At 41.8% G+C, this 65,000-nt stretch overlaps 4 protein-coding genes across 5 annotated transcripts in view; all 4 read right to left on the bottom strand.

The window, feature by feature from the left end:
• LOC128692226 (dynein heavy chain-like) overlaps window positions 1-1,021 on the bottom strand; it is a 1,910-nt gene extending 889 nt beyond the window's left edge. Inside the window, exons 1-2 of one of the 2 annotated variants that reach the window (XM_053781300.2) lie at window positions 983-1,021; window positions 154-285 (exon numbers count right to left, since the gene is read on the bottom strand). In XM_053781300.2, coding sequence (XP_053637275.1) covers window positions 154-285 — 132 coding nt within the window. In that variant the 5' untranslated portion in view covers window positions 983-1,021. Of the gene's footprint in view, window positions 1-153; window positions 295-982 lie in introns of those variants that run through there. The other variant, XM_053781299.2, reaches the window with a different exon arrangement.
• Window positions 1,022-5,607: 4,586 nt separating this feature from the next.
• Window positions 5,608-8,175, bottom strand: LOC128692225 (adhesive plaque matrix protein-like). Its single transcript, XM_053781298.2, has 3 exons — window positions 8,130-8,175; window positions 6,969-7,322; window positions 5,608-6,302 (listed from the first exon to the last, which is right to left on the bottom strand). Exons 2-3 carry the CDS (start codon window positions 7,317-7,319, stop codon window positions 5,871-5,873), a joined length of 783 nt encoding a protein of 260 aa, XP_053637273.1. The 5' UTR covers window positions 7,320-7,322; window positions 8,130-8,175; the 3' UTR covers window positions 5,608-5,870.
• Window positions 8,176-25,314: 17,139 nt separating this feature from the next.
• On the bottom strand, window positions 25,315-29,385 carry LOC128692214 (adhesive plaque matrix protein-like). The gene is made up of 3 exons (XM_053781288.2): window positions 29,356-29,385; window positions 26,567-26,701; window positions 25,315-26,251 (listed from the first exon to the last, which is right to left on the bottom strand). Exons 2-3 carry the CDS (start codon window positions 26,696-26,698, stop codon window positions 25,808-25,810), a joined length of 576 nt encoding a protein of 191 aa, XP_053637263.1. The 5' UTR covers window positions 26,699-26,701; window positions 29,356-29,385; the 3' UTR covers window positions 25,315-25,807.
• Window positions 29,386-33,605: 4,220 nt separating this feature from the next.
• LOC128692223 (uncharacterized) lies at window positions 33,606-37,744 on the bottom strand. Its single transcript, XM_053781297.2, has 3 exons — window positions 37,727-37,744; window positions 36,556-36,846; window positions 33,606-35,213 (listed from the first exon to the last, which is right to left on the bottom strand). The coding sequence occupies exons 2-3, from the start codon at window positions 36,844-36,846 to the stop codon at window positions 34,773-34,775; spliced, it is 732 nt and encodes a 243-aa protein (XP_053637272.2). The 5' UTR covers window positions 37,727-37,744; the 3' UTR covers window positions 33,606-34,772.
• Window positions 37,745-65,000: the final 27,256 nt, after the last annotated feature.

Here is a 65,000-nt window from a genome sequence, read left to right as displayed (position 1 = left end):
TTATGTTCTGATGTTTATGCTGTGTTTCTGAACCTCTCTGAGTGTTGACCTGATGATCATGATCTAGAATTAACTCTTAAATGTTCTCTAATGCAGTACCTGCCCTAGTTCTGACCTGCTCCTGTTTTAACCAGAACCTGCACCGACACTGACCTGCTGAACTTCAGTTTGGTACTGGGTGACATAATGAGTCTTGGGGTAGCAAGGTTCAGGATAGACAGGGTCAGCCACCACTGCCGCCACCACAGCCAACACCACCACTACAAACAAATTTGAAGACACCATCTGCAACATAAGACACTACTCGTTATACATCTCTTAAAATCCTCGGGTTAATGTGCCATAAACACTGGTCGATGAAAAGTGAGAAGTCACTGAGTGGAGAGCGAAACGCATGTAAAAGAGGGTCCCTGACTGAAGGGGTCTCAGTCACAGACCCTCGTCACTGGTCAGTGACCCTTTTTTCAAAAGTCAAAGGGTCTTTGATTGAGGCAGAAAGTTACAAATGTCTTTTACATGCTTTTCATTTTTTTCTAATCCAAGTTATTACACAATTTTCACTTCTTAATGTATTTGCAGCATTGACATAGAATTAAACGTTATTTTTTTTTTTAAACTAATCACACATCAATTATTTTAGACAATCGAGAAAGCGTGAAAGCCTATTTCTGAAAGAGCAAGTGTAATAAATAATGAAGATTAATGATGCTTTAAGTATATATGATTCATGGCTTTATCACGTCCCATTTAACACGTTTATCCCTTTTTCACTCGAACCATTAACAGGAGTTTTTCTCCAAAAAGATATCTGTTAACTTCATACATCTAATGACTGTTGTTACTCTTTCCTTTATTTCCAATAAGTATATACAGTTACGTTGTTTTTCGCCCTATTATTGAGGTTTATCCTGATTTTAAAGTTTGTTCATTACGTATTCAGATTAAAAAATATTTTAAGTGAAAGAAGAGCTCGAATGTTCACCTCGAGAGCTGCTGTTTCCTGGAGGGCGGAGAGCAAGAGACTGACGACTTCAGATTCTGCGAGTGAGGTATTTATAGTGCCGGGAGGGCGGGGCTCTTTCGCGCGTCCAAAGGACGAACGCGCATTGGAGGAGAAGGACTAGGGGGAGAAGGGGCGGTCATGCGCTTAATGAAGGTCGCGCGTTACGTGAATTCGCACTGCGTGAGGTCGTGTTCTTCTCGGTACCTACTTCAGTTTCAATCTTGACGCCGATTACGCTCGCAGGATCAGGTGGTAGGGTGTGGTGGGAGGGGTGTGGGGAAGGGGTGTAGTTTGAAGGGTGTGGGGAAGGGGAGGATGATGGTGTACCGTTATATCAAGGGGAAAATACTCGAGAATAACGTTGGAGGAACTTAGTTTATTCCCAAGTACTTTTAGGTAAGTAATTTGCGATAAGGATTTTTATACCACTGTTCTGAACAACAGTAAGTGGAAAGAAGTGGAAGAAGGAGCGGTATAAAGAAGAATTAAGAAAAACAAAAGAAAACCATCGAGGAAAAACAAGATGGAAAAAAGAAAGATGAGTAAGAAGTATAATAAGAGAAATGTAAGAAAAATAAAAAATAAAATCATTGTAAAAACGATAAGACAATGAAGACGACAAAATAGTAACGACAGCAACACAAGTCATCATAATTCTCACCATTGTTGTTGAACTAACAAAGACAATGTAACAATGTTAACACTAACTTAATGGAAACATTCCAAAAACAATTTATAATTGTGTTAGTGGTTTTAGTTGATAGTATGTAATAAACTCTCTCTCTTTCTCACACACTCAAACATATATACGCACATACATTATATATATATATATATATATATATATATATATATATATATATATATATATATATATATATATATATATTTATATATATATATATATATATATATATATATATATATATATATATATATATATATATATATATATATATATATATATATATATATATATATATATATATATATATATATATATATATATATATATATATATATATATATATATATATAAGCGTGTTATTTAGCATAACTACAACTATGCAAAGCTTTGACTCATATTTTTTTATAGATATGAGTGAAGAATTCTGACAGTACCTGTAATAAAGACAGTTTATCATGAAGCACATACTGACTGCCTGTCACAACTGTTATCTCTCATGAAACGTTATAATCCTAAGCTATATTGCCGTTGTTCATTGATCTACAACAAATGTCAAAGTAAATGACTGCAATGAGCTCCTGTTCTTTCTTATATTCCAGTAGTTTAGTTATCCCCAACAGCCTGGTTGGTCCGAGAAATTGCAATGGTTAACAGAGGAAGGAACGTTCATTGTGTCATGGAATACGTCACGTTCACTCCAGTCGTTCGTTCGTTGTGTCATGGTATACTTCACGTTCACTCCAGTCGTTCGGTATTTCACACTCTTGCAGTGACGACAGTTAAACATCACTGTCAGATTACCTCCCTTGTGTATTTCATCAGTCCATTACAGACGAATATAACACTGGAGATAGTAGAAGACGTAGTTTTAAGGGGATCAGACCATCAGGTACACATTCATCTTAAGATACAGAAACACTTATGATATTATCAAGTCCTTTATTGACGTTCTTAAATCCCTTGCTCTGACCTTTATTAATTCACGGGTCAATAAAAGATACCACAGTACTGCATTGCTGTATTAAAGTATTTCATATCATTGCTATCCACTTTCAGATTACATTTTGTACGTCAGTTTCAGGCGTCGTTTTAAGTTGTGAAAACAGAGCTGAAGGCTGTGTTGTGCACGGAAGTTATTTCTTTACTGCTGCTAGTCATTCCACCCTCGCTGGCTATTAGAGATCGTGTCATATATTTCACCATTTCCTTGTTCCTTATATACTTATAGAATACCTTAGGGTTTGAAAGAGAGAGAGAGAGAGAGAGAGAGAGAGAGAGAGAGAGAGAGAGAGAGAGAGAGAGAGAGAGAGAGAGAGAGAGAGAGAGAGAGAGAGAGAGAGAGAGAGAGAGAGAGAGAGAGAGAGAGAGAGAGAGAGAGAGAGAGAGAGAGAGAGAGAGAAGGCCTGTTTCAGGCTAATCTGCAGTAAACAGTATGCAAATCGATTCATTTACGTGATGAATAAGACATTTTGATGATACCCAAGTGTTGTACATGTGTCATTCATCAGTCCTAGTCGTGACTCGTTCTGGCACAGCTGTCAGTTCTTCAGAGCTTTCAGCGCCGGAAAGATGGCCGTGGCTTCAGCGTTATGTTACAAGGCCAATATTATCAAGGTCCTCTTTTCTCCTCCTCCTCCTCCTCCTCCCTCCAGTGTTATCAAGGTCCTTCTCCATCAACATAACTCAGCTATGACCATCATCAATTTCACTTTCTGTAGCTTGCTCAAGGACCTCACCAGAGGTCGTTGATTCCTAGTTTCCGTCTCGCTGTTAGAACACTGAGGATCGAGCCTCCACACTGACATGATGCTTCACATAAACATGACAATATAATTCCGGCTCACTTTTGGATCACAACCTCAGGAAAAAATATCACATTTTTGAGAAATTAAACTAAGAAAATGAATTCAAGAAATATACTAGTGAAAAATATACTAATGAAAAATATACTAGTGAAAAATGCTTGAAAATCCGAGTAAATATTATAAATTTATTTGTAAGAGATATAAATTTGACAGATTTGTAAATGTAGTATAGGAAATGTACTCATGTTAGGACTCTAAAAGTACTTTTCATAGATGATTGTGCATCCTTATCCTCTCGCTCTGCCATCCACAGGATGAATATGGAATGCACAATGGACTAGCCACTAGCACCTATAGGATGGGTATGAGAGATGCTCATTGTACTAGCCAGTACCGTCCATAGGATGGATGAGAGATGTTCATTGCACTAGGAAGTACTGTCGATAGGATGGATAAAAGAGATAATCATTGCATTATCCATTGCACACTGCACTATGGACTAGTCACTACTATCCATAGGATGGATGAGAGATGTTCATTGCACTAGTAACTACCGTCCACAGGATGGATGTACTGAGTACCGTGAAATCGACTGGTATTAAAAAAAATAGGCAATAATTTTAGGACATATTCAATGGGGACAATTTCTGTCCTGAGACCTTCGTTACTCCAAATAAATATAAGGGTAAAAGAATTCAACTTAAATGGGCGTTTAGGACTCTGAGAAGATGCGAGGTCTGGCAGGGTCTGGCAGGGTCTCGCAGGGTCTGGCAGGGTCTGGCAGGGTCTGGCAGGGTCTGGCAGGGTCTGGCAGGGTCTGGCAGGGTCTGGCAGGGTCTGGCAGGGTCTTGCAGGATGCCGCCTGACTCTTGTGTCTGGTGGAGTCAAGGTGATGCTCTTTTGATAATCTTGTGTACCAGCGTCTCAGCAATACTATATTTCCTGTTTTTGTGTGCGTTTGATTGTTACAGCAATAAGAGAGGTGTCCAAACAACGAAGTCTGTAGAGACAGTTTTTTGTGAAGATCATTTACGCTTTTGGTACAGTCCTTCAGATGTGCCTGCGGATTACTCATTTGTTTCTGCATTCCAAACCAACTCCGTCTGTAGGGATTAGACTCTGTTAAAATTATTCGTCCCTCTGCGTCCTTATGGGCCACTCGTTCTTTACTGAGATCGTCCCTGTAGCATAGATAGTTCTATTCATTAAGTCTAGCGGACAAATTCCTTCCTGTCTCTCCTACGTAATTATTTTCACGGTGGCTACACGGGATTGTGAAGACACCGACAATAGATGTAGGTTGTTGTGTGGTGAATCGCAAAGTACTAAGTCATCTGATGAATATAGACAACACTACCGTCCACAGGATAGTTGGAAGATGCTCACACAGAACTGACTGTTACAGTCAACAGGATATATATGATGATCACAATAAACTAGCTACACTCGTCCACAGAATGGATGTGAGGAACACATTAGAAGTGTTACGCCATTTGCATAACTGAAACACTAAATGATTCTCAGATATTTCCACTTCCGCCACGTGCCATTTACCACGTGCCACTCACCACGTGTCACTCACCACGTGCCACTCACCACGTACTGTTCGGACTATTACCTAACATTAAATTATTTTTATAGGGAATTTGGGAAACATGACTTCAAAAATATATTAAGTGAATGGTCATCCACGAACCCATTAAAAACTATCAGTATGTGTGGGAAACTTAGAGAGAGAGAGAGAGAGAGAGAGAGAGAGAGAGAGAGAGAGAGAGAGAGAGAGAGAGAGAGAGAGAGAGAGAGAGAGAGAGAGAGAGAGAGAGAGAGAGAGAGAGAGAGTGAAAGAACTGTTACAGTAGTGATATTAGTAACATTATCATTATCATCACCATCATAATAATAATAATTATAATAATAATAATAATAATAATAATAATAATAATAATAATAATAATAATAATAATAATAATAATAATAATAATAATAATAATAATCAGTCTGAATTATTATCCCATTTACTTTTGTAAACATTTATCTTCACATCGCCTTTACATGATTAATTACAGTATCAACAATCCTTATTAAGAGAATTTCCAAATCAAACACAGGGATACAATGCGATTCTTTATTCTATATTACACTTTGAATCCTTTGGCCGTAGCACCAAAACATAACATGGAAGCTGGAATCCTGAACACAGGATCGAATCCCACATGACTTCTCGATTTCCTATTTTTAAATATCAGTTTTAAATCCATTTGGTGGCTAAAAACTGAGAGATAAATTCTAGAGATATCGAGTTATTTTTTTTCTTATATACAATCGTAAACTGTGAGAGTTTAAATAGGGTCGATTGTTGGGTCCGCTTTTGTTTTTAGTAGTAGGGTGTAGGGCAGGCCGTGACGTAGCCGACCTTCTCCACGGGTACTGTCACGTACTCTGGTACAACTTTGGTCTGGTACGCCGTCTGGTATTTGACTAGGGTCTGGGTCACGTACTGGGGCGTGTAATGGGTGGTATACACGGTCTGGTACTTAACCTGGGTCTGATAGTGGGTCTTGTAGAGCGTGAGAGGCACGTACGTAGGCACATACTCGGCTCTAGTTACGTACTGTGTGTGGTACTGGGTCTGGTACTTGGTCTCGTAGTGAGGCACGTACTGCACTTGGGTCTTGTAGGCCGTTTCGGTGACGTACTTGGGCACGAACTGGGTCTGGTACTTAGTCTGGTAGTGGGTTTGGTAGTGGGTCTTGTAGAGGGTGGTAGGTACAACTTGCTTCTGCACTACTGTCTTGTATACTGGTACCTGTGGTGATTATAATGTTAATAATAATAATAATAATAATAATAATAATAATAATAATAATAATAATAATAATAATAATAATTATTATTATTATTATTATTATTATTATTATTATTATTATTATTATTATTATTATTATTATTATTATTACTATTATTATTATTGTTATTATTATTATTAATTGCACCTATAGTGAAAGGATTTATCAATATTGCAAGCAATTTCACGTACCAATAACTTCAATGACGCTGCTTAAGTAAGCTAACAATTTCTAAGTATATATTAAGTGTTACAGAATTCCCACAATGAATAAATAAAAAAAAATCGGAAATCTGAAGGATTTTTGAAAAAAAAAATCTTTCCAAATTTGAAGGGTTATTAGTAAAAAAAACGAGAATTTCTGAAAAGCATTGAAAAATGGTTTGAAAATTTATGGTATTTTTTGCCTCTGACATCTGATCTATATAGAATTAATTGGTATTTTATGTATTGATAAACTGATAAATTGAGTGAATGATAATGAAAGTGATTCTTCTTTTTCGGGTCACCCTGCCTGAAGTTACCAAAGTTCTGATAAGTTCAATCTGCTTCAGTAATGACCAGCTGAACTTCCCTGAACTTTGAACTTCTTCAGTTCTAGAGTATTGAACCCGTGTCTGTACGTACCTCTTGTAGAGCTTCCTTAACAGCAGTGACGTAGGCTGTTTTAGGGTAGCAAGGAGCTGGGGCATGGTACACGGGGTACTCCGGGGCAGCCACGGGGTATACAGGGTCAACGATGGGGTATACGGGAGGAGCCTCGGGGTATATGGGGTCAGCCTTTGCCTCAGCCACGGGGTCAGCCTCGGGGTCAGCTACAGGGTTAGCCACGGGGTCAGCCACGGGATCAGCTTCAGGATCAGCCACTGGGTCAGCCACGGGGTCAGCCACGGGGTCAGCCACGGGGTCAGCCACTGCATTCGCAACGCCAGCCAACGCCACCATAATCACCACCAGCATTGTTGTGTACGCAGACATGGCCTATGATTGGATATGGTTGTAAATGTACCACATTACACTCAATTTACGTCTGGCCTGGTTCCTAGTTCCTATTTTCTCGTTTCTAGTTCCTATATTCTAGTTCCTCGTTCCTATTTTCTAGTTCCTAGTTCCTATTTTCTAGTTCCTAGCTCCTATTTTCTAGTTCCTAGTTCCTAGGCCTTTTGTGTACCCCTATATTCTGCCTCTACCATCCACAGGATGGATATGAAGTGCACAATAAACTAACCACTACCATCCATAGGATAAATAGGAAGTACACAGTAAACTAGCCACTACCATCCACAGGATAGATATGAAGTACACAATAAACTAGCCACTACCATCCACAGGATGGATATGAGGCGTACAATACACTATCTATGCGAAATTAATTTTGTTGACAGTTGCATTTGACAGATATTGTCAGGAATAATCTCAAACGAGACATGGCGTAAGGTGAGACTGATTTATACTCTAAATAATAAAATCGCACTGTATCGCGAAGATAATTGTGAATTCACTGTAAAGGGTGGTGAAAAATATTGTTTTTTTCTTTTTAACGTTTTAAAGATTTAGATAACTTGAATTATCATTTATTAGAAGATAATAAATAAATAAGAGGGGCATTGAAATGACCGCCTTTACCCATGCTAGGCAGATGCTTATCGCAACCAATCTCATTCATGAGAATTTAAGAACAGAAGAGTACTGCAATAGGCCTGTTAGCCCATGTTAGGTAGGCACTCACACCCAACCAGTCCCACTCGTGTCGAAGGATGTAAATGTAAGAATATTCGCAATGTTTACCTTGATCTGTGTTGGTGTTCTGGCGAGGGTGAGCAAGAGACTGACGCCTTGGAGAAGGAGTCGGGGCATTATATACTTAGCGTCTCCTTGCAACTGCTGCTGCTGTTGTTGCTGCTGTTACTGCTGTCGCTGGTAGGGAGGAGGGGGACAAGGCAGCGCTACCCAGGAAGGTCACAGGGCGTGTCTCCATCAGAACTTCCCTCTGTAATTTCCAGCACCATCATCAGGTCCCTTTACCGGTGGGTGTGTCGAAGACACAGAACCTCGCTTGACGCCGCACCGCTAGCTCAAGGACGCCCGAGTGTTATTATGCGCGATCTTAAGGCGCACGATACTTCGACAAGTGTGTTCGCGGGGAGACGGCATTCAGCATCCTTGTATCATGGTGATTATCACGGCATTCCTGCGGGTGTAGAATGACGGGAGATTGAAGGATCGCTCACGCTATTACTGCTACACTGCTGGGTGGGGCTAATCTCCTGTCTTAACTGCTCCTTATTCTCTCTCCTCTTCCCTATTCTCCTTTCGTCTCCTCTCCTCGCCCCTCTCTCTCGCCCTTCTCTCTCACCTCTCTCTCTCACCCCTCTCTCTCACCCTTCTCTCTCACCCCTCTCTCTCATCCCTTTCTCTCACCTATTTTCGTCGGGACTTGACGATGGTCCCAAAAGTTTTCGAACGAATCGAAACGTCCTTATAATGGTCCGGGAGTGAGCGAAACGTCTTCTAAATATTACTCTCTAGTTTGTGATTTAATTATTTATTATTCTAGTCGTGGCGTTGTAAGTTTCTAAGACGTTTCGCCCACCATTGGGGAGGATGGCAGTGTCCTTATCATGGTAGTATTGGGAAGGATGGCAGTGCCTTTATCATGGTAGTATTGGGGAGGATGGTAGTGTCTTTATCATGGTAGTATTGGGGAGGATGGTAGTGTCTTTATCATGGTAGTATTGGGAAGGATGGTAGTGTTTTTATCATGGTATTATTGGGAGGATTGTAGTGTACTTATCATGGTAGTGGATGGTAGTGTCCTTATCATGGTAGTATTGAGGAGGATGGTAGTGTCCTTATCATAGTAATATTGGGGAGGATGGTAGTGTCCTTATCATGGTAGTATTGTGAAGGATGGTAGTGTCCTTATCATGGTAGTATTGGGGAGGATGGTAGTGTCCTCATCATGGTAGTATTGGGGAGGATGGTAGTGCCTTTATAATGGTAGTATTGGGGAGGATGGTAGTGCCTTTATCATGGTAGTATTGGGGAGGATGGTAGTGCCTTTATCATGGTAGTATTGGAGAGGATGGTAGTGCATTTATCATGGTAATATTGGGGAGGATGGTAGTGTCTTTATCATGGTAGTATTGGGGAGGATGGTAGTGCCTTTATCATGGTAGTATTGGGAGGATGGTAGTGCCTTTATCATGGTAGTATTGGGGAGGATGGTAGTGCCTTTATCATGGTAGTATTGGGGAGGATGGTAGTGCCTTTATCATGGTAGTATTGGGGAGGATGTTAGTGTATTTATCATGGTAATATTAGGGAGGATGGTAGTGTCTTTATCATGGTAGTATTGGGGAGGATGGTAGTGTCCTTATCATGGTAGTATTGGGGAGGATAGTAGTGTACTTATCATGGTAATATTGGGGAGGATGGTAGTGTCTTCATCATGGTAATATTGGGGAGGATGGTAGTGTCCTTATCATGGTAGTATTGGGGAGGATAGTAGTGTACTTATCATGGTAATATTGGGGAGGATGGTAGTGTCTTTATCATGGTAGTATTGGGAAGGATGGTAGTGTCTTCATCATGGTAGTATTGGGGAGGATGGTATTGTACTTATCATGGTAATATTGAGGAGGATGGTAGTGTCTTTATCATGGTAGTATTGGGAAGGATGGTAGTGCATTTATCATGGTAATATTAGGGAGGATGGTAGTGCATTTATCATGGTAGTATTGGGAAGGACGGTAGTGTCTTTATCATGGTAGTATTGGGGAGGATGGTAGTGCATTTATCATGGTAATATTGAGGAGGATGGTAGTGTCATTATCATGGTAGTATTGGGGAGGATGGTAGTGTCTTTATCATGATAGTATTGGGGAGGATGGTTGTGTCTTTATCATGGTATTATTGGGGAGGATGGTAGTGTACTTATCATGGTAGTGGATGGTATTGTCCTTATCATGGTAGTATTGAGGAGGATGGTAGTGTCCTTATCATGGTAATATTGGGGAGGATGGTAGTGTCCTTATCATGGTAGTATTGTGAAGGATGGTAGTGTCCTTATCATGGTAGTATTGGGGAGGATGGTAGTGTCCTCATCATGGTAGTATTGGGGAGGATGGTAGTGCCTTTATAATGGTAGTATTGGGGAGGATGGTAGTGCCTTTATCATGGTAGTATTGGGGAGGATGGTAGTGCCTTTATCATGGTAGTATTGGAGAGGATGGTAGTGCATTTATCATGGTAATATTGGGGAGGATGGTAGTGTCTTTATCATGGTAGTATTGGGGAGGATGGTAGTGCCTTTATCATGGTAGTATTGGGAGGATGGTAGTGCCTTTATCATGGTAGTATTGGGGAGGATGGTAGTGCCTTTATCATGGTAGTATTGGGGAGGATGGTAGTGCCTTTATCATGGTAGTATTGGGGAGGATGGTAGTGCATTTATCATGGTAATATTAGGGAGGATGGTAGTGTCTTCATCATGGTAATATTGGGGAGGATGGTAGTGTCCTTATCATGGTAGTATTGGGGAGGATAGTAGTGTACTTATCATGGTAATATTGGGGAGGATGGTAGTGTCTTCATCATGGTAATATTGGGGAGGATGGTAGTGTCCTTATCATGGTAGTATTGGGGAGGATAGTAGTGTACTTATCATGGTAATATTGGGGAGGATGGTAGTGTCTTTATCATGGTAGTATTGGGAAGGATGGTAGTGTCTTCATCATGGTAGTATTGGGGAGGATGGTAGTGTACTTATCATGGTAATATTGAGGAGGATGGTAGTGTCTTTATCATGGTAGTATTGGGAAGGATGGTAGTGTCTTTATCATGGTAGTATTGGGGAGGATGGTAGTGCATTTATCATGGTAGTATTGGGAAGGACGGTAGTGTCTTTATCATGGTAGTATTGGGGAGGATGGTAGTGCATTTATCATGGTAATATTGGGGAGGATGGCAGTGTCTTTATCATGGTAGTATTGGGGAGGATGGTAGTGTCTTTATCATGGTAGTATTGGGGAGGATGGTAGTGTATTTATCATGGTAGTATTGGGAAGGATGGTAGTGTCTTTATCATGGTAGTATTGGGGAGGATGGTAGTGTACTTATCATGGTAATATTAGGGAGGATGGTAGTGCATTTATCATGGTAATATTGGGAAAAATGGCAGTGTCCTTATCATGGTAATATTAGGGAGGATGGTAGTGTCCTTATCATGGTAGTATTGGGGAGGATGGTAGTGTCTTTATCATGGTAATATTGGGGAGGATGGTAGTGTCTTTATCATGGTAGTATTGAGGAGGATGGTAGTGCCTTTACCATGGTAGTATTAGGAAGGATGGTAGTGCCTTTATCATGGTAGTATTGGGAAGGATGGTAGTGTCTTTATCATGGTAGTATTGGGGAGGATGGTAGTGTATTTATCATGGTAATATTGGGGAGGATGGTAGTGTCTTTATCATGGTAGTATTGAGGAGGATGGTAGTGCCTTTATCATGGTAGTATTGGGAAGGATGGTAGTGCCTTTATCATGGTAGTATTGGGGAGGATGGTAGTGTCTTTATCATGGTAGTATTGGGGAGGATGGTAGTTCCTTTATCATGGTAGTATTGGGGAGAATGGTAGTGCCTTTATCATGGTAGTATTGGGGAGGATGGTAGTGCCTTTATCATGGTAGTATTGGGGAGGATGGTAGTGCCTTTATCATGGTAGTATTGGGGAGGATGGTAGTGCCTTTATCATGGTAGTATTGGGGAGGATGGTAGTTCCTTTATCATGGTAGTATTGGGGAGAATGGTAGTGCCTTTATCATGGTAGTATTGGGGAGGATGGTAGTGTCTTTATCATGGTAGTATTGGGGAGGATGGTAGTGCCTTTATCATGGTAGTATTGGGGAGGATGGTAGTGCCTTTATCATGGTAGTATTGGGGAGGATGGTAGTGCCTTTATCATGGTAGTATTGGGGAGGATGGTAGTGCCTTTATCATGGTAGTATTGGGGAGGATGGTAGTGCCTTTATCATGGTAGTATTGGGGAGGATGGTAGTTCCTTTATCATGGTAGTATTGGGGAGAATGGTAGTGCCTTTATCATGGTAGTATTGGTGAGGATGGTAGTGTCTTTATCATGGTAGTATTGGGGAGGATGGTAGTGCCTTTATCATGGTAGTATTGGGGAGGATGGTAGTGCCTTTATCATGGTAGTATTGGGGAGGATGGTAGTGTCTTTATCATGGTAATATTGGGGAGGATGGTAGTTCCTTTATCATGGTAGTATTGGGGAGGATGGTAGTTCCTTTATCATGGTAGTATTGGGGAGGATGGTAGTGCCTTTATCATGGTAGTATTGGGGAGGATGGTAGTTCCTTTATCATGGTAATATTGGGGAGGATGGTAGTTCCTTTATCATGGTAGTATTGGGGAGGATGGTAGTGCCTTTATCATGGTAGTATTGGGGAGGATGGTAGTGCCTTTATCATGGTAGTATTGGGGAGGATGGTAGTGCCTTTATCATGGTAGTATTGGGGAGGATGGTAGTGCCTTTATCATGGTAGTATTGGGGAGGATGGTAGTGCCTTTATCATGGTAGTATTGGGAGGATGGTAGTGCCTTTATCATGGTAGTATTGGGGAGGATGGTAGTGCCTTTATCATGGTAGTATTGGGGAGGATGGTAGTGCCTTTATCATGGTAGTATTGGGGAGGATGGTAGTGCCTTTATCATGGTAGTATTGAGGAGGATGGTAGTGCCTTTATCATGGTAGTATTGGGAAGGATGGTAGTGCCTTTATCATGGTAGTATTGGGGAGGATGGTAGTGCCTTTATCATGGTAGTATTGGGGAGGATGGTAGTGCCTTTATCATGGTAGTATTGGGGAGGATGGTAGTGCCTTTATCATGGTAGTATTGGGGAGGATGGTAGTACACAGTGCTCTAGCATTTTTAATTCACAATATCAGTCATCCTTCCTGGTCAGAAGTCTGTCTTTCTCTATCTATCCTCTCTATCTATCCTCTCTATCTGTCCTCTCTATCTATTCTCTCTATCCCCCCCCACACGTGACTAGTCAAGACTACTTCCGGAGCTCAGGTGTATATTCAGTGCTGAGAGGTTAAAGGGACTCGACCTGATGACACTGGAAGACAGGACTAATGGAGATATGTTAACAACGTACAAAATACTAAGAGGTCTTGGAAGGGTAGACAGCGACAGATTGTTCGAGAAACAGATGAGTCACGGAGATGTTAGGGAGTATTTCTTCAACCTGTGAGTAATCGGGAAGTGGAACATCCTGGACATTAACGCAGGTTTCATACATAGGTTCAAGAAGAGGTATGATAAAGTCTCTCAAAGCCAGGAGAGGGTGAACCCAGTAGTAGCCAGCGTAGAGGTGGGGCCAGGAGCTGAGACACGAACCTGCACCATATATAGATGAGTACACACACACACACAGGTGATTATACAAGTGTGTGTGTGTCTGTATTGTGTGTGTGTGTGTGTGTGTGTGTGTGTGTGTGTGTGTGTGTGTGTGTGTGTGTGTGTGTGTGTGTGTGTGTGTACTCACCTAGTTGACTCACCTAGTTGAGGTTGCGGGGGTCGAGTCCGAGCTCCTGGCCCCGCCTCTTCACTGATCGCTACTAGGTCACTCTCCCTGAGCCGTGAGCTTTATCATACCTCTGCTTAAAGCTATGTATGGATCCTGCCTCCACTACATCGCTTCCCAAACTATTCCACTTACTGACTACTCTGTGGCTGAAGAAATACTTCCTAACATCCCTGTGATTCATCTGTGTCTTCAGCTTCCAACTGTGTCCCCTTGTTACTGTGTCCAATCTCTGGAACATCCTGTCTTTGTCCACCTTGTCAATTCCTCTCAGTATTTTGTATGTCGTTATCATGTCCCCCCTATCTCTCCTGTCCTCCAGTGTCGTCAGGTTGATTTCCCTTAACCTCTCCTCGTAGGACATACCTCTTAGCTCTGGGACTAGTCTTGTTGCAAACCTTTGCACTTTCTCTAGTTTCTTTACGTGCTTGGCTAGGTGTGGGTTCCAAACTGGTGCCGCATACTCCAATATGGGCCTAACGTATACGGTGTACAGGGTCCTGAACGATTCCTTATTAAGATGTCGGAATGCTGTTCTGAGGTTTGCTAGGCGCCCATATGCTGCAGCAGTTATTTGGTTGATGTGCGCTTCAGGAGATGTGCCTGGTGTTATACTCACCCCAAGATCTTTTTCCTTGAGTGAGGTTTGTAGTCTCTGACCCCCTAGACTGTACTCCGTCTGCGGCCTTCTTTGCCCTTCCCCAATCTTCATGACTTTGCACTTGGTGGGATTGAACTCCAGGAGCCAATTGCTGGACCAGGTCTGCAGGCTGTCCAGATCCCTTTGTAGTTCTGCCTGGTCTTCGATCGAGTGTATTCTTCTCATCAACTTCACGTCATCTGCAAACAGGGACACCTCAGAGTCTATTCCTTCCGTCATGTCGTTCACAAATACCAGAAACAGCACTGGTCCTAGGACTGACCCCTGCGGGACCCCGCTGGTCACAGGTGCCCACTCTGACACCTCGCCACGTACCATGACTCGCTGCTGTCTTCCTGACAAGTATTCCCTGATCCATTGTAGTGCCTTCCCTGTTATCCCTGCTTGGTCCTCCAGTTTTTGCACCAATCTCTTGTGGGGAACTGTGTCAAACGCCTTCTTGCAGTCCAAGAAAATGCAATCCACCCACCCCTCTCTCTCTTGTCTTACTGCTGTCACCATGTCATAGAACTCCAGTAGGTTTGTGACACAGGATTTCCCGTCCCTGAAACCATGCTGGCTGCTGTTGATGAGATCATTCCTTTCTAGGTGTTCCACCACTCTTCTGTATGTGTGTGTGTGTGTGTGTGTGTGTGTGTGTGTACTCACCTAATTGTGGTTGCAGGGGTCGAGACTCAGCTCCTGGCCCCGCCTCTTCACTGATCGCTACTGGGTCCTCTCTCTCTCTGCTTCCTGAGCTTTGTCATACCTCTTCTTAAAACTATGTATGGTTCCTGCCTCCACTACTTCACTTGCTAGGCTATTCCACTTGCTGACAACTCTATGACTGAAGAAATACTTCCTAACGTCCCTGTGACTCGTCTGAGTCTTCAGCTTCCATTTGTGACCCCTTGTCCCTGTGTCCCCTCTCTGGAACATCCTATCTCTGTCCACCTTGTCTATTCCCCTCAGTATCTTGTATGTCGTTATCATGTCTCCCCTGACCCTTCTGTCCTCCAGTGTCGTCAGTCCGATTTCCCTTAACCTTTCCTCGTACGACATTCCCTTGAGCTCTGGGACTAGCCTTGTTGCAAACCTTTGTACTTTCTCTAACTTCTTGACGTGCTTGACCAGGTGTGGGTTCCAGACTGGTGCTGCATACTCCAGTATGGGCCTAACATACACAGTGTACAGTGTCTTGAACGATTCCTTATTAAGGTATCGGAACGCTATTCTCAGGTTTGCCAGGCGCCCGTATGCTGCAGCAGTTATTTGGTTGATGTGTGCCTCCGGTGATGTGCTCGGTGTTATGGTCACCCCAAGGTCTTTCTCCCTGAGTGAGGTCTGTAGTCTTTGTCCACCTAGCCTATACTCTGTCTGCGGTCTTCTTTGCCTCTCCCCAATCTTCATGACTTTGCATTTGGCTGGATTGAATTCGAGAAGCCAGTTACTGGACCACATGTCCAGCCTGTCCAGGTCTCTTTGCAGTCCTGCCTCATCCTCGTCCGATTTAATTCTTCTCATCAACTTCACGTCATCTGCGAACAGGGACATTTCAGAGTCTATTCCTTCCATCATGTCGTTCACATATATCAAAAATAGCACTGGTCCTAGAACTGACCCCTGTGGGACCCCGCTCGTAACAGGCGCCCACTGTGATACCTCTTCACGTACCATGACTCGTTGCTGCCTCCCTGTCAGGTATTCCCTTATCCATTGCTGTGCCCTCCCTTTTACATGCGCCTGATCCTCCAGCTTCTGCACTAATCTCTTGTGGGGAACTGTGTCAAAGGCCTTCCTGCAGTCTAGGAAAACGCAATCTACCCACCCCTCTCTCTCGTGTCTTACTTCTGTTACCTTGTCATAAAACTCCAGGAGGTTTGTGATACAAGATTTGCCTTCCATGAACCCATGCTGGTTTTCATTTATAATCTTGTTCCTTTCCAGGTGTTCGACCACTCTCCTCCTGATAATCTTCTCCATGACTTTGCACACAATACATATCAGAGACACAGGTCTTTAGTTTAGTGCCTCGTTTCTGTTTCCTTTCTTAAATATGGGGACTACATTAGCTGTCTTCCATTTCTCAGGTAGGTGCCCAGTTTCAAGGGATGTGTTGAAGATTGTGGTTAGAGGCACGCACAGCATCTCTGCTCCTTCTCTAAGGACCCATGGGGAGATGTTGTCCGGTCCCATCGCCTTTGAGGTGTCAAGGTCACTTAAGAGCTTCTTCACCTCCTCCTCAGTTGTTCGTATGTCATCCAACACTTGTTGGTATATTCCCTCTTGATGTTCCCTTCTGTGCTGTCTTCCCACAGCCCTTCCTGTCTCTACTGTAAAAACTTCCTTAAATCTCCTGTTCAGCTCCTCACATACCTCCTGATCATTTCTTGTGAGTTCTCCACCTTCTGTCCTTAATCTGATCACCTGGTCTTTGACTACTGTCTTCCTCCTGATGTGGCTATACAACAGTTTCGGGTCAGTCTTGATTTTCGATGCTATGTCATTTTCATACTGTCGCTGGGCCTCCCTCCTTACCTGTGCATACTCATTCCTGGCTCTGCGACTGATCTCCCTATTTTCGTGTGTTCTCTGCCTTCTGTACTTTTTCCATTCTCTATTGCACTTTGTTTTTGCCTCCTTACACCGTCGGGTAAACCAGGGGCTCGTTCTGGTCTCCCCGTTGTTACTGTTGCCCTTGGGAATAAACCTTTCCACTGCCTCCTTGCATTTTGTTGTTACATATTCCATCATTTCATTTACTGGCTTTCCTGCCAGTTCTCTGTCCCACTGGACCTCCCGCAGGAAGTTCTTCAACCCTATGTAGTCCCCTCTTTTATAGTCAGGCTTTTCCCATTCAACTCCTGTTATTCTCTCCACTTGCAGCTCTACTATGTATTCAAAGCACAGAACCACGTGGTCGCTAGCTCCTAGGGGACTCTCATACTTGATGTCCTCAATGTCTGAGCTGCCCAGGGTGAACATAAGGTCCAATCTTGCTGGTTCATCCTCCCCTCTCACTCTGGTAGTGTCCTTAACATGTTGGTGCATGAGGTTTTCCAGCACCACGTCCAACATCCTGGCTCTCCATGTTTCGGGACCCCCATGTGGCTCCAGGTTTTCCCAGTCAATCTCCCTGTGGTTGAAATCCCCCATAACCAGCAACTTTGCTCTGCTGGAGTGAGCTCTTCTTGCCACCTCAGCAAGTGTGTCCACCATTGCTCTGTTGCTCTCTTCATATTCCTCTCTTGGGTTCCTGCAGTTCTGTGGTGGAATATACATCACTGCAATGACCACTTTGTGTTCCCCAGCCTGAAGTGTACCTGCTATGTAGTCTCTTTCTCCCGTCTCATCTATGCCTTCCATTTTCTCGAATTTCCATCTGTTTTTTACGAGCAAAGCAACCCCACCTCCCCCCCTGCCCCTTCTATCTTTCCTCATGATCTGGTATCCTGGTGGGAAGATTGCATCTGTTATTGTCTCCGTGAGTTTTGTTTCTGTAACTGCTATGATGTCTGGGGACTTCTCATTGATTCTTTCTTTCCATTCCTCATGTTTATTCGTTAATCCATCTGCATTTGTGTACCAAACCTTCAACTTCTGTTCTAATACTGTAACTGTGGTGCGGGGGGGGTGGAAACAGAAGGATCGGTGTGTGATGGTTGGTTTGGATTGTTCAGTTGCCTTGTGGGGTGTCGTGGCTGGAGTCCTTCTGCAGGTGTTTCTGGGGGGTGTGCTTGTCCTTGCATTTGATCCTGGGTTGTTCTGCTCTCCTTTTTCATTTCCTCCCATTTCTCCTTTCGTTTTTGAACTCTCTCTTTCATCGTCTTCCTTTCGTCCTGTGTTCTGTCTCGATCGAGGTAGACACTCCGGAACTCCTGCTTGCCTCTCAGCCGTGCTTTCTCCTGCAGGATCATGGTTCGGGTTGATTCTGCCTTGAAAATTACTTTGAGAGGGCGATTTCTTTTCTTTGTGAACCACCCAATTCTCCGAAAATTTGCCACCTGGGTCATGTCCCCCTCGCCTATCACCTTCATGATATCTTCAATCGCTTTTTTTCTCCTCCTGCTTTCTTTCATCATAAGTTTCCCCTTTAGCTTCGTCTAGCCCATAGACAAACACAGATCTCTCCCTTTCCACCTCCCACTGTGACTCCCATTGCATCCTCTGATGTGTTTTAGTTCCTTCCCGAGGAGTGTTCCTTCCTTCGGAGTGTTCCTTCCTTCAGTCCCTTCCCTAGTTATGGCCCCTATGCTTCTTGGTTTGTCCTTCCTGCTCACCTGTTCCTGGCCCCGACAGGTATCTGGTAAGGTCCTTGCACATGTCCTAGTTCCTTCAATATCTTCCAACCTCTCATTCTGTCCTAGTGTGCTCCCTGTCTTTGTTTTGGCCCCATGTGGGTTTGACAGGACCTCTGCATACAGTTTAGTTTCCATGCTTCCTTCAGACCTGTTGTCTGTGTTTGATGTAGCCATTACCGATGCTACTTCTGTAATATCTTTGTCTCTGTGCTGTTTCAGATGTCTCAGCTCCTCTTCTAATCTCTCTATCTTGATTTCTGCTGCTGTGTCCTGTTGCTTCCACCTTCTGCATTCTGCTGCTAACCTCTCTTCCATCTTCCTTTCCAGCTCATCTAGTTTCCTTCCCCAGTCTTCCTCCCTTTTTTTGAGCTCTACCTCCCATTCCTCCCTCCCAGATTCGTCCTTGGAGCCCCTTGTCCTCATCCTGGTTCTAGGTTCCCCCGTTGCTCCACAGAAGGGGGGACGGGTGGTTAGGGGGAGGGGAATAGATGGTTAGGAGGAGAGGGGATGGATGGTTGTGGGGAAGGGGGAGGATGGTTATTGGAGGGGTAGAGATAGTTGGGGAGGGGGTTAGATGGTTTGAGGGAGAGAGGGGATGGATGGTTATGGGGGAGGGGGAGGATGGTTATTGGAGGGAGGGAGGTAGTTGGGGGGTTAGACGGTTTGGGGAGGGGTTAGGTGGTTTGGGGGAGGGGTAGGTGGCTAAGGTGAGGTGGTTAGGGAAGGGGGAGAGGTGGTTAGGGGAGGGGGGGTACGTGTTTGTGTCAAGTGTTTGTGTCAAGTGGTGGAGGGTGTGTGTGTGTGTGTGTGTGTGTGTGTATGTGCGTGTGTGTGTGTGTGTGTGTGTGTGTGTGTGTGTGTGTGTGTGTGTGGTGTGTGTGGTGTGTGTGTGTGTGGTGTGTGTGTGGTGTGTGTGTGTGGTGTGTGTGTGTGTGTGGTGTGTGTGTGTGTGGTGTGTGTGTATGGTGTGTGTGTGTGTGTGGTGTGTGTGTGTGGTGTGTGTGTGGTGTGTGTGTGGTGTGTGTGTGTGTGGTGTGTGCATGTGTGGTGTGTGTATGTGTGGTGTGTGTGTGTGTGTGTGTGGTGTGTGTGTGTGTGGTGTGTGTGCGTGTGGTGTGTGTGTGTGGTGTGTGTGTGTGGTGTGTGTGTGTGGTGTGTGTGTGGTGTGTGTGTGTGTATATATGTGTGTGTGTGTGTGTGTGTTTGTGTGTGTGTGTGTGTTTATGTATGTGTGTGTGTGTATGTGTATGTATGTGTGTGTGTATGTGTGTGTGTGTGTGTGTGTGTGTGTGTGTGTGTGTGTGTGTGTGTGTGTGTGTGTGTGTGAGTGCGTGAGTGTCTACCCTTGTGTGTGTGTGCTTGTGTGTGAGTGAGGGAGGGTTAGGGGGGGGTAGGTGGTGTGGTTGAAAGATCCGCCGTGTAGGCGGCCCTTTCTGGATTTACATATTAATTGTTGCTGGTTATTATCATTTTCCATGTTTACATTGAGAGAGGACTTCCTAGCTTCCTAAGTATTCTTACTGCTAATAACTACCGGTAGTAACACTGCCTGTGTGCGTGTGTGCATGTGTGTGTGTGTGAGTGTGTGTGTGTGTGAGAGTGTCTTGTGCGGTGTAATGACTGGCCGCAACTTCTTGTGACCTGACACAACCCTCCTGGGACTTGACCCTAGCTTAAAAGCTTGTCCCACCTACCTTCTCACACTCTTCAACACTATATTCACTATGTCTATGCTATTTCTATTCTAATTCTGGTAATAGCTTGCAGGAGTGAGTGACCAGTATCAAACAGTATGCAAGGCCAGCCAGGGCCGTCAACATGCAAACCACAAATAGGCGAATAAACTTGCGCTCAATGGTGCGGTGACAGGTTGCCAGCTGCTGATGACGAAGTCGTCGTACGTAGGCCTTAAATCCCTATTTTGGAGATCCTTCACCCGTGATGTTTATAACCATATATTCTCATACATCCCGCTTCCTCACGCGATTTCACTCTTCACTGATGTGTGTGTGTGTGTACTCACCTAATTGTGATTTCAGGGGTCGAGGCATAGCTCCTGGCCCAGTGTGTGTATGAGTAGGTGTGTGTGTATGTGTGTGTATATGTGTGTACTCACCTATTTGAGGTTGCAGGGGTCGAGTCCGAGCTCCTGGCCCTGTGTATGTATATGTGTGTGTGTATGTTACAGCATCAGTCTTCAATACCCTCTTTATCACATACATTTTCCAAGATCATCCCTGGTAGCAGCACTTACCACTACCTCCTCCCTACAGTCTTCTCGTTATCCACTTCCTAACAGAAGAAACGCTAAGAAATGTCAGAATTGTGGCAACTTGCCTTATAAGAAAAAAAACAGTGCTTTAATGTTATTTTATTGCATATTTCCACGATTCAGATTAGTTTGAAAAAATTTTCTGACATGCTTCAAGTGATGGCACTTTTCAGAACATGAGAAACAGTGCCAATGATGGCACTCAAAAGTTTTTAACGCTATTTCTTCCGCTCTGGTTTTTCCTCAATTCGCAATTGTGTCCTCTAATTATCCCTGCTGCAGTGTGTGCGTTGTTGTGTGCGTGCTGGTGTGCGTGAAGAGTGCGTGCTTCCTTGCGTGTGCGAGCGTATGTGTGCGTGCATGTATGTTCGTGTTTGCGAACGTGCGTATGTGTTTTGCATTTGTGCATGCATGCGCGCGTGCGTGCGTGCGTGCGTGCGTTGCTTGTATACTTACATGTTTGGGATTGCTATGTGTAAGCTCCAACTCTTGGTCAAGTTTCGTATCTTTCAACCATCTTACAAGAAACAGCCCTGACGTACAGGTTACTGCACCAACATTTACAGTCAGCGCACTCCTGACAAGACTTCAAGAATGGCGTTCATCAAGGCTTGGTTCTGGCTCCACTTCTTTTCACGATGTAGACAAATATTCTTGAGATAGGGATAACACGTATAATAGCAAAATCTGTAGAGGAAACTGGTAAAAAAAGATCCACATTCACAGCAGAGTATTTAGAGAGTGCAGATACTCTCTAAATAATCAGAGTGCAGGCACTGTACTTCCTACCACCAGAACCGCAATATCTCCACTCCTTCTTCTGAGTGTAGACACTACTTTCCACCATCATGCAGGAGCTGCCTTCACAGGAGCAAATTGTGCATATACAATAAAAATAAAACATTCAAAACGCGTTTTTGTTAACGTTTCTGACTGTCACTCTTATGTCAGCGCGCGTGAGCATGACCTCGTGAGTGCTCACGCTAGTTTTAGTCATTCCACAAATCCAATACATCGTGTTTCCAATCCACAACTTTCAGAAAAAAATTCTCTTCTGTGAGGACACATAATTTAGTACCTAATATGAGTTTCCAAAGACACCAGCTGGCTATGTATTTTATCTATAAGATAATTTATTGAAATCAATATACCTTGTCATAAAGCCACCATACCTTATCACCAAGCCACTATGCACTGCCAACAAGCCACTAAGCCTTGTCACCAACCCACTACTGCCATTTTACAGTACATATACTTTCCATTTTGCATACATGACTCACGAAATCGTAATGACACGATTGCAAACAAACCATACCACGGGCGGGATTGAACCCGCGGTCAGAGAGTCTCAAAACTCCAGACCGTCGCGTTAGCCACTGGACCAGCTAGCCACAATAAGATTCGTCCAACTATGTATATTTCTACACCATAGGAAGGTTAGCATAGGCACCACTGGAGATTCGTCTGTAAAAACTTGCATTTGTGGTCACAGTGGTGCCTATGCTAACCTTCCTATGGTGTAGAAATATACCTAGTTGGACGAATCTTATTGTGGCTAGCTAGTCCAGTGGCTAACGCGACGGTCTGGAGTTTTGAGACTCTCTGACAGCGGGTTCAAATCCCACCCGTGGTATGGTTCATTTTGCATACATTTCGTGTCAGGCAATTCACAAAGCCATTACTTCAGATAACTCAGCTACTACTGCCATTTACAAGTGTTAGGGAGAGTGTGTAAGTAAGTTGAAAGTCAGTACAGACAGGAGCAAGATGGTGAGAGTAAGGAAAAAATCTGGGAAATGAAATATTGGATGTGGGAATAGAAACAAGGAGAATGGAGGAAGCCAATGGATTTACCTGTGCTGTCTTGAATGGATGTATTGACAAGCTGGTGTATGGGACACCAGGAAGGAAATGAGGTTGGTGGAGTGTTGAGCCTTCAATGTGTGTGTGATGAATGGTTTGAAAAACCGACAAGTTGAAGATTGAGACACTTATGCAGCATATGGGAATCTCCTCCTCTCCTTACGCCTTCCTCTTTGTATTGGACTGACGAAGCCACTGTGTGGCGAAACGTTTCCTGAATAAAGATTCCCATATGCTGCATAAGTGTCTCAATCTTCAGCCTTCAATGTAAAGAAAAAATATTACCATTGAAGGCAAAAAGGAAATATACCATGGTACTGATGGAGTCACTGGAGATGTTAGCTCTGAGAGCAACGTGAAGTGGGAATATTATACAGAGAAAAACGAGTGAAGAAATTAGAAGAGTGTGTGATGGACTGAAATACATAATTCAGAGAGCAGAGAACGGGTTGTTGGAAATGTTTTGTTGTATAGAGGAAGGAAGGAACAGAATATTTTGATCCAGAGGTTGGTTAAACCCTGGACGGATAGATGGAAGTTTAGGAAACGTCAGTGGAAGGGTAGGAGGGAGGGTGTAAAGGAAGGCTTGTTTGAATTTATTAGATGGGAGTAAGTGGAGACCTCTGGTTTCGGGGAATTAACGTGTTGTTGGAGTGTAAGAAGTATAGCATTTATGAAGGATTCCTGGGTAACCAGTTAGTAGATGATGTGGAAGCACGAAGTTCCTGTACTCTGAAGGAGGACTGAGAATATTGTAACTCTGAGGGTTACTGTAAACAGGTGAAGAAATACAGACAAGTAAGACACAGTGTGCAGGTTGTGGCACTCAAGTATCACACTTCTCCTCCACAAGGAACGAACGAATTCTCACAGAAACAAGAAACATGATAGAATAAATATATTGGTTGAGAAAAAACTGTACTGTGAGGTGTTGAGCGGGTCTGTGATGTCACCTGTTGCTCTGTAATACCAGTGTTAGGTTTAATGTGAATGAGTTCGGTATTTCTGAAGTCGAAATCGAACTTGAGTTTTGATTATGTTGGTCCTTGCTGATTCTAATCGAAGTCTGCTTCACCTTTTAGTTTTCTTATCAACTACTTTGGTTTCGAGTAAATTCAGCAAGTGTTTCTCGGTGCTGTTGTATAATTTTTCGGCTTTGTCTGTGTCATTCTTCAGACAAATACACCATGTGTTCTCTAATCCTCTTGAATAAGACACATGTGCAATACCTGAGCACTTTCATTGATGGAGATATTTCCCAATAAGTGACTATTTCAATCTAATCCAAAAAATAAATACTCGAGACGATGGAAGAAGTGAAAAGGTAATTATGAGTTGATCAATTCTTTAGCTTTGATAGGAGGTGTTGTTCACTCCCTCAATTTTGATCAATCAGATAATTGCTCATGGGTATGTACATGAAAGGTTCACCTACGTAATATTTTTCACACCCTCCACAAGGTGTAGTGTAAACACCGGCTGAGGTATGTCTCTGGTTTCCATCTAAATCTGAACTAAGTCTTTGATGGTACTGAGGAAAAAGTTAGCCACTCTGGCGGTGTCTTGAGTATTGCCTTGGCTACTCCGTGTGTTGTTTACATGTAGATTTAACAGCTAGAGACGGGGTCGTGTCTGATGTTTATATGTGTGTATATATATATATATATATATATATATATATATATATATATATATATATATATATATATATATATATATATATATATATATATATATATATATATATATGTATATATACTATATATATATATATATATATATATATATATATATATATATATATATATATATATATATATATAAAAACACTGATCTCTGGCTGAAGGAGACTCGAACCTACGAACCTTAGGACAAGGTACGCAGTGCTTTACCAATCTACCCACACTGGACCAAAACGTGTAGCGCATGCTACACGCCAAGGTATTGGTCCAGTGTGGGTAGATTGGTAAAGCACTGCGTACCTTGTCCTAAGGTTCGTAGGTTCGAGTCTCCTTCAGCCAGAGATCAGTGTTTGTGTATATTTCGCATGCTCTCGCGAATTCCTTGCATATATATATATATATATATATATATATATATATATATATATATATATATATATATATATATATATACATATATTTAAATTAATATATGCTACTTCGACAGGCTGTTACTACTTCTGTCACCTCGCACTCACACGGGTTTAGCGCCTTCTGACATACCAATCACCGGAGGGTAACAAAAAAACAGCTCTGAAGAATATAACTTAAATATGTGTATATATATATATATAAAATAATTACATCTTAGAACCCGTGAAGCAGAAATAATATATTAATAAAGCAGAATAAATCCTACAATAAAGCTGGATAGCAATAAATATTTATACAGAGTCTGAGATGATGTTTTTATTATTTACATAATTATTATTAATTTTTATTTATTTTTATTCTTTTGCTAATGACTGTCATCTCATTCTTGCCCAATTTTATTCTGACTTATTATTAATATTTTCAATAAAGTGTATCTTAATGCTTGAGAAATTTTTATACAAAAATATATATATATTTTTTTCTCGAAAATCAGCCATCTTGTTTTGGGTGAAGACACAGAAGAAGCTTTCATCGGGTCGACGTTTCGCCCTGTGCAGTGCTGCGTCAGTTGTCGACGAAGCTCTAAGCCGAGCGAAACGTTGCTACAATCGAAGCCTGTCCTGCTACGCGCGTATCTACACACGTCGTCTCCGAGTGAGCGTAGGGGAGTCGAGCCACAAATTTAGAAGCCGTAGCCGTAGACAGGTTTGGGACACACTGTCTTGTAGGTCTGATGGGTCTTGGTCACCGTGTAGTACTGGGGGACCAGTTGGGTCTCGTACTGCGTGTGGTACTTCACGTACGTCTTGGTGAAGTACTTGGGTTTGTAGATGGTCTCGTAGACGGGCTGGTACTTTACGTCGGTCCTGTACTGGGTCTGGTACTGGGTCTTGGTAATGTACTTGGGAATGTACTTGATCTTAGTGGCGTAGTCAGTGTGGTAGGCAGTGTGGTAGTGGGTGCTGTACTTGGTGACGTACTGGACGTTGGTCTTGTAGACCACGTCCGTGATGTACTTGGGGACGTACTGGGTGTGGTGGAGGGTCTTGTGTTGGGTGTTGAAGTGGGTGTGGTAGTATGTAGTGGGTATGTACTCCTGTTTATAGACCGTCTCATATACTGGAACCTGCAAGCAATAATAATAATAATAATAATAATAATAATAATAATAATAATAATAATAATAATAATAATAATAATAATAATAATAATAATAATAATAATAATAATAATAATAATAATAATAAAAACTAAAATAGAAATACTAATAGACTGGACCTGTTCTAGTACTGACCTGCTGGACCTGTCCCAGTACTGACCTACTGGACCTGTCCCAGTACTGACCTACTGGATCTGTCCCATTACTGACCTACCGGACCTGTCCCAGTACTGACCTACTGGACCTGTTCTAGTACTGACCTGGACCTGTACCAGTACTGACCTGCTGGACCTGCGTCTGGTACTGGGTGACATAGATGGTCTCGGGGTAGCATGGTGCTGGGTATTCTGCCTCAGCCAGTACCGCTGCTGCTACTGCCGCTACCACCAGCAGGGTTCGAGTCACGGACATCATTGTCTGTCGAAAAGCAGGGAACCATTAAGCCACTCCACACACACACACACACACACACACACACACACACACACACACACACAATTACAGATGACTTTGCTGTTACACAAATGTAGTTGAACAAGTGTCAAGGATGTTGCCATGCTGTGTGAACACGAGTCTGTCACGAGTTGTGAACACATCAAGCAGAAATGATTTACGTGAGAGAGAGAGAGAGAGAGAGAGAGAGAGAGAGAGAGAGAGAGAGAGAGAGAGAGAGAGAGAGAGAGAGAGAGAGAGAGAGAGAGAGAGAGAGAGAGAGAGAGAGAGAGAGATTTGACATCAGCTGATGATTTCAAACGAGATCTTAGACTGTAAATAAAGCTAGGAACTTTTAACCTAACCTTGTAAAACCCTGTATGTGTAGAGAGAGAGAGAGAGAGAGAGAGAGAGAGAGAGAGAGAGAGAGAGAGAGAGAGAGAGAGAGAGAGAGAGAGAGAGAGAGAGAGAGAGAGAGAGAGAGAGAGAGAGAGAGAAAAGAGAGAGAGAGAGAGAGAGAGAGAGAGAGAGAGAGAGAGAGAGAGAGAGAGAGAGAGAGAAAGAGAGAGAGAGAAAGAAAGAAAGAGAAAGAGAGTATGAGGGCGATAGTGAGTAATAAATTTGGATATAAGAGAATTTAAAGAAATACTTCAATGTTAATCTTGGTTGATTTAATCCCCTCTCCCTTCTCCCCTCCCTCCTACCCTCTCTTCTCCCCTCCCTCCTACCCTCCCTTCTCCCCTCCCTCCTACCCTCCCTTTCTCCCCTCCCTCCTACCCTCCCTTCTCCCCTCCCTCCACCCCTCCCTCTCATATACATTCAGAAAATGGTTATTTCTTATTGTTCATGGGTCGAGGGTAGCGTGACGAATTCACACGCAAGCAGGAGACCACAGTTCGACCCCCACCCGCCACCCCAGCTCCTTCAGATTGCTATATTCAGCGGCTCGTGAAGAATTTTTTTTTCTCTCTGTGTCACTGGATGTGAACTGAGTTATACCAGGACACTTGTGTGTCGGAGTCTATGTGTCAGACGTGGTATGTGTCAACTGATGTGTCAGCCACAACCAGGGGTTCTCATGTGCCGACTCATGCGACATATGAAGGAGACCAGTAGCAGAACGATGTTTCTCACTGTGTGGAGCTTTTGTGGAGTCGCGTTTCGCTCTGTGTTGACTTTTATCATGTCATGACCTTCTGAAGCTCTACACAGAGCGAAATGTTGTCCCAATAAAAGCTGGTTCGGCAACTTGTGTTTCTGTCTGCAGTAAGACGTTTCGCGCATATGAGAAAGATGAAGTATATGTATCGACGAAAGATACGGGAGCGTCGATATTGTGTATCATTATTATAATGATCATTATTTATACGTTTATAATGATGTTGGTCCACCAGTGTGGTCTTGAAGACCAGGTCTGTGTATTTCAGTGATGCTGGTCCACCAGTATGGTCTTGAAGACCACGTTTGTGTACCTCAGTGATGCTGGTCCACGAGTGTGTGGTCTTGAAGACCAGGTCTGCGTACCTCGGTGGTGCTGGTCCATCACTGTGGTTTTGAAGACGAGGTCTGCGTACCTCAGTGATGCTGGTCCACCAGTATGGTCTTGAAGACCACGTTTGTGTACCTCAGTGATGCTGGTCCACGAGTGTGTGGTCTTGAAGACCAGGTCTGTGTACCTCAGTGGTGCTGGTCCATCACTGTGGTTTTGAAGACGAGGTCTGCGTACCTCAGTGATGCTGGTCCACCAGTATGGTCTTGAAGACCACGTTTGTGTACCTCAGTGATGCTGGTCCACGAGTGTGTGGTCTTGAAGACCAAGTCTGTGTACCTCAGTGGTGCTGGTCCACCAGTAGGGTATTGAAGGCTAAGTCTGTGTACCTCAGTGACGCTGGTCCATCACTGTGGTCTTGAAGACCAGGTCTGTGTACCTCAGTGATGTTGGTCCACCAGTGTGGTCTTAAAAACCAGTCTGTGTACCTCAGTAATGGTGGTCCACCAGTATGGTCTTAAAGACCAGGTTTGCCTATCTCAGTGAAAAATCGACTTGCCATATATCCTCCTCTATGTGTGTGTGTTACGTAACCGTGTAAAACCATGAAGATTCGATCCCCCTTCTGGAGGATCGAATCAGGATCCTCCACAATCAGGATCCTTTCTGACTGTGGCCACGTGAATGTGCTAGTGATTCCAGATCTCTGACTGTTGTTCTTTGTGTTCATCTTACACTGTGAGCTTTTATCATTCCTAAAATATTAATTCTCACAGAATCAAATACTCTTTCATTACATTAATGTTGAATAATATGTTGCAAGTTGACGAATAAGACACATATGCAACACCTGGATGTGACTTTATAGATGAATAAAACACATATGCAACACCTAAATGACTTTAAAGATATGTATGTGTCTCATTCATGAAGGATTCTATGGATTTCAAAATTCTTAGTACTTTAATGCAAAAATTAAGATGTCTTAATGGCCTTAAGAAAGCATCTTTACCCTCTGGTGGTACACAGGTGACCGGCAGCCTTAATGACCCCTCATCTAGTAGACAGACCTTAAACATGATGACCCCTCGTCTGGTAGATACGCTTTAAACTTAACAAATCAACCGAGAAGAAACGTCAGATCCTTTACCTGAGCTGTGGGTGACTTTCTGAGTGTAAGAGAGAGAATGGTGACACTCTGAACCCGGGGTTCCGTATTTATAGCCCCAAACACGACCCTTTCTGTGGGGTTGAAAGGGGGAGAGAGGGGAGGTGTGTGTGTGTCTGTGTAAGGGAAGGGGGTAGGGGGGTGTAGGGGGAGTGGGAGTGCCACACCACTGCGTGTCACTCGTCGTTGAGTGCCTGCCCTCCCATGTGCCACATGACACGCATTGCTGGGTGTCATGCATACCTGTCTGCCACGCGCCGCTGCCTCTCGCTTATGTTGACCTTATCTGCTTTTCGTAAGGTCTTTCTGCTCTCTGGTATATTAGCTTAAGATTGTAGTCCGGAGTATCGAGCCTGCTCACTAACTCCCCCCTTCGTTGATGAACCGAATGGGTTTAGCGCATCAGAAGAGAGTACAATGGTACGTGTTGGCTCTTCAAGATGTGCTTAACAGAAGGAATTTCCAGGTTTACAAACACACACACACACACACACACACACACACACACACACACACACACACACACACACACACACACACACACACACACACACACACACACACACACACACACACACACACACACACACACACACACACACACAGCCAGGAGCTGTGACTCGACCCCTGCAACCGCAACCACAACTAGGTGAGTACACACACACACAGTTAATGCCACATATCTTCAAACACATGTATGTGTACATGTTCCAGGCTCACATATGTTGATTTTTCTTAGTTTTTCCTTCATATTTGTAGTGATTTATTTCCGAAACAAAGACGTGTCGGGTGCAATATCTTGGGTTATTAACCCTCAAGGGTTAATAATCCCTGGTTATCCTGAATTATTAACTCACCTGAATAAATAATTCAAGGAAAGTGTTGAGTTATACTGGGATATTAACTCTCTCCCGTTAATCCTAGAAGGTTATTTAACCCAATAGGCTCTAGAGTTAATAATCTAGAGGAAAGTCTTTCTATATCCAAACTTAGAAAGTCATTTACATACATCAGGAACAGGAGGGACCCAAACACTGATCCTTGGGGAGCCCCACTCTTCATCTGTGCCAGCTACCACACCTCCTCTCTTACCCCTGTGCCTTCTATTACCAACCTATTCCTGAATCCAACTTTATCACCTTAACACCAACTCCACCTTTCAGTTTATGTGTTAGTATCCTGTATGGTACTATGTCGCCTGATTTCTTACAGTCTAGGAAAAAAGCAGTCTACCCTTCCCTTCAAGGTATTTCCTAGAACGAGACTTGCCATCTCCGTATTCCTGCAAAATTCTTCCGACGTATTTATTGCTTTCAAGGAACTTTAAGGGGGTACTGAAACGATTACAAACAACCTGGCTGGTCAGAAACTGGCGGAGGATCGAGACTAACATGCAAATAAGTTCAGTACTTAATAACAATAATAATAATAATAATGACTTAATAATTATATTTATCAAATTATTTTATCATTTTTTTATTAGCATTCCTATCTCAGATATGTAATGTGATATATATATATATATATATATATATATATATATATATATATATATATATATATATATATATATATATATATATATATATATATATATATATATATATATATATATATAAGTAAAAAGTATAAACTGTGTAAGTTAGCAGCATAACTGCCAAAAATCTTTTACTACAAAGGTGCAACATAATTTTTGCAAGCCGTGTAAAACATAGAAACATATAGCAACATATTGGTGACTGCAAAGGTGAACTGCGTGGGAAAGTCACGATGTTGGTGACGTTGGTAATGTGTATCCCTGGAAGGTTATTGTTGCTCCTGTTGCTTGAAGGCTTCGGTACTTTAGTAATGCCTCTTGATACAGCCGCTCTTGATTCACCCCCTCTTGATTCACCCTCTCTCGATTCACCCCCTCTTGATTCACCCCCTCTCGATTCACCCCCTCTTGATTCACCCCCTCTTGATTCACCCCCTCTCGATTCACCCCCTCTTGATTCACCCCCTCTTGATTTACCCCCTCTTGATTCACTCTCTCTCGATTCACCCGCTATTGATTCACCCCCTCTTGATTCACCCCCTCTTGATTCACCCCCTCTTGATTCACCCCCTCTCGATTCACCCCCTCTTGATTCACCCCCTCTCGATTCACCCCCTCTTGATTCACCCCCTCTTGATTCACTCCCTCTTGATTCACCCCTCTTCATTCAGCCCCTCTTGATTCACCCCCTCTTGATTCACCCCTCTTCATTCAGCCCCTCTTGATTCACCCCTCTTGATTCACTCCCTCTTGATTCACCCCTCTTCATTCAGCCCCTCTTGATTCACCCCCTCTTGATTCACCCCTCTTCATTCAGCCCTTCTTGATTCACCCCCTCTTGATTCACCCCTCTCGATTCACCCCCTCTTGATTCACCCCCTCTTGATTCACACCCTCTTGATTCACCCCCTCTTGATTCAGCCCCTCTTCATTCAGCCTCCCCCCACACACACAATTACGTAACAGTTAAAATAGGGGGGGGGGGAGAAATACCAGTCCCTATTCATGATAAATCAGCCTTCATGCCTGGAAATAAGAAAATTGGAGTCGAATATTTTTTTGCGCAAAACTAAGAAAAAAATCATTTGTCACGTGTGAAGCTTGAATTAAGTGCACGCAGGTCAATGCTTATTACAAATACATCAATCTCGGAGTGATTTGTGGATCCTGAAATTATTAACTATAGGTGGTTAAGGGGTGAAATTGTGGAAAAATTTTCAATATAAATAATCATGCGATTTTTACGTATATTTTTAATAGATTTTATTGCTAAGGTTGACTTATAAACTTGAGATTCAGTAGACTGACACACAAGGCTGTATATGCTTCTCAGTGTATACATTTCTCACTGTATATACACTGGGAGTATACTTTAATAACTATTATAAGTATTAAAGTGGTCTTGGCTGAAGGTATACACGTAATAAGCAGCCTTAATGACCCTCGTGTAGTAGATAGACTTTAAACCCCATTAACCAACCAGGTAGCCTTAAAGACCCTAGTGTAGTAGATAGACTTTAAACCCCATTAACCAACCAGGTAGCCTTAAAGACCCTAGTGTAGTAGATAGACTTTAAACCCCATTAACCAACCAGGTAGCCTTAAAGACCCTAGTGTAGTAGATAGACTTTAAACCCCATTAACCAACCAGGTAGCCTTAATGACCCTTGTGTAGTAGGTAAGTTTTAAACCTAATAAGCTAACTAATGAAGTCAGAAACTCTTCAAACTACTACTATGTCTCTCTTAAACTGTACTAAAGACAACAATACAGAGGTACACGTGTATATTTCAGCGCGCATCCGCCATGTTAGAGTGTGTGTACACTGACTGTATCTCCGTCATTATGACTCCAGGTTTTCACATGCACTGTCATGACTGCATGTGCAAAATATGTTACTGAAATAAGCTCTCAGTGTATGCATACTGACAGATATACAACTCTCAGTGTTTGTGTACTAATAGATACTTATCTCTGGGCTTTTATACACAAAGGTGTATATGCACTTTTCGGTGCATATAGGGACATATACTTGGTTATTTCCCAGTGTATATGCGCTTTTCGGTGCATATACACTGGGAAATAACCATCAGTATCTATCTATCTATCTAACTATCTATCTATCTATCTATCTATCTATCTATCTATCTATCTATATATATATATATATATATATATATATATATATATATATATATATATATATATATATATATATATATAAATATATATATATTATGTATGTATATATGTATATATATATATATATATATATATATATATATATATATATATATATATATATATATATATATATATATATATATATATATATATACTTATATAGATAGATAGATAGAAAGACAGATATACTGAGAGATACATACTTCTCGGTGTATATACAATTAAAGATCCAAAATACTGATCTGTATATATACCTGAGATACTTGATAAATATATTTCTGTGTATATATCGTACACTGAATGATAAACATTGTATGTATATATATATATATATATATATATATATATATATATATATATATATATATATATATATATATATATATATATATATATATATATATATATATATATATATATATATATATATATATATATATATATCGTTAATTTTTTCTGTCTCCAATCAGTAATTGAAATGGTTATCAATAAATATATTTATTCAATTCAGATATATTTTTATTCGTCTGGTTTTACATTCGTATACCTAGGCTGTACAGAGTTAGTTTTTTTTTTATTTTTGTTTCCATAGTAACATGCTCAAGGGTTACACATACATGTATAAAAATAAATAATATAGGAGTGTCTGTGTATGTAAATACAGTAGTTAAATACAGTAGTAATAAAGTAGCAAATGTATAATGCATTATTTGGGTATAAAAAATATCTCTTTAAAAAAGTGTTCAGCATTTTTAGCATTCATTACAGAATTAAGCATTTTTTTGCGTTCACCAAAAAATAATCAGTTTCAGCATTCCGAAGAGAATTAAGCATAATTGTTTTAAGCGTTCACTAAATCATTCGTAGCGTCAAGAAAGACCTAAAATAAATATTTTTTATATGATAGAAATATTAAAAAATATAATACTATACAATATATTTATATGATTAGTCTGTACAAAAAAAAATAGAAAGATGATTTGATTGTATGCATCGCCAGAGGCCAAAGGAATCTGTACTCAAAATATAAACATCGAGAGATGTTTATCTCTCATTGTATATACACTGAGAGACTTTGGTCCCTATTTTAGGGATTAAAATATCCTTGACTGGTGGTGAAGAGGTTATTTATAGCCTTAATGACTTGTTCAATGAGCTTTAAATCGATGAGCTTTAAGCCCGATTAACCAAACAATCAATTTAGCCTCAGGAATGCACAGGAACTCCAAGGAACTATACAATGTAAGACAAATTTCCGTAACCCAGGGCGGCGAGGCAGGAGATAAGACAGACGTACGTAACCCAGGGCGGCGAGGCAGGAGATAAGACAGACGTACGTAACCCAGGGCGGCGAGGCAGGAGATTAGACAGACGTACGGGCAACGAGACTTCTTGGTTCGCTCTCTACCTCATCTTTCAACATCCGAGAACCATGGTTCTCAAAGACTCGCACCCAAGCCAGTAGAACCTTTCGAACCTATTGGTGCATTTTGACTTCCATCTTTGTACCGTAGTGGGCCAGTATAATAGGTCCGGTTGGAGGACTGTAGGCTTAATGAAGGAAAATTGTCTTCTGTGTGGTAACGTTAATGATCGAGCAATACGTGTTAGTCTGTAGTTAGTGGGAAGAGAGAAGTCTGTAGATCTTGAGAGCTTAAAACACGGTCCTTATGAGGTTTTAGTGGTACCCGTAGACTGGTTTGGGACAAACTGTCTTGTAGCCGACTAGTTCCTGGACGACAGTCACGTATTGGGGAACTGCTTGAGTGTGGTACTGGGTCTGGTACTGTACTTTGGTTTTGGTTACGTACTGGGGTGTGTACTCGGTCTTGTAAAAGGTCTGGTACTGTACCTGGGTGTGGTACTTAGTCTGGTAGTGGGTGTCAGTGACGTACGTGGGGACATACTGAGGAACAGTGACGTACTGTGTATGGTACTGAGTTTGGTAGTTGGTCTGGTACTTAGTGACGTAATTAACTTGGGTCTTATAGACTACTTCGGTGACATACTTGGGCACGTACTGCGTCTGGTACTTGGTCTGGTACAAAGTCTGGTAGTTTGTCTTGTAGAGGGTAGTGGGAACGATCTGCTTATTGTACACCGTCTCGTACACTGGATACTGCAAAGAATAACAAAAAAATATTATTTACACAAGTATAACCTAGAAAAAATCGGTACATATAAACAATACATTAAATAAAGATTAAAAAAAAACATTAGAGAATATGAAAGTCATTGAAAAAAACCATGAAAGATTATAGTAGTTAATTAGCCTTTGCTTCCCGTCCTGGTGATTAGAAATATAAGACAAATATACTGTTGGGGAAAACTGACTTCAAATCTACAAGGAAACCACAGAGTGGAATGAGAAATTGGACGATATTTTGCTACCAATTTGTGCGTAAGTTCGAACTGTGTTTGCTATTGAACCAGACAATAGCAACGAGAGATGGGCAAAACAAGCAATTCCCTAGTAGTGGCTTGTTAGGCATTCTGCTGTAGTGTTGTAATTAGCCTCAACTGCCCTTTCAAGGAAGGATTTTTGGGATTCTACTGTAGTGTTGTAACTAGTCTCAATTGCCCTTTCAAAGAAGGATTTTTTTTTCTTGTTTGGGATTCTACTGTGGTGTTGTAACTTGTTTCCTTCAAACATTATCCATTGTTACTGACACTCAATAGGGTTACAGATGAGGGAAACACTTTGCCTTGTTGGTCATTAAATCTAAAACTTTAGGAAGCTTTAAAAAATATGCAAGACAAATATATGAACTGATTAAAAAATGGTTCAATTAATGAGGGACCTGCCTAGCACGGGCCAGTAGACATCTTGTAGTGATCCTTCGTATGCTTACATAATTATTCGTATTATGCTGGGTCTTACCTCTGTTTCTATGCCTCTGAGTTAGGATATATTGGAGTTAGTTATTTCTTAGTTATTAGTTGAGGCAACAGAGTTATGCTTCACTGACGTGAGAATCCAACAAAAAATGTTTTAACTGGACGTGATATTACTCTGCAAAAAGTGTGTATATATACACGGAAAGTTATGTTCATGCTTTTGTATGTGTTGGAATCCCTGTGTAATACCTATACATAAATTGTAAATGAAGTTAGTAGAATTACCCACAGCATATTGGGTAAAAGGCTGGACAAAATTCGTGGAGAGCGAAACGTTGCCACAATAAAATGTCGCATTAGTGCAGTTGTGTTCTTCTACCTAATAACCTAAACGCAGTGTATATATCTAACCTGAAGGAAAGTAAATTATCCCAGGGGTCTCTGCTGCTTTGTACCTAGAAGAGATAGTCTCCTGTTTCTTAGATCAATCCTGTTTACATCCTACTCCCCAGGCGTTGTGTGAAATGGTTTAAAGGCTCCCCGTTCTTCCCCTTCCTCCCATGACTACATGAGCAACAATTCTCTCCCTGGACAACAATCCTCTCGCTGGAAGAGTCACTTACATGAGCCACTTGAGTCTTGTAAGCCTGGATATACTTGGTCTCAGGGTAGCAGGGAGCTGGGTAGCCAGGGTCCGCCTCAGCCTTAGCTTCCGCTACGGCCTCTGGCGAGGCTTCGGGTAAAGCTTCAGCCTTGGGATCGGCCTTGGGATCAGCCTTGGGATCAGCCTTTGCCTCGGCCTTGGGATCAGCCTTTGCCTCAGCCTTGGGATCAGCCTTCGCTTCAGGTTCGGCTGTGGCCATAGCTACCAGAACCACCACCACTAGCACCAAGCGACCATAAGCCCACATCATCTGCGAAAAAAGGGCATAAAAAATTACAATTCCCTGACAGGAACAATTCACTACGAACCTACAATACATTGATGAATTAAACACATGACCAATACCTGAATTAGACACGACCAATGAATTGATGAATTAGACACATGACCAATGATTTGATGAATTAGACACATGACCAATGAATTGATGAATTAGACACATGACCAATATCTTGTTTGATGAGACAGTTCTCCAGCCAGTAGCCTTTTGAAATCTAATATAGAGAATCTCATCAATAAAACCACAGATTGGCAATAAAAATAGGACGATGTATCGGTCCGTCCTGGAGTGATTAATCCTATAGGAGGACCGAAACGTCTTGTCCAGTTTTCAGTTCCAGTTTGTGGGTTAATAGTGAAAATTTGGTTATTTATCAGTTTCTGAGAAGTTATTCTTTTTCCCTTTTTTTTACTAAAACATGAATGCTCAAAAATTTAATAATAGACATTTAGAATTTGCATGATTAAAAATTTTCAATTTTAAAATAATAATAATAATAATAATAATAATAATAATAATAATAATAATAATAATAATAATAATAATAATAATAATAATAAATTAGAACTTGACAAAGTATTATGACTGCTGACGTCAGTACAATAAATAATATTTTTTAAACCCTTTTTTTTTTAATTTTGACTCGAGTTCATGAACTCAATTTATACAAAATTAGTATTCGAGAAAAAGGCTTAGGCCTATGCTAATTTAAAGCAGTCAATGGAATTTTTCTTGAAAATTTATCGTTTTTCCTTCACCTATTTTTATTATATATATATTTATATATATATATATATATATATATATATATATATATATATATATATATATATATATATATAATATTTACCTTAAAAGGGGAGTTCTTTCAACGGTAGCAAGCAAGAAACTGAGGATAAACTGCAATCTGGCTGGTATATATAGGTGGGTGTGACGAGGCTTGTATTGGGAAGGTCGAATCACTGTGTGTGTGTGGCACCGTGGAAGTGTGTGTGTGTGTGCGTATCCGTGTGTGTGTGTGTGTGTGTGTGTGTGTGTCTGCGCATTCTTGCGTGTATGTGAACATCTATGTGTGCACTGAAGGAGGGGGGGATGAAAGATGTGAAGAGAGAGGGGAAGGTGAGTTAGGGAAAGAGGGGGGAAAGAAGGCAAGAAGGAACTGATACCTGTGGGTTCACCTGTGTTGGTCGAGCTCCAGCTCTTGGACCCCACTTCTCAGCCACTGGTTGAACCCTTCCATGTTTGTTGAGTCGCATAGGCAGTGAAATTTTGGTCTCGGAATTCCGATAAGGAGGTCATCTTCCGTGATTTAAATAGTGTTAACCACTAGTTCTCCTGCCTCGCGACAAACACTCTTGATTCTAGTTTATTTAAGTTTATAGCTTGTATCAGTAATCAGTCACCCTGGTTAAACACACACACACACGCACACACACACACACACACACACACACACACACACACACACACACACACACACACACACACACACACACACACACACACACACACACACACACACACACACACTGTCGTCAGTAAAGAGTCATGATGTTCTCATGTGTGTTCATTGCCCTTGGAGTTGGTAGTACCTCATGTGAGTTATGTTGCGGACCAGCATGTTGGCTATGTTGCAGAGCAGCATGTTGACAGTGTTGCTCAGGTCATGGCAATTACCTTGAGCATTCAGTCTATATCTCGTGGTATGACTTGTGATATGACTTGTGTATTAGCGATTGTGCAGTATGTCACCAGTTAGATGGAGGGACCAATGGAAGTGTGTGTGTATATATACATATATATATATATATATATATATATATATATATATATATATATATATATATATATATATATATATATATATATATATATATATATACATACACACACACGACAGTTTAGAAGCCCCTCCAATACAATGGTTCTTGAGGCTAGTCAGCGCAAGGAGTTTTGAAGGCTCGACCGTCTTTTAGTGTGGGAAATTCACCGAAAAGATTAATGACATATGTACTCAGCGCCCTGAAGGCAGGTATTATACCCCAAGACGGGCAGTCACCAGTTATCTCACACTTAAAGACATCACACTATGAATGAACATTCAGACAGTACTTTCACAATATAAAGACAGCAGGTTCTAGCTTCACCCAATATCCTGTGTAGATGCAACTTAACACAGAAGAAATTCGGAATTATAATAGTGATATTGCCATGACAACGATTTCGAAGTGAGCTGAGTACGATAACAACTGAGCTGAGTACGATAACAACTGAGCTGGTATTTGTAACAGCTTCTAGTTTCAAAAATACTGAGAAAGAGAAATGTTTGAGAGAGAGTGTGTGTGTGTATTTGTGTGTGTGTGTATGTGTGTGTGTGTGTGTGTGTGTGTGTGTGTGTGTGTGTGTGTGTGTGTGTGTGTGTGTGTGTGTGTGTGTGTGTGTGTGTGTGTGTGTGTGTGTACTCACCTAACTGTGATTGCAGGGGTCGAGTCATAGCTGTGTGAGTGTCTAATCACTACATGACAGGTATTTTAAGCTCTCTTAATAAGTATGTCTGAATGATTTTGCAATTAATTAAATAATGAACTAAGAACTTCGCAACACCAGAGTGGCCATCAAAAAAATGATGTACGTATACGGATATCTGAAATATGCCGATAAAATCAAAATATTATAAAAAAATGATGAACTGGGTGATACATTAAAGAATATATATATATATATATATATATATATATATATATATATATATATATATATATATATATATATATATATATATATATATATATATATATATATATATATATATATATATAAACTGTGAGAGGATTTATGTGTCACCTGGATACAGGAACCAGGAAGCCAGGAGTAACCAGGGTGAAGGATACAGGTGAGAACCCCTCATCCTGTATAGATCCTACGGCCCATATAGGATGAGAGAAAGAGAGAGAGAGAGAGAGAGAGAGAGAGAGAGAGAGAGAGAGAGAGAGAGAGAGAAATGACACATCATAAAATGCATTCCATTACCCACCATCATTACCGTGTGAAAACTGAGCTCCAGTCGGCCGCATTCAGACGCAGGTACGCTCGTCACCAGACGCCGCCGACGACGCAATGTTCCGACGCCCATCATCTGACGCTAGCGCAAGATTCCAGAGTTCTACATCTGAATGTATCCGTCCATTGACATGATCTACTTCTCTCTTACTGCTTCATTATTTCCGCTTTAATTAAAGGTGTATTAATTAACATGAATATTTATCTTGTTAAACAAAAGTAATAATAAGTTTCTCCTTTGTATGGACTGATGAAGACACTGTGTGGCGAAACGTTTCCTCAATAAAGATACCCAAGAGTTGCACATGTGTCTAATTTATCAACATGTCGGTTCTCTGAACCATTCATCTAGAAAACCGTAATAATAATAATAATAACAATTATTATTATTATTATAATTATACTAATACTACTACTACTGATTATAATAATGATAATAATAATAATAATAATAATAATAATAATAATAATAATAATAATAATAATAATAATAATAATAATAATAATAATAATAATAATAATAATAATTTTTATTTTTATTATAATATTAACCAACTCAACCTTCTTTATTCTGCCTAAAATTGTCAACCTCTAGAGGAAAAAAAAATCAAAATTTGTATCTAATAAAAATTGCCAGTTACCGTAACACATTTGCTTAAATAAAATTCTTCCCTATAAGTATTTCTTTAAATCTCTCTAAATATTTTGTTGAGCACCTTAGATGGTATTTATGTCAGGGATACTTGTCTCTACTTGGCCACTTAATATCTTTTATATATCTCCTTTGAATATTGGCAGCATATTGGCTGTCTCTGGGGTGTCATTAGCATTCTTCGTGTCCAGTGACTTGCTCTTTGTTCTTACAGACGTGGCTTTCTTAAGTTTTTTTTTGCCTTTTCTCTTTCATTTCTCAAGGTTATGGGTTGGGTGCCTGGTTGCCTTGTCTCTGATATATGTGTGTGTGTCTCTGCTGGATGTGTTTACATGTTTCGTAAGTGGGTGTCTTCCTTATTTTCAAAGGGACTGTTTCTCTCACTGTGGTTCCTGCTCAGTTGTGATGCTATTTTGAAATCTTATGCTGAGGTCTTTACAAGTCCTCTGTTCTGTGTGTGTGTGTGTGTGTGTGTGTGTGTGTGTGTGTGTGTGTGTGTGTGTGTGTGTGTGTGTGTGCGTTTAAATAACGTACCAGAGACCTTTCTAATATTCGCAGTTGATAAAATAAAGATGACTACAATAGAGCTTCATCAGTCATCACTTAAAAAAGACCTTAGAGAGATAAAGCCACGACATCATACCCGAGGGTATAGACAATTGACTCTACAGGGTATAATGATACCAATAGGAAGACACGTATGTACAAGCAGTTATATTAATTAAAGGAAAAGTATCATCACGAATTTCTTCTTAGGACAAGCCTGTAAAGACAGACCATGAGAGGGATGAGAACGAAGGGAGGCAGCTGGAAGGGCTCGATGCGGCGTAAGCTGTTACGTGCCCCTGTATACCACAACAACAAGAGCGAGACGACGCAGCTGGAAGGGTTCGATACGGTGTAAGCTGTCACGTGCCCCTGTATACCACAACAACCTGAAACTAAAAGTTAAATAATTGCAACTAGCCATGGTAGCGTCATAAAAAGTCTTTCAGTGTAAGGAGAACGAACAAGTGGAACAAGATAGCGAGCCAAGTATTGCAAGAAGAGGGTAATAAAAGCTCCACTTTAGCACAGCGAGACTTTATTAGATAACGTTTCGCTCAAGCTAGAGCGAAACGTTGCCTAATATCGGTATTTTTTCATTCAAACCAAACAATTATTATACTAGCAGCACCGCGAGAAGCCAGGGACCAAGACCACCACCACTCCAGGAGCTGGAATTCAACCCCTCCCGCACACCTAAAAAGGTGACACACACACACACACACACACACACACACACACACACACACACACACACACACACACACACACACACACACACACACACGAGCACAATAACTCAAACAAGGGTGAAATATATAACACAATACATCTCAACGTCAATAAATCTCAGTGCAATTGTTTTCTTTACGATTTCACCACCAACTATAATAATATTCTGGTGTTAGTGGAGACATGGTGTGGTTTCAATGGTCTTAAGTTTGTGTGTAAATAATTATGTATTATCTAGTGATCCGTGGCTCAGTGTATCACTCTCTGGATGTATGTCTGTATGTCTGTATGTCTTGTTTGTATACTTGTCTGAGTGTATAACTGTATGTATGTCTCAGTGTATGTTTTTTGTATTTTGGTTTATTTTAAAGGTTAATCTACTGGAGAGAGAGAGAGAGAGAGAGAGAGAGAGAGAGAGAGAGAGAGAGAGAGAGAGAGAGAGAGAGAGAGAGAGAGAGAGAGAGAGAGAGAGAGAGAGAGACGAATAGACAGATAGACTGCTAACTACAACTATTGAGAGTAACAAACATACAAACAGACTGAAACAGACAGGAGAGACAGGAACATCCTCACACAGACAGAGACAAAAGGACAGACAGTGATCAATGAGCCTCACCTGACATAAGACAATTAAACCTCTCTCCCCACACTACCAGTGAAAGGCGTCTACATTCGCACGTTACATGTAATCCCTGAGTCACCGCCTTGCCAGACGTGTCGTAGCCGTTTACATAAATTTGTTGATTTGTGACTAAATATACATTTTTTATGTGTGCGTATTAAGCCTATTCTGACCCAACACAATTCATCCTCACTTAATTCAACTCAGCCCATCCTAACCTAATCTAAATTAATCTAAAATATCGTACACTGACTGTAATCGTATCTAATCTAATCTATTTCTAACCTCAACCAACGCTACCCTAAGATAATCTAACCTAACCCAATCTAGTTTAATGTAGAAGAATGTGATTGGTTTGTGTGAGAGCATTTCACGCGTTACTAGTACAGCTGACACTGCCTTCACTACATCACAGTGATTGTTAAGAGAGTATGTGTTAGGCCAATCATCTGAGTGTGTAGCACCAGCCTGGAGCATATACCTGAGTGTGTAGCACCAGCCTGGAGCATATACCTGAGTGTGTAGCACCAGCCTGGAGCATATACCTGAGTGTGTAGCACCAGCCTGGAGCATATACCTGAGTGTGTAGCACCAGCCTGGAGCATATACCTGAGTGTGTAGCACCAGCCTGGAGCATATACCTGAGTGTGTAGCACCAGCCTGGAGCATATACCTGAGTGTGTAGCAACAGCCTGGAGCATATACATGAGTGTGTAGCACCAGCCTGGAGCATATACCTGAGTGTGTAGCACCAGCCTGGAGCATATACCTGAGTGTGTAGCACCAGCCTGGAGCATATACCTGAGTGTGTAGCACCAGCCTGGAGCATATACCTGAGTGTGTAGCACCAGCCTGGAGCATATACCTGAGTGTGTAGCACCAGCCTGGAGCATATACCTGAGTGTGTAGCACCAGCCTGGAGCATATACCTGAGTGTGTAGCACCAGCCTGGAGCATATACCTGAGTGTGTAGCAACAGCCTGGAGCATATACATGAGTGTGTAGCACCAGCCTGGAGCATATACCTGAGTGTGTAGCACCAGCCTGGAGCACATACCTGAGTGTGTAGCACCAGCCTGGAGCATATACCTGAGTGTGTAGCACCAGCCTGGAGCATATACCTGAGTGTGTAGCACCAGCCTGGAGCATATACCTGAGTGTGTAGCACCAGCCTGGAGCATATACCTGAGTGTGTAGCACCAGCCTGGAGCATATACATGAGTGTGTACCACCAGCCTGGAGCATATACCTGAGTGTGTAGCACCAGCCTGGAGCATATACCTGAGTGTGTACCACCAGCCTGGAGCATATACATGAGTGTGTAGCACCAGCCTGGAGCATATACCTGAGTGTGTAGCACCAGCCTGGAGCATATACATGAGTGTGTAGCACCAGCCTGGAGCATATACCTGAGTGTGTAGCACCAGCCTGGAGCATATACCTGAGTGTGTAGCACCAGCCTGGAGCATATACCTGAGTGTGTAGCACCAGCCTGAAGCATATACCTGAGTGTGTAGCACCAGCCTGGAGCATATACCCGAGTGTGTAGCACCAGCCTGAAGCATATACCTGAGTGTGTAGCACCAGCCTGGAGCATATACCTGAGTGTGTAACACCAGCCTGAAGCATATACCTGAGTGTGTAGCACCAGCCTGGAGCATATACCTGAGTGTGTAGCACCAGCCTGGAGCATATACCTGAGTGTGTAGCACCAGCCTGGAGCATATACCTGAGTGTGTAGCACCAGCCTGGAGCATATACCTGAGTGTGTAGCACCAGCCTGAAGCATATACCTGAGTGTGTAGCACCAGCCTGGAGCATATACCTGAGTGTGTAGCACCAGCCTGGAGCATATACCTGAGTGTGTAGCACCAGCCTGGAGCATATACCTGAGTGTGTAGCACCAGCCTGGAGCATATACCTGAGTGTGTAGCGCCACCCTGGAGCATATACCTGAGTGTGTAGCACCGGCCTGGAGCATATATCTGAGTGTGTAGCACCAGCCTAGAGCATATACCTGAGTGTTTAGCACCAGCCTGGAGCATATACCTGAGTGTGTAGCACCAGCCTGAAGCATATACCTGAGTGTGTAGCACCAGCCTGGAGCATATACCTGAGTGTGTAGCACCAGCCTGGAGCATATACCTGAGTGTGTAGCACCAGCCTGGAACATATACCTGAGTGTGTAACACCAGACTGGAGCATATGCCTGAGTGTGTAGCACCAGCCTAAAGCATATACCTGAGTGTGTAGCACCAGCCTGGAGCATATACCTGAGTGTGTAGCACCAGCCTGGAGCATATACCTGAGTGTGTAGCACCAGCCTGGAGCATATACCTGAGTGTGTAGCACCAGCCTGAAGCATATACCTGAGTGTGTAGCACCAGCCTGGAGCATATACCTGAGTGTGTAGCACCAGCCTGGAGCATATACCTGAGTGTGTAGCACCAGCCTGAAGCGTATACCTGAGTGTGTAGCACCAGCCTGGAGCATATACCTGAGTGTGTAGCACCAGCCTGAAGCGTATACCTGAGTGTGTAGCACCAGCCTGGAGCATATACCTGAGTGTGTAGCACCAGCCTGGAGCATATACCTGAGTGTGTAGCACCAGCCTGGAGCACATGCCTGATCAACCACGAGCAAAAGCCTGAGAAAGTACAAAGATTTGCAAGGACACATCCGTAGCTGAGAGTAATACACTGTGAGGTTCAACCGTAGCAACTTAACCAAAAATTATTTGACATGGTGAAGAACTATAGGTGAACCACGATCACGACATACGAGATACTCAACAACATTAAAAGGTCGATGAATAAAACACATGTACAACACGTGGAGATCTTTAATTCTCCTACCTGAGGAAGTCTGCTACGCAGATGTTCCACAAGTCTCTTAATCACCAACTTTCGACAGATTGTTTATCATGGTAAGTACAAAAACGAAAGAGATATAAGTGAAAGTAAAACAAAATCAGTTTTTTTTTCAAATCCAGTTTTGGAAGACCGTGGATAGACTCACATTTGAATAAAATATGACAGTTATGTGAGTAAATCTGACAGTTTTGTGAGTAAATCTGACAGTTTTGTGAGTAAATCTGACAGTTTTGTGAGTAAATCTGACAGTTTTGTGAGTAAATCTGACAGTTTTGTGAGTAAATCTGACAGTTTTATGAATAAATCTAACAGTTCTATGAGTAAATCTGACAGTTTTGTGAGTAAATCTGACAATTTTGTGAGTAAATCTGACAGTTTTGTGAGTAAATCTGACGGTTTTGTGAGTAAATCTGGCAGTTTTGTGAGTAAATCTGACAATTTTGTGAGTAAATCTGACAGTTTTGTGAGTAAATCTGACAGTTTTGTGAGTAAATCTGACAGTTTTATGAATAAATCTAACAGTTCCATGAGTAAATCTGACAGTTTTGTGAGTAAATCTGACAGTTTTGTGAGTAAATCTGACAGTTTTGTGAGTAAATCTGACAATTTTGTGAGTAAATCTGACAGTTTTATGAATAAATCTAACAGTTCTATGAGTAAATCTGATAGTTTTGTGAGTAAATCTGACAATTTTGTGAGTAAATCTGACAGTTTTGTGAGTAAATCTGACGGTTTTGTGAGTAAATCTGGCAGTTTTGTGAGTAAATCTGACGGTTTTGTGAGTAAATCTGACAGTTTTGTGAGTAAATCTGACAGTTTTGTGAGTAAATCTGACAGTTTTGTGAGTAAATCTGACAGTTTTATGAGTAAATCTGACAGTTTCATAATTCAGTATAACAGAGAAAAATCGTCAAGAATCAACACTACCGGTCCGGTGTAAGAGGCTGGACCAGTGGCTGCGCCTCGACCCCCCAGCAGGCACCAGACGGCCGGCACAACACACTTCACATTCCCTCAGTTAAACGCCGATAAGTGGTCACTTCCGGTTCACGACTTCCGGCTATAATTTCCCACCATCTTCACGATGTTACATCAATTCTCAAGAAGTTATTACCCGCAGTTATTACCCTCTTAAGCAGATATTATCAGCAGTTATTACCTCAGATTATTGTTGGCTTGTAATTGGTAAAGCTAATCTGGAAATTAGTTTAATATCGTTGGGGCGAAAATCCTAGACAATAATAATGTAAACTTAATTTTACTCACCTCAACTCATTGTTACTCACTGTTACTTACTCCATTTTGGAGAGGAGTTATTAGACGACGTAAGGAATACAGAGAACGGAAGGAAAGAGTGATAGAGTGAAGAAAGAGATAGAGATCAACACGTAAAGACAGAGAGAATGAGTAAATCAGTAACAGTGAGTAGAGAAGAATGAGTTAGTTTTCCCTGAGTCTACATTCTACTTCTCTTATTTACAACTCATTCTAACAATGCTACACGCTAAACAGATTTTGTTTCCACAAAATCTGTGGGTTTAAAGGCTGTCTACTACACGAGGGTCATTACGGCTGCTTTTCACATCTATACCACCGTTAACAATACTTTAAGTCATATCAACAGGAATTAAAGGAAATTCTGAGTGTATATACACTGACAGATACACACAGAACAACCATTGTGAAAAAACAGTGAAATTCCAAGCGCTTTCGTGACTTCTCACATTATCAAGGAACTTTAAAAATAAAAGGTTAACAGGAAGGTATATAAGGACGAGACTACACCTCACTGCCACCCCACAACAACACCTGACTTTTTATGATGATGTTGGGGGATGGCAGCGTGGTGTAGTCTCGTATATACACTGAGAAACATACACCTCTCAGTGTATATGCACTCAGAAAGATGCACCTCTCAGAGTATATATGTTCTTGATAATCTTGGGTTGAAACAACTTCAGTTGAACGACCCGAGGAGCTGCAATCAACGAACCTAATATAAGCTTGACGACCTGACTCATGGACTCACAGCAAGACGACCATATGGTTTCAGCTCAGGTGAACGACCTCACGACCCAAGTACCAGTAAGCTACACCATAGGTATTGTGCTGTGTTGATGTTGGTGTGTTGTGATGATGCTGTGTTGCCGAGAGAGAGAGAGAGAGAGAGAGAGAGAGAGAGAGAGAGAGAGAGAGAGAGAGAGAGAGAGAGAGAGAGAGAGAGAGAGAGAGAGAGAGAGAGAGAGAGAGAGAGAGAGAGAGAGTGAGAGAGAGAGAGAGAGGGAGAAAAGAAAGAGAAACATATGACTCGCATTATTTGTGTTGAACAAACTGAAGACAGCATTAGACAACATCTCTGTCGGTTCTGGAACAACATAAAACAGGGAGCAATAAACCCGGGTGAGTCACACAAGGCAAGGAGTTATGCAGGCTCGATCCTCCGACCACTAACTGCCCCTTTCTGAGTAATCAGGCTGTTAGCATTCCAAACGTGTCTGTATTTGGTTCTCAGCTACCTGTAAATTTGAGGTCATTTGTAAATAAGATTCTTTATATTTTTTACCATTTACAGAGGATATTATAATTTACACGTGTGTGTGTGTGTGTGTGTGTGTGTGTGTGTGTGTGTGTGAAGGTAGTCAACCAGCCCAAGTATGTGTGTGTAAATTCTTGGTTAAACAATCCCTCAACCACGATGGTCGTCCCAAACGACCACAGTGCCTGACATGGTGTCGTACAGTTCCTGACCTGACCTCGTACGGCGTTTGAAATGGCCTCGTACGGCGCCTGATCTCATATGTCCCTGATCTGGCCTCATGCAGTGCCTGACCTGGCTTCATACAGTGCCTAACATGGCCTCGTACGGTACCTGATCTGACCTCATTCAGTGCCAGCCCTGGTTTCATGTATGAAGCCAGGTCTGGCATTTTACGACTACTCCTGATCACTCTCGACCACTCCCAACCACTCCAGACTATTCCCGACCAACCATTCCCGACCACTCCCGACTATTCCCAACCAACATTCCCGACCGCTCCCACCCTCCACCGACCATCAAGGTCTACCTTCTGGTATAATAAACTCAGTATCCTTGAGATTTCTCTCTCCCGTAAATCAATTCATTATTATTAATGAAAAATGTATATATATACACCCATGCATACACACAATATACACGCACGTACACACACGCATACACAGACACGCTCGTGTACACATGAGAGAGAGAGAGAGAGAGAGAGAGAGAGAGAGAGAGAGAGAGAGAGAGAGAGAGAGAGAGAGAGAGAGAGAGAGAGTGATCTTTATCCTCAGCTAAGCGTGTCGTAGTTAAACAGTTTCCATCAGTCGTATTACTAAGTCGCCGTGACTGACAGTCTTAGTTCAGTCTGAACTTTCCCAAATCTCGCCTGTCTATGAATATATTAGATGCCCTTGAACTAGAGATACTAGATGCTAGCTTGGGTATGATAGGTAAACATGGGTCTGGGAGATACTGGATGCTAGCGTGGGTATGATAGGTAAACATGGGTCTGGGAGGTACTGGATGCTAGAGTGGGTATGATAGGTAAACATGGGTCTGAGAGATACTGGATGCTAGCGTGGGTATGATAGGTAAACATGGGTCTGGGAGATACTGGATGCTAGCGTGGGTATGATAGGTAAACATGGGTCTGGGAGATACTGGATGATAGCGTGGGTATGATAGGTAAACATGAGTCTGCGAGATACTGGATGCTAGAGTGGGTATGATAGGTAAACATGGGTCTGGGAGATACTGGATGCTAGCGTGTGTATGATAGGTAAACATGGGTCTGGGAGATACTGGATGCTAGCGTGGGTATGATAGGTAAACATGGGTCTGCGAGATACTGGATGCTAGAGTGGGTATGATAGGTAAATATGGGGCTGGGAGATACTGGATGCTAGCGTGGGTATGATAGGTAAACATGGGTCTGGGAGATACTAGATGCTAGCGTGGGTATGATAGGTAAACATGGGTCTGGGAGATACTGGATGCTAGAGTGGGTATGATAGGTAAACATGGGTCTGGGAGATACTGGATGCTAGAGTGGGTATGATAGGTAAACATGGGTCTGGGAGATACTGGATGCTAGCGTGGGTATGATAGGTAAACATGGGTCTGCGAGATACTGGATGCTAGCGTGGGTATGATAGGTAAACATGGGTCTGAGAGATACTGGATGATAGCGTGGGTATGATAGGTAAACATGGGTCTGGGAGATACTGGATGCTAGCGTGGGTATGATAGGTAAACATGGGTCTGGGAGATACTGGATGCTAGCGTGTGTATGATAGGAAAACATGGGTCTGGGAGATACTGGATGCTAGAGTGGGTATGACAGGTAAACATGGGTCTGGGAGATACTGGATGCTAGCGTGTGTATGATAGGTAAACATGGGTCTGGGAGATACTGGATGCTAGCGTGGGTATGATAGGTAAACATGGGTCTGCGAGATACTGGATGCTATAGTGGGTATGATAGGTAAATATGGGTCTGGGAGATACTGGATGCTAGCGTGGGTATGATAGGTAAACATGGGTCTGCGAGATACTGGATGCTAGCGTGGGTATGATAGGTAAACATGGGTCTGCGAGATACTGGATGCTAGAGTGGGAATGATAGGTAAATATGGGGCTGGGAGATACTGGATGCTAGAGTGGGTATGATAGGTAAATATGGGTCTGGGAGATACTAGATGCTAGCGTGGGTATGATAGGTAAACATGGGTCTGGGAGATACTAGATGCTAGCGTGGGTATGATAGGTAAACATGGGTCTGCGAGATACTGGATGCTAGCGTGGGTATGATAGGTAAACATGGGTCTGCGAGATACTGGATGCTAGCGTGGGTATGATAGGTAAATATGGGTCTGGGAGATACTGGATGCTAGCGTGGGTATGATAGGTAAACAAGTGTCTGGGAGATATTGGATGCTAGCGTGGGTATGATAGGTAAACAAGGGTCTGGGAGATACTGGATGCTAGCGTGGGTATGATAGGTAAACATGGGTCTGGGAGATACTGGATGCTAGCGTGGGTATGATAGGTAAACAAGTGTCTGGGAGATACTGGATGCTAGCGTGGGTATGATAGGTAAATATGGGTCTGGGAGATACTGGATGCTAGCGTGGGTATGATAGGTAAACATGGGTCTGGGAGATACTAGATGCTAGCGTGGGTATGATAGGTAAACATGGGTCTGGGAGATACTGGATGCTAGCGTGGGTATGATAGGTAAACATGGGTCTGGGAGATACTAGATGGTAGCGTGGGTATGATAGGTAAACATGGGTCTGGGAGATACTAGATGCTAGCGTGGGTATGATAGGTAAACATGGGTCTGGGAGATACTGGATGCTAGCGTGTGTATGATAGGTAAACAAGTGTCTGGGAGATACTGGATGCTAGCGTGGGTATGATAGGTAAATATGGGTCTGGGAGATACTGGATGCTAGCGTGGGTATGATAGGTAAACATGGGTCTGGGAGATGCTAGATGCTAGCGTGGGTATGATAGGTAAACATGGGTCTGGGAGATACTAGATGCTAGCGTGGGTATGATAGGTAAACATGGGTCTGGGAGATACTGGACGCTAGCGTGGGTATGATAGGTAAACATGGGTCTGGGAGATACTAGATGCTAGCGTGGGTATGATAGGTAAACATGGGTCTGGGAGATACTAGATGCTAGCGTGGGTATGATAGGTAAACATGGGTCTGGGAGATACTGGATGCTAGCGTGGGTATGATAGGTAAACATGGGTCTGGGAGATACTAGATGCTAGCGTGGGTATGATAGGTAAACATGGGTCTGGGAGATACTAGATGCTAGCGTGGGTATGATAGGTAAACATGGGTCTGGGAGATACTGGATGCTAGCATGGGTATGATAGGTAAACATGGGTCTGGGAGATACTAGATGCACCATCTTGGTGCTTCTGCTTTAAATAAGATATATGTACCACAAAAAGGTGTATTTCTCTCTGTGTATTCACAACGAGTTTATATTAATAATATAAAAAGGCACTGGAACGATACACAAATAACCGCACATAGGAGAAAGGAGCTTATGACGACGTTTCGGTCCGACTTGGACCATTTACAAAGTCACAGTTTTAGGGATTACTGTATTCTTGACTGGTGGTGCAAAGGTCGCGTGCATCCTTAGTGACCCTTATTTTACACTGACCTGCCAAAGCTGAGGGACTGATCACCTCAAACTGACTTCCTCTTTACCTCTTTCACTTTCTCCAGTTTAAGAAAATCTCATTTCTACAATAAAGATACAGACGTTTTACTCACGTGTCTTATTCGTCTACCCTTGGCACCTATTTATTTCTGGATAGATAGATATATACGGCAGGAGTTAGGTGACTTGTTCAGTCATCTCTACTGCAAGAGCTCAGGTTTCGAACGCAGGACTGGACAATAGGATTCGAATCCTGGGGTAGAAAATAGGATAAAAAAATTAAAATCACTATTTGTAACCTTGACGATTCGGATTGGCTGTTTTGACATCTCTTTCTGGGGGAAGTGGTTGGTCAGTGGGGGTGGGAGTGTGTTCTGGTGGGAGGTGTGGGGGTGGGAGTGTGTTCTGTTGGGAGGTGTATGTGGGAGTGTGTTCCTGTGGATGGGATTAGGAGTGTGTTCTGGTGGGAGGCTTGGGGATAGAAGTGTGTTTTGGTGGAAGGTGTGGGGGTGGGAGTGTGTGGGGGTGGGAGGTGTGGGTGGAAGTGTGTTCTGGTAGGAGGTGTGGGTGGGAGTGTGTTCTGGTGGGAGATATGGGGATAGGAGTGTGTTCTGGTGGGAGATGTGGGGGTAGGAGAGTGTTATGGTGGGAGATGTGGGGGTAGGAGTGTGTTCTGGTGGGAAATGTGATGGTAGGAGTGTGTTCTGGTGGGAGATGTGGGGGAGGAGTGTGTTCTGGTGGGAGATGTGGGGGTAGGAATGTGTTCTGTTAGGAGATGTGGGGGTAGAAGTGTGTTCTGGTTGGAAGTGTGAAGGGGGTAAGAGTGTGTTCTATTGTGGGTATATAAAATGGTGAGTGCGTTCACTCAAGGTGCTGTATAAAACTGAGTGCGTTTCTCAAAAAAACAGAGTGGGTTGAGTGCGTTCCGTCATGCAAGGTGCAACCGAATCATGCAACCCTGGTTACATTACTTGTACTGAATCTTAGCAGACGCAGAACTAAAGGCAATCATACACAAACACACACACACACACACACACACACACACACACACACACACACACACACACACACACACACACACACACACACACACACACACACACACACACATACACACTCAACTTTGAATGTCCACAAACCATCACTCTGTCGCAACAGCTGTGTTCATAGGAGTGTCGAGTCCCAGCTCCTGGTCCAGCCAATCAACTTGCCACTCCCTTCTAGCCTTATGGACTCTACCGTAACTAATCTTAAAACTATGTACGGAGTCTGTCTCCACTATTTCATCGTCGAGATCATTCCAATTCCCCACTAGTTTAAGACTATAGATATACCTCCTGACATCCCTGTCCCTCGTCTGTGTTTTTTTTTTTACTTCCAGCTGTGCCCCAACGTACCTGTTTCCCGCCTCTCGAACGGTCTGTTCTTCTCTATTCTATCATTATCATGATTCTCTTAATTCTTTTGTTCTCTAAAGTTCTTAGATTCCTTTCCATTAGCTTCTCCTCATAATTCATTCTTTTTAGTTCATGAACAAGGCTAATTGCCTTGTATTTGTTGGGGTTGAACTCAAGTGACCACTTATCTGATCACTCTTTCAGTTAGTCCATATCTGTTCATATCTATCCACCAGGAGGCCTGGCCAAGGACCGGACCAGGGGGCGTTGACCCCCGAAACACCCTCCAGGTAGGTAGCCTTTCTCCTCGTTAGTTTTACACCATCACCAAACTCAGATAAATCTATTTCAATCCCATCTGGAATGTCATAGAAACCACAAACGGTGCTGGCCCTAATACCCCTCGTTGCGGCACACCTCCTGTTAATCCTCTCTATTCTGACGTCCCTTTTCTGGCAGTGACTCTTTGCCTCCTCCTAAGATGATCTTTGATGAAACTATACCACGGGCCGGGTTAGAGCCCGCGATCAGAGAGTCATAAAACTCTTTGATCCTATGGGGTACATTCCCTGTTATTCTTGCCTCCATCTCAAGTTTCCATCCTAGTCTCATGTTTGGAGCAGGACCAGTGCCTTCTTGAGATCCAAGAAAATGTAATCCACCCCATCCTCTCTCTCCTCTCATGGGACTCCAACAGACTGGTACAACATTTGCTGTGTCTAAACCCATCTGAACCACAATTTTATACAAAGGAGCTATCTCTCCTCAATTACTCTTCTATTATTCTTCTGTTACTGTTCTTGTGATAATATTCTTTATTACCTTGCCTGGTGTGCATGACAGAGAAACTTGTCCCTTGTTCACAATTCCTATCTATCTCCTCTCTTGTAGGAGCTACATTCGTTAGACTTGCAGATCTGCGCCAAGTGTCCCGTGTCAACCGACGTACTGTAACTCTCAGCTACAGTACGTCACTTGAGAGAGAGTGTACGTCTGTATGGTGACACACTCGTCAGGTTCCATTGTTCTTGATGTATGGAGTTCCGTCAGAAATATCTTACCCTATCCCTTGTGTTGTGTGGATGGCATCCATTACCTGTGTGTGTGTGTGTGTGTGTGTGTGTGTGTGTGTGTGTGTGTGTGTGTGTGTGTGTGTGTGTGTGTGTGTGTGTACTCACCTACTTCTTGTTGTAGGGGTCGGGTCACAGCTCCTGGTTTGTGTGCTCCTACGATTGTAAAACTAAGCTTGTGGTCTCCCGTCTTAATCTACCCCGACACTTCTTGAGTCAATGAACCGGAGCTACCGTCCCTTACCTCCGATCAAACCTTACCAGCTTCCCACCCCCCAACAGCTGTACTACCCAAACGATTTTAACGCTTCCTCGTGAATACAGTAACAACATAAGGAACCTCTGACTGACTACCGCAACTCTAAGTTGCATAAGCAACCTGCTTTTACTTGTCTGTGAAGAAATATTTCTTGATATCTTCTTTTCACACCTCACCTCACAGGTGGCTATTGTACCACCTCACAGGTGGCTATTGTCCCACCTCACAGGTGGCTATTGTACCACCTCACAGGTGGCTATTGTGCCACCTCACAGGTGGCTATTGTATCACCTCACAGGTGGCTATTGTAACACCTCACAGGTTGCTATTGTACCACCTCACAGGTGACTATTGTGCCACCTCACAGGTAGCTATTGTACCACCTCACAGGTGGCTATTGTAACACCTCACAGGTGGTTATTGTACCACTTCACAGGTGGCTATTGTACCACCACACAGGTGGCTATTGTACCACCTCACAGGTGGCTATTGTACTATCTCACAGGTGACTATTGTACCACCTCACAGGTGGCTATTGTACCACCTCACAGGTGGTTATTGTACCACCTCACAGGTGACTATTGTACCACCTCACAGGTGGTAATTGTACCACCTCACAGGTGACTATTGTACCACCTCACAGGTGACTATTGTACCATCTCACAGGTGGTTATTGTACCACCTCACGGGTAGCCATTGTACCACCTCACAGGTGGCTATTGTACCACCTCACAGGTGGCTATTGTACCACCTCACAGGTGACTATTGTACCACCTCACAGGTGGCTATTGTACCACCTCACAGGTGGTTATTGTACCACTTCACAGGTGGTTATTGTACCACTTCACAGGTGGTTATTGTACCACTTCACAGGTGGTTATTGTACCACCTCACAGGTGGCTATTGTACCACCTCACAGGTGGCTATTGTACCACCTCACAGGTGGCTATTGTACTACCTCACAGGTGGTTATTGTACCACCTCACAGGTGGTTATTGTGCCACCTCACAGGTAACTATTGTACCACCTCACAGGTGACTATTGTACCACCTCACAGGTGGCTATTGTACCACCTCACAGGTGACTATTGTACCACCTCACAGGTGGCTATTGTACCACCTCACAGGTGGCTATTGTACCACCTCACAGGTGGCTATTGTACCACCTCACAGGTGGCTATTGTACCACCTCACAGGTGGCTATTGTACCACCTCTTCTCTTTTTCTCTTAAAAGAATGATGGGTTAACTGGCTGCTTGTCTCTAAACATATTATTATTAATTATTATTATTATTATTATTATTATTATTATTATTATTATTATTATTATTATTATTATTATTATTATTATTATTGTTATTATTATTATTATTATTATTATTATTGTTATTATTATTATTATTATTAATTCAATAATAATATCTTCCAAGAGGACATTCATTTCCATAATATTAGTTGACATGAAGTTATCATTCATGATGAAGACACAAGTGCAACACCCATGTGTTGCACTTGTGTCTAATTCATCATTAATGCAACATCCATGTATTGCACACGCTTCTTATTCATCAAATTGTCGACACTGAATACCATATATATTGGGATAGTCCTTATTCACCATTCAGTAATAGGATAGTCCTTATTCACCATTCAGTAATAGGATAGTCCTTATTCACCATTCAGTAATAGGATAGTCCTTATTCACCATTCAGTAATAGGATAGTCCTCATTCACCATTCAGTAATAGGATAGTCCTTATTCACCATTCAGTAATAGGATAGTCCTCATTCACCATTCAGTAATAGGATAGTCCTTATTCACCATTCAGTAATAGGATAGTCCTTATTCACCATTCAGTAATAGGATAGTCCTTATTCACCATTCCGTAATAGGATAGTCCTCATTCACCATTCAGTAATAGTATAGTCCTCATTCACCATTCAGTAATAGTATAGTCCTCATTCACCATTCAGTAATAGGATAGTCCTCATTCACCATTCAGTAATAGTATAGTCCTCATTCACCATTCAGTAATAGGATAGTCCTTATTCACCATTCAGTAATAGGATAGTCCTTATTCACCATTCAGTATTAGGATAGTCCTCATTCACCATTCAGTAATAGGATAGTCCTCATTCACCATTCAGTAATAGGATAGTCCTTATTCACCATTCAGTAATAGGATAGTCCTCATTCACCATTCAGTAATAGTATAGTCCTCATTCACCATGCAGTAATAGGATAGTCCTCATTCACCATTCAGTAATAGTATAGTCCTCATTCACCATTCAGTAATAGGATAGTCCTCATTCACCATTCAGTAATAGTATAGTCCTCATTCACCATTCAGTAATAGGATAGTCCTTATTCACCATTCAGTAATAGGATAGTCCTTATTCACCATTCAGTAATAGGATAGTCCTTATTCACCATTCAGTAATAGGATAGTCCTTATTCACCATTCAGTATTAGGATAGTCCTCATTCACCATTCAGTAATAGGATAGTCCTTATTCACCATTCAGTAATAGGATAGTCCTTATTCACCATTCAGTAATAGGATAGTCCTTATTCACCATTCAGTAATAGGATAGTCCTTATTCACCATTCAGTATTAGGATAGTCCTCATTCACCATTCAGTAATAGGATAGTCCTTATTCACCATTCAGTAATAGGATAGTCCTTATTCACCATTCAGTATTAGGATAGTCCTCATTCACCATTCAGTAATAGGATAGTCCTCATTCACCATTCAGTAATAGGATAGTCCTTATTCACCATTCAGTAATAGGATAGTCCTCATTCACCATTCAGTAATAGGATAGTCCTCATTCACCATTCAGTAATAGGATAGTCCTTATTCACCATTCAGTAATAGGATAGTCCTCATTCACCATTCAGTAATAGGATAGTCCTTATTCACCATTCAGTAATAGGATAGTCCTCATTCACCATTCAGTAATAGGATAGTCCTTATTCACCATTCAGTAATAGGATAGTCCTTATTCACCATTCAGTAATAGGATAGTCCTTATTCACCATTCAGTAATAGGATAGTCCTTATTCACCATTCAGTAATAGGATAGTCCTCATTCACCATTCAGTAATAGTATAGTCCTCATTCACCATTCAGTAATAGGATAGTCCTCATTCACCATTCAGTAATAGGATAGTCCTTATTCACCATTCAGTAATAGGATAGTCCTCATTCACCATTCAGTAATAGTATAGTCCTCATTCACCATTCAGTAATAGGATAGTCCTCATTCACCATTCAGTAATAGTATAGTCCTCATTCACCATTCAGTAATAGGATAGTCCTCATTCACCATTCAGTAATAGTATAGTCCTCATTCACCATTCAGTAATAGGATAGTCCTTATTCACCATTCAGTAATAGGATAGTCCTTATTCACCATTCAGTAATAGGATAGTCCTTATTCACCATTCAGTAATAGGATAGTCCTTATTCACCATTCAGTAATAGGATAGTCCTCATTCACCATTCAGTAATAGGATAGTCCTTATTCACCATTCAGTATTAGGATAGTCCTCATTCACCATTCAGTAATAGGATAGTCCTTATTCACCATTCAGTAATAGGATAGTCCTTATTCACCATTCAGTATTAGGATAGTCCTCATTCACCATTCAGTAATAGGATAGTCCTCATTCACCATTCAGTAACAGGATAGTCCTCATTCACCATTCAGTAATAGGATAGTCCTCATTCACTATTCAGTAATAGGATAGTCCTCATTCACCATTCAGTAATAGGATAGTCCTCATTCACCATTCAGTAATAGGATAGTCCTCATTCACCATTCAGTAATAGGATAGTCCTCATTCACCATTCAGTAATAGGATAGTCCCCATTCACCATTCAGTAATAGGATAGTCCTCATTCACCATTCAGTAATAGGATAGTCCTCATTCACCATTCAGTAATAGGATAGTCCTCATTCACCATTCAGTAATAGGATAGTCCTTATTCACCATTCAGTAATAGGATAGTCCTTATTCACCATTCAGTAATAGGATAGTCCTTATTCACCATTCAGTAATAGGATAGTCCTTATTCACCATTCAGTAATAGGATAGTCCTTATTCACCATTCAGTAATAGGATAGTCCTCATTCACCATTCAGTAATAGTATAGTCCTCATTCACCATTCAGTAATAGGATAGTCCTCATTCACCATTCAGTAATAGGATAGTCCTTATTCACCATTCAGTAATAGGATAGTCCTCATTCACCATTCAGTAATAGTATAGTCCTCATTCACCATTCAGTAATAGGATAGTCCTCATTCACCATTCAGTAATAGTATAGTCCTCATTCACCATTCAGTAATAGGATAGTCCTCATTCACCATTCAGTAATAGTATAGTCCTCATTCACCATTCAGTAATAGGATAGTCCTTATTCACCATTCAGTAATAGGATAGTCCTTATTCACCATTCAGTAATAGGATAGTCCTTATTCACCATTCAGTAATAGGATAGTCCTTATTCACCATTCAGTAATAGGATAGTCCTCATTCACCATTCAGTAATAGGATAGTCCTTATTCACCATTCAGTATTAGGATAGTCCTCATTCACCATTCAGTAATAGGATAGTCCTTATTCACCATTCAGTAATAGGATAGTCCTTATTCACCATTCAGTATTAGGATAGTCCTCATTCACCATTCAGTAATAGGATAGTCCTCATTCACCATTCAGTAACAGGATAGTCCTCATTCACCATTCAGTAATAGGATAGTCCTCATTCACTATTCAGTAATAGGATAGTCCTCATTCACCATTCAGTAATAGGATAGTCCTCATTCACCATTCAGTAATAGGATAGTCCTCATTCACCATTCAGTAATAGGATAGTCCTCATTCACCATTCAGTAATAGGATAGTCCCCATTCACCATTCAGTAATAGGATAGTCCTCATTCACCATTCAGTAATAGGATAGTCCTCATTCACCATTCAGTAATAGGATAGTCCTCATTCACCATTCAGTAATAGGATAGTCCTCATTCACCATTCAGTAATAGGATAGTCCTCATTTACCATTCAGTAATAGGATAGCCCTTATTCACCATTCAGTAATAGGATAGCCCTTATTCACCATTCAGTAATAGGATAGTCCTCATTCACCATTCAGTAATAGAATAGCCCTTATTCACCATTCAGTAATAGGATAGTCCTCATTCACCATTCAGTAATAGGATAGTCCTCATTCACCATTCAGTAATAGGATAGTCGTCATTCACAATTCAGTAATAGGATAGTCCTCATTCACCATTCAGTAATAGGATAGTCCTCATTCACCATTCAGTAATAGGATAGTCCTCATTCACCATTCAGTAATAGGATAGTCCTCATTCACCATTCAGTAATAGGATAGTCCTCATTCACCATTCAGTAATAGGATAGTCCTCATTCACCATTCAGTAATAGGATAGCCCTTATTCACCATTCAGTAATAGGATAGCCCTTATTCACCATTCAGTAATAGGATAGCCTTTATTCACCATTCAGTAATAGGATAGTCCTCATTCACCATTCAGTAATAGGATAGCCCTTATTCACCATTCAGTATTAGGATAGTCCTCATTCACCATTCAGTAATAGGATAGTCCTTATTCACCATTCAGTAATAGGATAGTCCTTATTCACCATTCAGTATTAGGATAGTCCTCATTCACCATTCAGTAATAGGATAGTCCTCATTCACCATTCAGTAACAGGATAGTCCTCATTCACCATTCAGTAATAGGATAGTCCTCATTCACTATTCAGTAATAGGATAGTCCTCATTCACCATTCAGTAATAGGATAGTCCTCATTCACCATTCAGTAATAGGATAGTCCTCATTCACCATTCAGTAATAGGATAGTCCTCATTCACCATTCAGTAATAGGATAGTCCCCATTCACCATTCAGTAATAGGATAGTCCTCATTCACCATTCAGTAATAGGATAGTCCTCATTCACCATTCAGTAATAGGATAGTCCTCATTCACCATTCAGTAATAGGATAGTCCTCATTCACCATTCAGTAATAGGATAGTCCTCATTCACCATTCAGTAATAGGATAGCCCTTATTCACCATTCAGTAATAGGATAGCCCTTATTCACCATTCAGTAATAGGATAGTCCTCATTCACCATTCAGTAATAGGATAGCCCTTATTCACCATTCAGTAATAGGATAGTCCTCATTCACCATTCAGTAATAGGATAGTCCTTATTCACCATTCAGTAATAGGATAGTCGTCATTCACCATTCAGTAATAGGATAGTCCTCATTCACCATTCAGTAATAGGATAGTCCTCATTCACCATTCAGTAATAGGATAGTCGTCATTCACCATTCAGTAATAGGATAGTCCTCATTCACCATTCAGTAATAGGATAGTCCTCATTCACCATTCAGTAATAGGATAGTCCTCATTCACCATTCAGTAATAGGATAGCCCTTATTCACCATTCAGTAATAGGATAGCCCTTATTCACCATTCAGTAATAGGATAGCCCTTATTCACCATTCAGTAATAGGATAGTCCTCATTCACCATTCAGTAATAGGATAGCCCTTATTCACCATTCAGTAATAGGATAGTCCTCATTCACCATTCAGTAATAGGATAGCCCTTATTCACCATTCAGTAATAGGATAGTCCTCATTCACCATTCAGTAATAGGATAGCCCTTATTCACCATTCAGTAATAGGATAGTCCTCATTCACCATTCAGTAATAGGATAGCCCTTATTCACCATTCAGTAATAGGATAGTCCTCATTCACCATTCAGTAATAGGATAGTCCTCATTCACCATTCAGTAATAGGATAGCCCTTATTCACCATTCAGTAATAGGATAGTCCTCATTCACCATTCAGTAATAGGATAGTCCTTATTCACCATTCAGTAATAGGATAGTCCTCATTCACCATTCAGTAATAGGATAGCCCTTATTCACCATTCAGTAATAGGATAGTCCTCATTCACCATTCAGTAATAGGATAGTCCTCATTCACCATTCAGTAATAGGATAGCCCTTATTCACCATTCAGTAATAGGATAGTCCTCATTCACCATTCAGTAATAGGATAGCCCTTATTCACCATTCAGTAATAGGATAGTCCTCATTCACCATTCAGTAATAGGATAGTCCTCATTCACCATTCAGTAATAGGATAGTCCTCATTCACCATTCAGTAATAGGATAGTCCTCATTCACCATTCAGTAATAGGATAGTCCTCATTCACCATTCAGTAATAGGATAGTCCTCATTCACCATTCAGTAATAGGATAGTCCTCATTCACCATTCAGTAATAGGATAGTCCTCATTCACCATTCAGTAATAGGATAGTCCTCATTCACCATTCAGTAATAGGATAGTCCTCTCACCCCAACCTGAACGTAACTTCAGTAAAGCCTAACCCATTCCTCACGTTCTTAATCCTCACGTTCTCACTGTTTTCCTCATCGCAGCTTCCAACCCTTAAATAAGATGTTTAATTTCGGTATCTCGCCGTGACGCAGTCACGGTAAAAATATATATAACGAAATAGTTGGGGAAATGTATTTTGTTGGCAGCAAAGAGGGAAATTCTGAATGTGTATTCTCCTTGACGTTGAGTGATTATGGTGAGTTGTGTTTTGAGTTTCCTTTATGGTGTGTGTGTGTGTGTGTGTGTGTGTGGGTGTGTGTGTGTGTGTGTACTCACCTAGTTGTACTCACCTAGTTGAGGTTGCGGGGGTCGAGTCCGAGATCCTGGCCCCGCCTCTTCACTGATCGCTACTAGGTCACTCTCCCTGAACCGTGAGCTTTATCATACCTCTGCTTAAAGCTATGTATGGATCCTGCCTCCACTACATCGCTTCCCAAACTATTCCACTTGCTGACTACTCTGAGGCTGAAGAAATACTTCCTAACATCCCTGTGATTCATCTGTGTCTTCAACTTCCAACTGTGTCCCCTTGTTACTGTGTCCAATCTCTGGAACATCCTGTCATTGTCCACCTTGTCAATTCCTCTCAGTATTTTGTATGTCGTTATCATGTCTCCCCTATATCTCCTGTCCTCCAGTGTCGTCAGGTTGATTTCCCTTAACCTCTCCTCATAGGACATACCTCTTAGCTCTGGGACTAGTCTTGTTGCAAACCTTTGTGTGTGTGTGTGTGTGTGTGTGTGTGTGTGTGTGTGTGTGTGTGTGTGTGTGTGTGTTTAAAAGATTGAAACGTGTTAAGTTGAAGATCAAGTTGTCGTGTTTATCCCAGCAATATTTTCATTGTTGTCGTCGTGCAGGTGTCGTGTACACAGGTGTAGGTAGGAAGACATATATGCGGAATTAGTTTTTATCGGGACAACGTTTCGCTCTGTGTAGGGCTTTAGCAAATCTTGACTTGATGAAGTCTTGACTTTAAAGTTGGTTCTGCTGTATCCTGACACTCATGTTGCTGTGGCATAGTTGGTTCTTGTAAGTGCAACAGTTAGATATCTTTTATTTCGAAACGTTTCGCCTACCCAGTAGGCTTCTTCGGTCGAATGCAGAAGACGCAGCAGAAGCAGTGAAGATGTAAAGGCGATATCATCAGTCCATCACTCTCGAAGACAGTTTTAAGGTGATCAGTCCCTCATTGTCCTTACATTTCTCTACTGCTTCTGCTTCCTCCTCTGTAATCGACTGAAGTAGGCTACTGTGTAGGCGAAACGTTTCGGAATAAAGATACCTAACTCTTGCACATATGTCTTGCTTATCAGCTTTCCGGTATTGTTTACCAATATCATATTATCATCGCTAATTGCTTGGTATCCGTCGTTATTGATTCCTTGGTATATGTCGTTCTTAGATGATTATATTGCGACGTTGTTGGGTTGCCTGATTCGTTAGTACCTTTGGAACAACAGAGATACTGTTATTGAAACACATATTTGTCAGTGTTGGTGAGGTTTCAGGACGATGTAAACAGACGTTGAATCTGAAAGCAAAATAATTAATGAGAGTTATTAAGTCTAAAACACAATATACCGTCATTGTTTGGTTAGCATCGTGTAGATAAAAGGTATAACATACCGACACAATGGCCAAAAAAAAAAAACAGACACAAATGCTGTATGAATACATATATAGGATGGAGAGTACAGGTTAGTGTCGTTTTCAGTGTTTTGTTTGGGTTTTCTTGTCTCCCCCGGGTCTCCCGGAGACTGGTCGTACCTGGGGTAACTGTTCCCCTTGAAAACAAGGTAAAAGGAGTGACGGGAATATAATTCTGCTCGTTTGAATGATGTTTATTTTCTGTCAGAACATGATTTGGTGTTCTTTTTTTTTTTCTTTTCCCTCCTTCGTTCTCGGTTTCTGATGAAATGTTTAGTTTTGTTTGTTTCTCCGTGTGTCTCTCTGTATCTCTCTCTGTGTGTCTCTCTGTCTGTATCTCTGTGTGTCTATGTCTTTCTGTGTCTGTCTCTGGAAATATAAACACAAATGCAGTATAATGTGATCCTTTATTGACTACGTTTCGCCCACACAGTGGGCTTTTTCAAGTCACAAAACTGCATTTGTGTTTATATTTCCATTGTGTCGGTATTTTATACCATTTATTTCCATCGTGTCTGTCTCTGTCTATCTGTGGTGTCGCCACGCCTCTGGCAAGACAGTCCTGGAGTGAATGCTGATGAAAGCGTTTCTTCTCTTTTGGGTCATTCTGCCTCGTATATATATATATATATATATATATATATATATATATATATATATATATATATATATATATATATATATATATATATATATATATATATATATATATATATATATATATATATATATATATATATATATATATATATATATCAGCGGTGGTGATATTCTGTCCTCACTGGGTCATTACTTCTCACCATCAAGCGAATGCTTCCCAAGGAAACTTGAGGACATTTTGATCTGTTGTGAAGAGCCCACAGACTCACCATTTACCGGAGGTTGTCCCTCGAAGATGATCAGCGCCTTGATGCCGGTAGAAGTTAAAGGATTGTACACATCTTTCTGTTTCTTCGACTCGACCCGAGTTTCCTCCATTTACCCAGGCGCTGTGTACTCACCTATTTGTACTCACCTATTTGTGGTTGCAGGGGTCGAGTCACAGCTCCTGGCCCCGCCTCTTCGCTGATTGCTACTAGGTCCTCTCTCTCCCTGCCCTATTAGCTCTATCATACCTCGCCTTAAAACTATGTATGGTTCCCGCCTCCACTACGTCACTTTCTAGGCTATTCCACGGCCTGACTACTCTATGACTGAAGAAATACTTCCTAACATCCCTTTGATTCATCTGAGTCTTCAACTTCCAATTGTGACCTCATGTGTCTGTGTCCCTTCTCTGGAACATCCTGTCTTTGTCCACCTTGTCTATTCCGCGCAGTATTTTATATGTCGTTATCATGTCTCCCCTGACCCTCCTGTCCTCCAGTGTCGTCAGGCCGATTTCCCTCAACCTTTCTTCGTAGGACAATCCCCGTAGCTCTGGGACTAGTCTTGTTGCAAACCTTTGCACTTTCTCTAATTTCTTGACGTGCTTGACTAGGTGTGGATTCCAAACTGGTGCTGCATACTCCAGTATGGGCCTGACGTAAATGGTATACAGAGTCTTGAACGACTCCTTACTGAGGTATCGGAACGCTATCCGTAGGTTTGCCAG

The sequence above is a fragment of the Cherax quadricarinatus genome, chromosome 53 (genome assembly GCF_038502225.1).
Source record: "Cherax quadricarinatus isolate ZL_2023a chromosome 53, ASM3850222v1, whole genome shotgun sequence".
In the NCBI taxonomy this organism is placed as follows: Eukaryota; Metazoa; Arthropoda; class Malacostraca; order Decapoda; family Parastacidae; genus Cherax; species Cherax quadricarinatus.
This window is presented reverse-complemented; position numbering and strand designations above follow the sequence as displayed.

Bases quoted from the DNA above. Each gene is read 5' to 3' on its own strand.
- LOC128692225 (XM_053781298.2), bottom strand. From the start codon at position 7,319: ATGTCTGCGTACACAACAATGCTGGTGGTGATTATGGTGGCGTTGGCT. The intron at 6,303-6,968 runs GTACGTACAGAC...TAATCACCACAG, and splicing joins TTAAGGAAGCTCTACAAGAG to GTACCAGTATACAAGACAGT.
- LOC128692214 (XM_053781288.2), bottom strand. From the start codon at position 26,698: ATGATGTCCGTGACTCGAACCCTGCTGGTGGTAGCGGCAGTAGCAGCA. The intron at 26,252-26,566 runs GTCAGTACTGGT...TATTGCTTGCAG, and splicing joins ACCAGACGCAGGTCCAGCAG to GTTCCAGTATATGAGACGGT.
- LOC128692223 (XM_053781297.2), bottom strand. From the start codon at position 36,846: ATGATGTGGGCTTATGGTCGCTTGGTGCTAGTGGTGGTGGTTCTGGTA. The intron at 35,214-36,555 runs GTAAGTGACTCT...TATTCTTTGCAG, and splicing joins ACAAGACTCAAGTGGCTCAT to TATCCAGTGTACGAGACGGT.